The 60,948-nt window shown below is 47.3% G+C and overlaps 4 protein-coding genes, 1 long non-coding RNA gene and 1 pseudogene across 10 annotated transcripts in view; 4 read left to right on the top strand and 2 right to left on the bottom strand.

Annotated features, from left to right (window-relative positions):
* Nucleotides 1–320: 320 nt before the first annotated feature.
* Nucleotides 321–439, bottom strand: LOC120600916 (uncharacterized; annotated as a pseudogene).
* An 8,239-nt stretch (nucleotides 440–8,678) lies between these two features.
* On the top strand, nucleotides 8,679–19,483 carry SERPING1 (serpin family G member 1). Its single transcript, XM_039860181.1, has 8 exons — nucleotides 8,679–8,808; nucleotides 9,310–9,384; nucleotides 10,883–11,456; nucleotides 12,932–13,066; nucleotides 14,563–14,766; nucleotides 14,955–15,094; nucleotides 17,870–18,089; nucleotides 18,994–19,483. Exons 2-8 carry the CDS (start codon nucleotides 9,334–9,336, stop codon nucleotides 19,245–19,247), a joined length of 1,578 nt encoding a protein of 525 aa, XP_039716115.1. The 5' UTR covers nucleotides 8,679–8,808; nucleotides 9,310–9,333; the 3' UTR covers nucleotides 19,248–19,483.
* A 22,504-nt stretch (nucleotides 19,484–41,987) lies between these two features.
* On the bottom strand, nucleotides 41,988–47,346 carry YPEL4 (yippee like 4). Of its 3 annotated transcripts, XM_039860142.1 has the most exons (5): nucleotides 46,514–47,346; nucleotides 43,816–44,140; nucleotides 43,606–43,649; nucleotides 43,136–43,244; nucleotides 41,988–42,921 (listed from the first exon to the last, which is right to left on the bottom strand). In XM_039860142.1, the coding sequence occupies exons 2-5, from the start codon at nucleotides 43,954–43,956 to the stop codon at nucleotides 42,832–42,834; spliced, it is 384 nt and encodes a 127-aa protein (XP_039716076.1). In that variant the 5' UTR covers nucleotides 43,957–44,140; nucleotides 46,514–47,346; the 3' UTR covers nucleotides 41,988–42,831. The 3 variants fall into 3 exon arrangements, with proteins under 3 accessions (XP_039716076.1, XP_039716074.1, XP_039716075.1); XM_039860140.1 differs by having other exon boundaries at nucleotides 42,816–43,244; nucleotides 46,514–46,748; XM_039860141.1 differs by lacking the exon at nucleotides 46,514–47,346 and having other exon boundaries at nucleotides 42,816–43,244; nucleotides 43,816–44,475.
* Nucleotides 44,628–50,456, top strand: LOC120600669 (uncharacterized). The gene is made up of 3 exons (XR_005652257.1): nucleotides 44,628–45,689; nucleotides 48,295–48,316; nucleotides 48,932–50,456. It is a non-coding gene; the product is annotated as an uncharacterized LOC120600669 (long non-coding RNA).
* A 121-nt stretch (nucleotides 50,457–50,577) lies between these two features.
* CLP1 (cleavage factor polyribonucleotide kinase subunit 1) lies at nucleotides 50,578–53,568 on the top strand. Of its 3 annotated transcripts, none has more exons than XM_039860347.1 (3): nucleotides 50,578–50,705; nucleotides 51,456–52,083; nucleotides 52,483–53,568. In XM_039860347.1, the coding sequence occupies exons 2-3, from the start codon at nucleotides 51,478–51,480 to the stop codon at nucleotides 53,152–53,154; spliced, it is 1,278 nt and encodes a 425-aa protein (XP_039716281.1). In that variant the 5' UTR covers nucleotides 50,578–50,705; nucleotides 51,456–51,477; the 3' UTR covers nucleotides 53,155–53,568. The 3 variants fall into 3 exon arrangements, with proteins under 3 accessions (XP_039716281.1, XP_039716282.1, XP_039716283.1); XM_039860348.1 differs by having other exon boundaries at nucleotides 50,587–50,705; nucleotides 51,431–52,083; XM_039860349.1 differs by having other exon boundaries at nucleotides 50,599–50,705; nucleotides 51,439–52,083.
* A 4,336-nt stretch (nucleotides 53,569–57,904) lies between these two features.
* Nucleotides 57,905–60,948, top strand: part of ZDHHC5 (zDHHC palmitoyltransferase 5) — a 22,460-nt gene continuing 19,416 nt past the window's right edge. The window contains exon 1 of one of the 2 annotated variants that reach the window (XM_039860345.1): nucleotides 57,905–58,194. The gene's annotated coding sequence lies outside the window, so the exon portion shown is untranslated. Of the gene's footprint in view, nucleotides 58,195–58,316; nucleotides 58,607–60,948 lie in introns of those variants that run through there. The other variant, XM_039860346.1, reaches the window with a different exon arrangement.

Here is a 60,948-nt window from a genome sequence, read left to right as displayed (position 1 = left end):
GAGCAATTCTGGCACTGGGAATCGCAAGGGCAAAGGCAAGAAAGAGCAAACTTCTCCTAGAAACTGTCATTGGCAGGGCAGGTGGAATTAGGGATTGAGTAATACAAGAGGAGGTTGGACAGGGAGGCAGAGGTCAGTTTGAATCAGTCTCATAGGCCAAGCTAAAGAGTTTAGATTTTATTATCAGTGTGATGAGAGAGCTCATGGAAAACCAATTTATCTTCTTTTTTTTTTTTTTTTTTTTTTAGGCAACCCTTGGTTGATCTCACAGATTGCAATGACCTTGTCAGCTTACAATCCTTTATTTTTTTTCTTTTTTACGCCTACAGCACCTGGTCTTCCTAGGTGGTCTCCCATCCAACTACTAACCAGGCCTGACCCTGCTTAGCTTCGGAGATCAGACAGGATCGGGCTTGTTCAGGGTAGCACGGCTGTAGACCCAATTTATCTTTTTACAGTTCTGGCTTTGAAATGGAGAATGCACAGAAGGGTCAGAGTGGAAGCATGGAAACCAGTTAGGAAGCTATTCAGTGGTCGGGGTGAGAGATGACTATGGCTAGATGGGGTTCATACTTCAGAGAAGGAGAGAAGTGAGTGGATTCTGGAGATATTACTGAAAAGCCTGCTAATTGGCTGGGTATAAGGTAAGATCAATCTTCTTTAGACGTTCTGGGTGAGAGGTTAAGCAGTCTTCCATCACCTTCTGCCCTCACACACTGAACTTCAATGAAAATACAGGGTACAGATTAGGATCTAAGATTGAAGACCCAAAGCCAACCAAATTCAGTGTACCTGGAGCCGAAAAGTAAGTACAACATCTAAGACCACTAGGCCAATAATAAAACTAGGCCTTGGTACACAAACAGAATAAAGGGGAAACTAGACATAAAAATGAGTTTTAATAATATAGATCAAACTAAAATATAAACTGTATTTACCAACATAAAATATATCGAGTACCTAGGAGTAAAATGAACAAAAATAGGTGGAATACAGCTGCAGAGAAAATATACAACTATATTGAGAGACATTAAAGAAGATCCAAATAACTGGAAAGCTATAATCTATTTACTTATTAGAAGACTTGCTATGGTGACGTTGTCAATTCTACCCCACAAAATCTGTAGATGTAAAGTGATACCAGTCAAAATCTCCATATTTTTGTTTGTTTGTTTGTTTGTTTGTTTGTTTTGTTCTACAGAACCTGACAAACTGATTCTAAAATACGTATAGAAATGCAGGGATCAAAAAGAACAAAGATACTCTTGAAGGAGAAAAAAAGTGGAGAGACTTGGTCTACCAGATATCAAAACTTATAAATGGTGCTGTTGCAATTTGATATCCACACAGAAAAAAAAGAAAAAGTTATACCACACTACTTCACCCCATAGGAAAAAAATTAGTTCCAGGTGGATGGTGAACTTAAATATTAGCTGACAAGAGGATACATTCTTAACCACAGATGGAAAAGCTTTATGAACGAATGCAAAATCATACTAATCATAAAGAAAAGAGTTATTAATTTGACTACATTGCATTTTGACTATATTTTTATTCTTCAAAAGCCAGTATTTACAATAGAATGAAAAGGTAAACCACAGGATAGAATATATTTGTAACATATATAACTGACAAAAGACTTCTATCTAAAAAGAATTCCTAAATCTAAATAGAGAAATGGGTAAATATTAGTTAAAGTAGACTAACAGTTATGACAACCAACTCCCAAATCTCAGTGTCATATACAATGGAAGTTGTAGAAATTTATCTCTTGCTCAGATGAAGTCCAAAATTAATGTTCCCCATCAGAGGAAGTTCTTGCTCAGATGAAGTCCAAAATTAATGTTCCCCATCATGGAAGTTCTGCTCCACTCAGGCACCCAGGCCGACCGACGCTTGGCTATCTTCAACATGTGGCCAAAGGCATCCTGGACATCAACATCCAGCCAGCAGATGAGAGGGAAAAGAGAGTTTCAGGGGTGGGAGAATTTTCAAGATCAGGCATAGAAATGGCTTGTGTCACTTTGACCTGCATTCCATTAGCTAGATCTCAGCCACATGCTCACATAACTGCAAGGGAAGATGGGAAATCCAGCCTAGCTGTATGGCCAGGAGAAAAAGCAAACTACAAGAATGAACACAGCTAATCAGTTTCTGCCACAAGATATTTGACTAAAGAAAAACTCCGAATGGACCATAAGCATGAAAAAGTACTCAATCTCATTAGTAATCAAGGAAATAAAAATTAAAACTATAACGAGACATTAATAGTTTGGCTAAAAGTGTAAATTAGGGCAATACCAAGTGTTGGGAGAATTTGATGGAATAGTTAACTTTTTCTTTTAAACGCCTCTTATTCATTCCATTGGTGAGGGGGGGATTACTGCCCTATGGTCAGCGGGGTGGTTGAATACACGACCCCGACACTGAACAGATAAGTAAGATCAATAGTAGCTTATTGGTCACAAATACTTACATTCCAAGGGGGAAGATATCACATAGGGCCTCATGAAGGTTTCATTCAGGGACAGAGTGAGCAACCAGGGATGTGGGATGCAGACTTTCTAGTACCAAGAGGACGTGGTGCCCCCTGGTTACCATGGGAGGGTGCAAGTGATTGGCTTTGAATAATTCTGTAGGTTTGTAAGGAACTGAAACTCACTACTCAGAAGTAAGCAGGAACTCTGCCTGGTCCCCTTGATAAGGAGAGTTGTTTGACTAGGGGACCTTATCCAAGGGAGCAAAGAGGACAGAGGACTTTCAGTTAGGCCGTTCAAGTCTCTCAGGGTTTCACCAGTTTCACCGAGTGTCGAGGCAGCACAGAGTACTGAGCCTTCGGTTTAGGGCTGTATTAGGGTTATCCAGAAAAGCAGAACCAACAGGACATGTGTGTGCACACATATGCGTGTGTGTGTGTGTGCTTATGCGTGTACATACATATATACATAGACATATATACACGTACGTATATACATATACAGTGGACTTCGAATAATGCAGATTTCTATCTATGATCGGTTGAAGGCCTTTCTAGAACAAAACTGACCTTTGTCTGTCTGTCTCTCTTTCTTTTAATAGATAGATCAATAAGATGGATAAGATAGACATAGATATATAGATGTCTCAATAGATATTTCAAAACAAGATTCAAAACAAGAAATCACAATTTGGAGAGGACTACATTCACAGCTGAGTAAATAGTCCAAATCTGTGGTTTCTATCCAAAGAAGTGGCAACAGAGAGCCGGAGTCAAAGGTCAGAGACAGAAATGTGGCAGAGAACCCAGGTAAGCTGCTGGACGAGAAGTGTAAAAGTGGGCAGGCAAGAGGGAGCCTTCTGGAGCCAGCATGCAATTAGGGGGGTTGGAAATCAATCTAAATATCTCTCACCGCAAGATCAAAGAAATAGTTTGTGATACGGCCGTACAATGGAATATTATGCAGCTGTTAGGAAGAATGAAATAAAGCTGCCTGTAATGACGTGGTACAATGCCTGTGATATTTAATTAAGAAGAGGAATCATGAAAGAGTCATAACTGTGTGTGGGAAAGGTGTATATAATTTTATAAACAGAAAAGAGAGTCTGGAAGAATATACTTGTCACTGTTACCAGCAGTTCTATCTGGAATAACTTTTCATTTTATACCTGACAGGGGCGTCTGAAAATTTTTACAAATTTTTACAAAACTTTGACAAAATAATATTAAAATGTCCTTAGAAAGAAATGAGCCCATTTATAACACCCATCAGGAGTCATAACGTGTTTCTCTTCCACTCAGAAAAGTTTTATATTCCTTGGCTTCTGGGGTCTTCAAATAGGTTATGAATGTCAGGTTCAGGGTTTTGGTGTCTGAACAATTATTTGGATCTAATTCCTGTCTTTGTCTTTCATTCCCACCCACCTCCTATCCCTCAGAAGACTGAGGGAAGATGAAAAGAAGAGGGTCTATTTTATTTTATTTTATTTTATTTTATTTTATTTTATTTTATTTTATTTTATTTTATTATTTTATTTTATTTTATTTTATTTTATTTTATTTTATTTTATTTTATTTTATTTTATTTTGAGAAGAACACAACATGAGATTTCTCGTCTTAACAAATTTTGATCGCACATTATTGTGGACTATAGATATAATATTGTATAGCAAATCTCAAGAATTTGTTCATGTTATTTAACCAACACTCTACACCAGTCGATTAATAACTTCCTAGAACCTCCTCCCTCACAGCCTCTGGTAACCACTATTCCAATCTTTGATTTTGTGAATTTGACTATTTTAGGTATCTCATATAAGTGACATCATATAGTATTTGTCTTTCTGTGGTCTGGCTTATTTCGTTCAGCATAATGTCTTCAAGGTCCAATATGTTGTCTTATATTGCAGAATTTCCTTTCTTTTTAAAGGCCGAATAGTACTCCATTGTGATACATATCACATTCTCTTTATCCATCTGTTGATGGACATTTAGGTTGTTTGCACACCCTAGCTACCGTGAACAGTGCTGCAGTGGACATGGGAGTGCTGATATCTGAGAAGATGGTCTTTAGCAGAAAGGTTCTGTGAATGTAGACTCTCTGGTGGGTTCCCAGGAAGGCTTGGTCCTGGAAAGTTGAGCAGGAAGGAGCCCACGTGAGACAGACTGGTGAGAAAGAGAATGAGTGAAGATGTCAGGGGCACGCTGGCAGCAGGAACCCGCACGGCGCCTTCACTCATGGCTGCCAAACCCATGCCTTCCCGCAGGGAGGACTATGTAGGAACAGGAGACAAGGTTTAGTAGGTTAGAGAACATCTATAATCCCACTAAAGGGAAAGCCATAACACCGTTCTCAGAATGGCAGAAACATTCTTACACAAATACACAGAGAGAGCATGAATGAGACAAGCATCAGGATGACAAAGCTGGTTCAAAGAATAATGCAAGAAAACGGGGTGTGTGTGTGGAGGGGGGTGATGTACTCCATGAAAAAAAAAAAGCTAGAATAACAAAGCTAAACTAGCTACAGATCTGGCTATTGCCCTAAAGGACAAGAGATCATAACGTTTAGTGTCATTATTATCATCTCTTCCAAATGTTTCCATCTCACACTCATCTTTACCAAACAGAAGAACATTCCCGTCTGATCCATAGTTAAGTAAGATGCCAAAGAAAATTTCTTTCCCTTGAAATGGCATTTCTCAGCCAGGGTTCAGAAAGGGGACTGGGCCCTAGTGCCTGAAGGGAACCAAAATTTGGCCACCCCGAAGCTGCTTTTTGGGATATTGATTTTAATCCGTTTATTAAGAAACAAAGACTCGGAAAGAAACTGTGACCTTCCCCTCTTACATGCCCAAGAGATTCAGACGGAAAACCTCCTTTAGGGAGGGAGCCTGGGCTTAATCACCTTAAGAGTCTTTACCCTAGCGTTAGTGAGGGAGACCCCAAGCCTGTTAGCTGGACACCCCGGGCCCCATTGTTTCTAAGTGGCCAGCAAGACTTTTCCTGCCATGTATGTTCTGTTCTTCCTCAACTACCTATAAATCACCCATTCTAACTTCTGAAATCTAACACCTTGTCCCCTCCTTTTTTCTTTTGTCCAAAAATGTCTTATATACCCAATGTTGCCTGACTTTCTTTGGAATATTCATGCTTATGTGACTGTCCCTCACATATGTATTAAACATTTGAAATTCTTCTGTTAATCTGTCTCTGTTAATTTGATTAGTAGCCCAGCTAGAAGAACTTAGAAGGTGAGAGGAAAAGTATTGTTTTATTTATTTATTTATTTATTTATTTATTTATTTATTTATTTATTTATTTTAATTTTTTTAGCCTCCACATGTCCAAGGCATTCTTTGTAATCAGTCAATTTCTCTGTGCAACTAGAATGGGACTGCTTGAGTTCTTCTGCCTGTATGGGAACCGAGAAAATTATCATTTGAATCATTCTCTATGTTCTAAGAATCAGCTGATCCTAATTCTTCTGCCTTTTTTCCAAGTTTTGTATAATTTTTCTTTAGAGGGTAAACTAATCTATAGATATATAGATTGTGTGAAAGCATTCACTGACAGCAACTTGTATGTTTAGTATCTGACGACTCACCTGAAAGAAAAACCTAATAATAATAACAACAACAACAACAACAATAAACTCTGTTTTGAGTACGGAGAGCTTTAATAAGAACTTGAACCTCATCTAACCCACAGGAGGGAGAAGCCATGTACATAAGCAACATGAAGGAAGAAGTCCCTGTGGGCTCATCTGTCCTCACCCACCAGAAGGGTAGGTTCTCATGGCAGAGAAACCCTAGACCTTCCCCAGTGGGAAAAGGACTGAATTCACAGCCTCAGGCTGATTGACAATCTGAATGACCAGGGAGAAATTCTCCACACACCTCAGTTAAGTCAACCACTGGCAGAAAAGTGCTAGTGCCTCAGGCGGGGAGAGCCTCAGCTTCAGCGCCAGCTTCGTCAGGCAGCGGAGTCTGCACAGAGCAGACACCCTCTCCTCTAAATGTCCGTTGTGCAGGGATAGTTTTGGTCAGAGAGCTAAGCTGGGTAATGGCAGTAGATCCATAGGCTGGGAAAACCTCCCCACTGGGCCTTGTCCACTCTGAGACTTCCGTCCACAGAGCATCAGACTCCTGCACCTGGGCACAGGATGCTCACTCTGCTGCCTGCTTCGGGCTAGCCCTCAGTGAATGCTAGTAATTTATTGGGGTTAATACAAGATTTCAGGATCAAATAGACTTGCTCCATATCCTGGCTCTGTCACTAACTAGCTCTGTCAGTTAATTTCTGTCTCTCTTTTTTTTTTTTTTCCATTCATTTAAGATGGACTCATGTTAGCACCCACTTCATAGGTGTTGTAAGAATTAACGAGAGGATAAGTGAGGCTGTTTTCCACCACCTTCTTTTTGTTTAGCTGACCTATTTCCCAGAACTCACAAGCTCAATGCGCCTTTGGGGCCCTCATCTTGGGCCCTGGAGATGGAGACGTGGTATTATTGTGTGTGCAGCTGATCCAACCATGTGTCGAATGAACTCAAAAAGAGTCTCGAAGCTTTGTCTGGAAATAAACGATAAAGATTTATTCAAGGGTCTTAGAGTTTGCAAACTGGAAATGCAACTAGGTGATACCCAGAGCGTTCCAAAGAAGAAAGAAAAGTTGAGCTCTTAGAGTAAAAAGTGCTTGAGAATAATCAGTCCTGCACTCTTAGCCCTAGGATTGGTCCAGGATGGCTATTAGTCAGATGTCAGGCAGTCTGGATGATGGGTGACAGGTGGATGTCTGGTGGTGTGGATGCGTGAGTTCTTCAGGAGGTAATCAGAGGGTTGTCTGGAGGTTTGATCAAATGCAGGCATCGACTCAGAACTGAGAAGTTCAAACCTTTAAATTCCTAGGCTGGTTAAAACACACATAGAGTTGTTTCCTCATACCTCAGCCTACTTGATTTTAGTAATTTAGCAGCTTGACTATAGTGCCTTCATTTTATTTCTTCACTCTATTCCTCAAATGGCACTGAGGCGAAGGAATTTCCCTACAAGTTGAGGAGGTTCCCAAAAGGCCACAGGGAATGAAGCGCCGGCAAAGCAGGAGCAGAGCCTTTACGGGTTCTTTTCCAAGGACCCCCCAAAGAGACACACAAATATTCTCTCGTTTCTGCCCTTGGTCAGTCCCTTAGAGTAGCAGTTCTGGAGCTGGCAGCCAATAACTTCCTTTAATGTCCTAAAGCCCAGCAGCAAGACAATCATCAAACATTAGATCTGGATTAGGTCATTGGAGGCCACCTTGTTTTTAAAGGAGGGATGATTGCCAGATTTAGCAAATAAGATACAGAATGCCCAGTTAAATCTGTATTTCAGAGAAATAACAAAAAAAAATTTGTTTCCCGTATAAGTATGTCCCAATAGTGCATGGAACATACTTCAGAAAACTGTGTTTGTTTATCTGAAACTCAAATTGAACTGGGCTTCCTGTATTTTATCTGGCAGCTCTTGCCAGAGTCACACAGCCCGGTCTTTTGGTTCCCAGGCCACCGCTACTGCTCTCCACCAACACAGACACCCCAGCTTTCCGCTTTTTTTTTTTCTTTTTCTTTTTTTCTTTCTTCCTTCTTTTTTTTTCTTTCTTTCTTTCTTTTTTTTTTACTTAAAGCTAATGCTCGCTGTGCTGGGTGCCTCAGACTCCTTGTCTGAGGAGGAAGAATAAAGGAAGAATCATTGATTCCAGATCACCCAGAGGAGAAACGGCCCACCCGCGGAGCCCAGGGGAGAGCAGGGGCGGGGCTGGAACGTCTGGAGATGCAGGTCCGGTCCAGACCTGTCTCCAGTGAGGGTGGTCATGGGCCAGACCATCAGTGGTCCAAGGCTCTGTTTCTTAACTATCGAACCGGCACAGTGGGGTCTGTTTCGAAAGGGTGACTTGGAAGATCAGCCGAGATGAGCAAAAGCTGGTTGCTTGTAAACCATGGAGCACAGTTTGTGTCTGTGTGGTTTTTTATCATGACCCAAGAAGGCGGGGGAAGATTCGTTGTGTAAAGCTGAGAGCCGAACCCAAGCTTCCGCACCCTCCGGCTCCCAGGGGGCTTTGGGCTAAGTCCCTGGCTCGGCCCCCACAAAGCTCGATCAAGGGGTCCAGTCCCATCTGGTTTACGGGAACTCACACCAGCGATCAATCATCCTTAATTTGTAACTGGGTAGTGTCCTGGGCCAACCAATAGAGAAGACCTACCCCCCCAACACATACACCCCACCCTCCCTGACCCCGTGGGACTGTCCACTCAGTCTGCACTGAAACTGCCCAGCGTCCAGGAGTTGGGAGCAGGTTTGCTTGGGAGGGAGAGGGGTGGGGGGGGAGGGTCTCCACATCTCTTCCTCCCCAGTTCCCTTTTATCTCTGCTGTCTGTAGGCTTCCACTGAGACCTCTGCTCTGCCCCCTCCCTCCCCCTTCTCCACCTCTCCTCTCCCCTCCTGGGGCTGTCGTGCCCGGGCCCCTCTGGACCTCCCCTCCTCCCCAAGCCTCTGGCCTCATTGTTTGGCTAGAGCAGAACCCCCGGAATGGAACAGATGGACGGACACCAGGGCCAGGGTCCCGGGAAAGGCTGGGCCAGCGGGTGCCGGGAAAGAGGAGCGTTTGGGGGAAAACAAAACAGAGGGAGGAGCCGGGGAGGAGGCGGCCGGAGCCGGGGAGAAGGTGGCCCGGAGCCGGGGAGGAGGGCCTTCGCAGAGAGGGGCTAAAGCCTGGAATGGAATGGGGGCGGGCCCCAGGGTGGGGGCTTTGGGCCCCGGGGCTCAGAGCAGGCCCTGACGCCGACTGGCTCCGCAGGTCCGGGCTGACGTCGCCGCCCAGATGGCCTCCAGGCTGACCTCGCTGACCCTCCTGCTGCTGCTGCTGGCTGGGGTGAGTGGCCCCTTCGTGGGATGGGGGCGGGGGGCTGCGGATTAACCCTTCAGGCTCTGGAGAGTGAGGAGAGCTCCTCTTGGGATCAGCCAGTGTGATCCTTGCAGCGGCATTGGTAGAAAGCGTGGAAAGAGCAGAGACTCAGAGTGACGCAGGTTCGAATTCGGGCCCGCTGTGCACCAGCCGTGGTGGCCTTGAGCAAGTCACTTCTCCGAGCCTACCTGGGCTGATTTACAAAGCGGAGAATAAAGGAGATGGCCAGTATTTTGTGATATAAAAGCGAGCGGTGGTTGTGGAGGCTGAGCTGTGGGGGGTAGGGGTTTGCCTGCTCTGAAACGCAGACTCTCCTGAGGAGCTGGAGCACGTGAAAACCCCAGGACAAGTGGCCGCAGACACACCTGGGCCTGAATGGGGATTAATCCAGTGAGAGGTCTGGGAGGTCGGGGGTGAGGGCGGAGCCCAGGGGAAAGTGGATGCTTGCATTGGCAGTGTGTTCACGTGTGTGGAAATTGGCAGTCTGTGCCCTTTGAGATTTAGAAAGTGATGAGCAGGGACCTGGAATCAGACAGAGCTTTGACTCTTAGTTTTTCCTTTGGCTTCTGGGAGACCTTGGGCCAGTTACTTATGTCTCAGCATCAGTTTCTTTGATCAGCAAAATGGGATTAATACATGGTTTCTCAGCCCGGAACTGCCAACATTTGGGGCTGGATAATTCCTCATTATGAGGGGCTGTCCTGTGCGTCGTAGGATGTTTTGCAGTATCCCAAGTCTCTCCCTGCCAGATGCCAATAGCATCTCCACCCTCCCCCCATACCTCCCTTATGACAACCAAAAATGCCTACAGATATTGCCACATGTCCTTTGGGGGCCAAAATTGTCTCTGATTAAAAGCCGCTGATCTATACTATTTCTTCCTTCCCCCTCCTCTCTTCCCATCCCCTCTTCCCTCCTCAACTTCTTCTTCCTTTCTTCCTTCTTCCTTCCTTCCTTCCTTCCTTCCTTCCTTCCTTCCTTCCTTCCTTCCTTCCTTCCTTCTTTCTGGAATGCTAATTATTTTCAATACCCACTAATGGTTGCAACCCACAATCTGAAAAACCACTGTTGTAAGGCAAAGACCACAAGTTCAAATGACTGGACTGACTAGGCAGGTGAACGCAGGAACATAGGTAAATGGCCGTGGACTCTCAGCTCCAAAATTTGGGAAACTAATTCCTATATAGCAGTAATTGCTCAGCACTATCAGAGGCCCTGCCTGGTCTTCATCTTCTGCGGAGAACATCCCGGCCCCCACCCACCTGCCTGTTGTGGTCCCCACCTACTACCCCCGTTCTGAAGGAATTAATGGTGGTGGCTCCAGGGCAGGTGCCTAACCCATCAGGCTTTTTCAGGAAGTATTTCTCAGGTACAGGAAATTGCCCACATCCTACCTTCTCTTGCTTTAAGTGTTTGAGGGGACTGTGCCTCATAGAGAAATGAGAATGAGTTTCTTGAACTGCAGGATAGAGTCTCCTCAAGTCTGAATGGCGCCAGCCACAACATCACAGACCCAAAGACCCTGCCAGAGGAAATCAAAGAAAACATCTCAGAGAAAGAGATCTCCAAGAATGGCACCAGCCACAACATCACAGACCAAAGACCCTGCCAGGGAAATCAGAAAACATCTCAGAAAGAGATCTCCGAGGATGGCACCAGTCACAACATCACAGACCCAAAGACCCTGCCAGGGGAAATCAAAGAAAACATCTCAGAGAAAGAGATCTCCGAGAATCTACTCACTCAAAACACTGTGGGCTCTTCCGCCATGCCGACAACCAACTCAACCATCCTAAGAGCCAAAACCACCATGCAACCTATCCAGCCAACCACCGCACCCACTACTGGGCCCCCGTGCCCGGAGCCTGTCACTTTCTGCTCTGAGTCAGAGAGTCGTTCAGCAGAGACCTTGTTGGGGGAGGCTTTGGTAGATTTCTCAGTGAAGCTCTACCATGCCTTCTCGGCAGTGAAGAAGGTCGAGACCAACATGGCCTTCTCCCCTTTCAGCCTCGCCAGCCTGCTCACGCAGATCCTGCTTGGTAAGAACCTGACCAAGTTCTCTCCCATGTTGGGCCCTCCTGTGAGGGTCCCCAGCTCAGACACCTACACAGCTGTGCTTCAGTGAGGAAGCTGTGAAAATGGGCCACATTATTTTGGGGGCGGGAGGGATGCATAATCTTTCTATTCTTGAACATTCATTTAATGATGATTTAATAGGTACTATTGCTTATAAAACCCTACAGACTAGACAAGAACATATAAACAAGGTGCCATATAAAACAAGAACCAACCATGGTTCAAGGTAAGGTGATAAAAGAGATGAAACCAAAGAGAAGCCTTGTGATAATGCTGCTTCCTTGCTGTGTGACCTCGGGCAGGTCACTTAACTTCTCTGAGCCTGAGGCTTCACATGTAAAATGGAGACGGTTGTATTTACCTAAGAAAATGAAGCAGATAGTAGCCCAATGCCTGGCTTGGTGGGAGGTCAAAAAAATGTTACTTCCTATGACTTCCTGAGGGATCAATGTCAAGTCCCAAGGGGTAATTACCCTAGAATAGGCACAAACAAATTGCTACAAGCAGTGGAGACAGAGCCATCACTCCAAGGGAGAAATTCCAGGAAGGCTACTAGAGATAATATGAGAACCTTCCCTCTGGAGTCCCGGAATCCTAATATCCTTAGCCTCTACCCACTATATCCTGGTAGCACACCGCCCCCCCTGCCCCGCCACACCTCCCAAGTTATGACAACCAAAGTGTCTTCAGACATTTCCAAATGTCCCCTGGGGGGGCACATTTCAGTTGGTTGGTTTCGGTTAATTTCCTTATTGCCCAGAAGATGCCGATTGAATCCTGTCTCCATCCTCCACTAATTAACTATGTGATCTTCAATGAGTAGGCTACTTAATCGCTTAAAACCTGTTTCTCATCTGCACAGTGGGGATAGTAATTGTCCTTATGGAGAAGGATTATTGTGATTCAATGACATAATAGGAGAGAAACACTTTAATGCCTGGAACCAAGTAAGTACTCAATAAATTTTATCTATTGCTGCACAAAGATGTGTACAATAAGTATTTAATAATGAATAACTGAAGTATTGAACATCCATCCTCATTTATGATGCTCTGTCTGATGTCTCCTCTTAATAGTGATCTAGTGTTTCTGCCTATAGGATGAACATTTCGTAAACTCAAACCAACTAAATAATACTATGTCGAACAGGCAGTGATTGACCAGGCTTTGAATGATGAGTGGAATAAAACTTAGGTAGAAAAATGGGAGGAGAATATTCAAAGCTCTCGAAAAGCTTAACTGATTATTTATAATTCCCCACCCCTCTCTTTCTGACATACACATTGTCTCGTGAAACCATGCTTTCAGCTGTGGTGATGTGTCATCCCTTCCATAGCAGGCGACAACCCCCCATTCCAGCTCGGTCCCTCAAAAGTGGTTTTGAATGGTGGGCCCCCACACCTCCTGCAGGTGGTCCTCATCTCCACTCTTTGTTTAGGGGCTGGGAACAGCACCAAGACAAACCTGGAGACCACCCTCTCCTACCCCACGGACTTTGCCTGCGTCCACCAAGCCTTGCAGGCCTTCACATCCAAAGGCTTCACCTCAGCCTCTCAGATCTTCCACAGCCCAGGTGAGTGCCTGGGGAAGGGTGGCAGCTGCTGAGCAGGGTCCTGAGGGGATTCTGAAGGGGACCCAGCATTGAGGAAAGAGGACAGAGAGAATGTTAGAGCTGGAACATCGCAGATGGACTGCAGAGCAAGTGAGGGCCTCAGCAGACTTATGGAGTGGCTCCAGGAGCTGGGTAGTTCCCCTGGGGAGAGTTTGGGCAAATCACTTGCATTCATCAACTCTGTTTAGAATAAGAGTTCCTGAACAGATAGGGCTAGATAGCTTATAGAAGCAAACAAACAAACAAACAAACAAACAGATGTTAGCTAACATGAGTCAGGGGAATCTTGGGGTTCCTAGTCTTTGTGCTTTTTTTGTATTATATCTATTTTTTGTCATTTACATGTGTTAGATTATTAAGTAGGTAATAAGAACAAAATGATCTAATATAATTGGTTTCAAATTTTGTTCCCCAGAGCCCCAGGGTTCGGCAGAGCTGCTTTGGGAGTCATGATGGGAGTTGGGGGATCAGGGTGGTTGAGTAAGGTGGGGTACCACTTCCCGTGAGCGGGAGATGGAGCCACATGGGCTCGGAATTCATACCAGCCTCAACCAGAGCCCTTTTATATTGTGGGCTTCAGATATGACTTTATTTGCAAACACAGTTCTGCCGTTTAATAAGATTTGAAAACTATAGATCTCGTCTGACCCCCTCTTTAAATAAAGGAGAATTTTTTTCTGTCCTTTTTTTGATTTGTAGAAGTAATACGCATTCTTTGTAGAAACTGAGAAATATATAGAAAAGCAAAGAGAAAGCAAGAAAGAAAACTCACCTAATACTACCGTGTCTAAAAAAAAAAATCCTCTTTTTTTAAATTAAGTTTATTGGGGTAACATTGCTTAATACAATTATATAATTTTCAGGTGTACATTATAATTTGACATCTGTATATTCTATTGTGTGTTTACCACTAAAACCCTCTTTTTAGAGATGGGAAAATATGGCTCAGAGGTGTTCAAGTAATGTTGCATTTACTTACTTGCTATAAATCAGCTTTATCCTCTGTCTTGCTAGGTTGGTGGAAAATACAACTGTATTCAATATTAGTTGTTTAGTCCAGGAAATGTTTCTCTTTCAAACACTATTTTCCTTAATGGACATGGGCTTTGGAGAGCAAAAGCCAGGAAGTCTTGTTACAAACTTTCCCCGAGACCAGAAAGCGGACTCTGCTCCCCCTTGAATTAAGGAACGAGAAGGAAAATGACAGGCTAACGGAAGTTCAGATCTCAAAGAGTTATCTTGCCGAGCCATGGTCACATGGCAAGCAGAAGCAGCAAAGCCTTAGAATGAGTTCTGCTCCAAGTTCAGGGTTTGCTGGCTTTGGGCCTCATTGTAAGAAGAGTGGGCTGGACCCCTACTCCAACATGCTACGCTGAGTGAGCACAAAGAGCGAAGGGAAGAGGGTGTTCAGGGGACTCTTGCCTCCTTTTTTTACCTGCCCACCCTCCACCCCCCAGACCTGGCCATAAGGGATGCCTTTGTGCATGCCTCTAAGAGCTTATATGGCAGCAGCCCCAGAGTCCTGGGAAATGACAGCAATGAAAACCTGAAGCTCATCAACACCTGGGTGGCAGAGAAGACTAACCAAAAGATTGGCCAGATTCTAGACAGCCTGCCCTCCGACACTCGCCTCATCCTCCTCAACACAATCTACCTGAATGGTAAGGGGGCCCTGGACCAGGTCACCTGCCCATCCTGAGTCCTTCCTCCTCCGCTGGCTTCAGAGCCCACCCAAGCTCCACAGCTGGATCCCATTGTACCCACCCCACCCCTTGCTAACAGGGATTTTAGCTTTTCATCCTTTCCCCACCTGCATTAGACTAACCCTCCCCCTCTCTCTTTCCTCCAGCCAAATGGAAGATAACATTTGATCCCACAAAAACTAAGAAGGAGCGCTTTTACCTCAAATCCTCTGAGATAAAAGTGCCCATGATGATTAGCAAAAAGTACCCAGTGGCCCATTTCACTGACCCGACTCTGAAAGCCAAGGTAGGTTCTGGGCTCTTCCCACTCCTGTTTCAGAGCCTCTTGTGTGTCCTGATCTCGTTTCTGCTGTGGTTCCATCAGTTTAGGGTGTACCCTTACTAATTCATCATTTCTATTCCTTCCCTCTGTATTTCCACCCTGTCTTTTTCCCTTCCCCCCTCTCCAGCCTTGGCCGAGGCAGGCATTGTTTATGTTAGGCTGGAAAGCAGGATTCTAAAGTTTCTTCATTCATCTCTACTGCACTGAGTAGCAAAAAGTGAGTCACGTTTCTATGCAGCGCATCTGATGTGTGCACGCCTGTGCAGCATGCATATGTTTGTGTACACGCGTATAGGTATATTTGTGTGTGCCAGCACGTGGTAAGCATGTGTGTGTGCATGTCTTAAATGGCTTACGTTTCTTAGCAGAAATCGAACCGTATAATTTCAGTGGGCGGGTGGGGAGGGAAGACAGAATCTGGAGCCCGGAGGATTCTAGTTAGTAAACTGTCTTACGTCAGATATTTCTGCCTTGTTAGGTCAGCAAGACACAGACCTATGAGATAGGAAACAATGGGAGACACCCAGGGACTTAGTTCCAGGCTGACATGCCAGGTTTGTGTCCACTTTGGGAGGTGTCCTTAGCTTCCCCTCTGCCCACAGCGTTCTTCGCTCAGGTTTTCACATAACTTGTTACTTCTGTTCTTCCAGGTGTCAGCTCAGAGGTCACTTTGGTGGAGGGGACTTCCCCCTCCTTAAAGTAACCCCCTCCTCACCTTGTAACATCACCCCATTTTGTTGTGTTTGTGGTATTTGTTGCTATCTGAAATGATGTTATTTGCTTATTCGATTACAATATTCTCTGTCTCTCTGAGATATTATCTCTCCGCTTGGGAACAGAGAGACCTTACCTGTCTTGTTTATACCACATTGTCCCCAGTGCCTAGACAATGCCACATATAAGAAGTGCTCATTATATGTTTGCTGAATAAATAAATGAATTCAGTGAAGGGTGCTAACATGAGTGGCTGGAAAGACTTCATGAAGGAAGTTACTTTTGCCCATTCATGCTCATTTCCACCCAGTCATCCAGCCCTATTCAGTGAATTTGACCATTCATAACTATTTAACAAAACCAGAATAGCATATGTATAAGGCAGAGGAAAGTGAATATACATGGCACGGTCCAGCCATGGCTCTAACTCATTGTGTGTGGGGGGAGGGTGTCAGCGTGAAGTCTTTTTGGTGCCAAAGGAGCCCAAAAAACAGTTCCTTGGATTTTAAATGAATCGTTGATTTAATGTTTTAATGTTATAATTTCAAAATCAAAATCTTACTTAAGCTTTTTAATTTTAAGCAAATTTATTACATTATTTATAATTTTATATAAACACAATTTTGTTTATTCTCTAAGCTGCTTTGAACAGATTAAACTTGAAACCATTTGTTTCATTTACAAATATGGTTAATTAATATTCCCCAAAGCATTTCGCGTTTATATGTATACTTTACAAATTTAATATACTTGATTTTTTTAAGTATGCCATATACCTGACAGGGCAGAATTACAATCCTGCTTCGCTATATCTTCCTAGCACCTAAAGCCTAATTGTAAACTGAAAATTAAATTTAAAGAATAAATCGACTTTCATTCAACATCTCAACGCCATCCTCAAAGTTAGTGAAATTATGCTACACCTTTTCGCTTAAAAGCATAAAACTAGCATGTCTGAGTCTCTTTAAAACTATAAACACTATTTTAAATAATAAACAGAGTTTATCCTGAATTTATCATCTGGTGTTAATATTATGGAGTTGGTTCACTTTGTCCTTATACTTAATTCTAAGTCTTCCTGGGACTTGAGTATTTACCCAACTAAGGGGATTAGATTTATCAATTCAGGGATGCTGAGGTTACTGCCTTAGAAATTCAAGACCATATATGGTACTCCCTTGCTAGAGATTAAAGGTCCATATGCAAGGCCTGAAGAATGCAGACTGCCCAGATGAGCATATCCTATATTGTCTAAGGTTTCTCAGCCTTGGCACTGTTGACATTTTGAGTTGGACAATACTTTGTCATGGGGTGCTGTCCTGGGCATTGTAGGATTTAGCATCATCCCTGACTTCTACCCACCAGTAGCACCATGAGCCCCCTCTCCTGTCCCACCCAAATGTGACAACCGAAATGTCTCCAGATACTGCCAAATATCCACCCTTGGGGGCCAAATTCACCCTTGGTTGAGAACCCCTATATTAAACCCACGGGTCCTACAGTTCTCACTTTTGTCTGGCCGTCAGTGAAAGTCCTTCAACGGCCAACTGGAAAAGTAAGCTGGAATCAGCTTGTACACAATCTTGAATGCCACACTAAGAGATTTATATTTATACTTAATCTCATAGGCAGCAAGGAGCCATACGTCTTTAAAAGGACTGACCTGGTAACTGGTGATATCTTATGCACATTATATTTTTTATGCATAACACACTTGAGAGGAAAGGAACAGGACTCGGAGACATCACGTCACTTGCCTGTATTACATAGCTCGTCAGTAGCAGAGTCGGGGTGTGATCCTTGGCCCGCATGATCAGAAACGTGTGTTCATCCTTCTGCAAATCACCAGCGCAGAGTCAGACCAGCACTGTTCCCCGAGCTGGCATCCCCGTTTCGTGGCAAAGCCTGGGAGCCTAGGTCTGTCTGCTGCTTGTTGAAGTCGTACAGACTCCAGCAGCGGGCTGAAGATCAGCCTTGGGACCCAGCAGATAGGAAGACTAATAAGGTTCACTTCTTGTTCTCCAGGTGGGGCAGCTGCAGCTCTCCAACAACCTGAGCTTGGTGATCTTGGTGCCCCAGAGTGTAAAACACCGTCTCGAAGACATGGAAGAGGCTCTCAGCCCACAAGTCTTCAAGGCCATCATGAGGAAGCTGGAGATGGCCAAGTTCCAGCCCACTCTTCTGATGATGCCCCGCATCAAAGTAAAGACCAACCAGGACATGTTGGCAGTCATGGAGAAACTGGGTGAGCCCCGGCAGCTCGGGGTTGCTCCCAGACCATCGGAGGAGAAAAGCGGGGGTCCCTAAAATGCATTTAGCACTCTGAGTATTTTTTACTTTTATAATTTCAGGTTGTCCCTCAATCCTATGAGTTAGAGGGGCAGGTGCTTTTATCCCATTAGATCATTAAGGAAATGACTCAGAAAGTTTACACGACTTAACCAAGGTCCTTTGAGCTAAGTTAGAAGTGAGCCAGAACCCCAGTCCAGATCTCCAGGTCTCTCAACTGTTTCCACTATGGATCACTGTGATGGAGACACTGGGACAGGTGACTAAGGTGAGCCTTGGATGCTGCTGCCCCCCCAGACGTTTCATGACACTCAACCACCCCACGGAATATGCAAGAAGTAATCTGGACAAGAGGGTCTAGAGGCTTCTGAATTTAGGAGAGGCTACAGAAACTCCATTCTCTAACCTTTGGCCTCGCTTCCTGATCTTTGATCTCATGTCCAGATATATCACTTCATTTTCTGTTAAAGAACTTGACCTCCTAATAGATGATCTTGTTTCCTAGTATATGACATCACACCTTTGCATGTGACCTCATTTGGTAACATGGGTCCTCTTTCTGATATAATACCTCACTTCCACGTGTTTGGTTGACAAGGAAGCAGTGACATTCTTTTTCAGGATTTTGCAGGGCGCAGGTGGAGGCAAGGCCTCTCCCCAGTTGAGAGAAAGTGGTGGTTAGGATGACGATGGGCCCACTGACAGAGCATCCCATGAACTGGACCAGAAGGCGTGATCTATTTTTTTTTTTTTTGATAAGCAAGGGGGAGGGGAAGAGAGGACTGGGACTTGGGAAAATTCAGGAGCTGAGGGTTTTGTGCCAGTCTTTGACTCATTGTTTTTCTCTGGTCACGCCCTAGAATTCTTTGACTTTTATTACGACCTCGACCTGTGCGGGCTGACAGAGGACCAAGATCTTCAGGTGTCTGCGATGAAGCACCAGACCGTGCTGGAGCTGACGGAGACAGGGGTGGAGGCGGCGGCGGCCTCAGCCATCTCTGTGGCCCGTACTCTGTTGGTCTTTGAAGTGCAGCAGCCCTTCCTCTTCCTGCTCTGGGACCAGCAGCACAAGTTCCCTGTCTTCATGGGGCGGGTGTATGATCCCAGGGCCTGAGACCTTCCCCTCGGGCCCTCAGCTCTCCCAGTGACAGCCCTGCCGCCACCTGCCTGGACTTGCCCCCGGCCACCTCCCACCTCTGGTGTCTTCTGTCCTTCACCTGGTGGGCTCCCTCAGGTTCTGGTGAAGGGACCTGCTTCTAGCATCCCTTCCCTATGACGCTCCAAACCACTTTTTGCAGCTTTCTCCGGTTTGAGTTCACTAAACTACAAATAAAACCTGGCAGACCATGACTTTCTCTTCCATTTGCCTTTCAGTTTTGAAGGACAAGGACCACCATGTCCCCATGTCAGCCAGCTATTGCCTCGTAATAACTAGTGGCTTCAAACGAGAATCGCTCGTTTCACTTAAGCCTCAGGTTGGCAAAATGGTTTTACAGATCCGGGCTGGACCTGGTTGATCTTTCTCAGGCTTGCTTACACACCTGCAGTAGTTGGCAGGGTGATAGTTGAGGGAAGACTAACCTACAGCGGCCTCAGGTGAGACACCTTGGCTGTTCTCCACATCTGCATCCCTCCAGCAGGCTCGCCTGCAGGGGCAGAATTCCAAGAAGGGAGTCAGAAACGGGCCATCGTTTTCACACCTCTGCACCTCTGTTTGCATCAAGTTTCCCATCAGCCAAAGCAAGCAAGTCACATGGCCAGACCTGGAGTTTGGAGTTGAAAAGCACTGGAGAGTTACAGGGCAGAGTCATTAATTGGAGGCTATTCATGCAATCTGTTTATCACCGTCCCTATCCCCCTTATTTGTCTGGGACAACGGTAATAACAGTAGCTGACGCCATTGGGAACTTACACAGGCGGTCTGTCAAGAGCTTTGCAGACATCCCTCCTCACAACTTTATATGGTAAACGCGCGACTCAGAGGCTAAGTCTCAGAGTCATGCAGTTAGGAAATGGCAGGACTGGGGTTCAAAAGCACATCTTGGTGACTCTAAGCTCATGGCCATGCTATGTCTCTCTGCTCTTCCATCTTAAAAATCCTGCCTTTTCTTCATATTTTCTTGAGTTGTTCAACAAACATAGTGCCCATCAGTCTGCACTATGCTAAGTGCAGGGGATGTAAAGATGACAAACTAGCACCTGCCTTCAAAACCTACAGCTTGAGACAGCGAGGAAGATAGATTTTTAACCCAGAGCAGAGCGTTCTTTCTTGTCATCTCTGAAGATATCTCATAATATGCGCTATCTCATTTCTAGTTTATTCTCATTGACTCACTGATGCTCTGCCTCTTAGCCTTCTCTCTCTCTCTTTCCCTTTCTCCTAATCCCATTTTTGTCTCAACTCTGTCTCTATTTGTCCCCTTTTCTCCATCCACTATGTCTGTCTTGTATTTATTTTTATTAAGTATGCAGTACATTGGTTAGACATTTATATAGTTTACGAAATGATCCCCCCGCTTACTCTGTCACTCATCTGGCTCTACACGTAGCCAGTGCATGACTGCTAACTACATTCCCTATGCCGTGCTCCCAGCCCCCCGTGACTGTCTTCTCTCCCCATTTTCCCCTCTCCCAGGTAGTGTCGTCAACCCCAAAGGGCCGACCGATTTCTGGGTTTAGCCCTCTGGCTGCTGGTCGGATCATCCTCGGCCCTTCTCACTCACCTGCTTGCCTTCAGCTCTCACTCAAGACATTCAAGTTCACAGCCACAAACAGTGCAGAGGTACCTGTCTCCTCACCCGCCCCCAGACGATAATAGGGATCTGGGCATCAACCCACAGATATTTCTCAAGCATCTGCCCTACACAGAGACTTGATTCGCTAATAGGGTCTCAGCTTACGTCAAGCTAGTCCTGCCCAAGATATTTGTATGGGGTGAGTCCTTTCCTTAAGGCCCTCAGAGGGACCAGGATATATGTTCACGTCATTGCTGCCCCTACTTCAAGGACTTCTGCCAACTGCAGAGTCTAGTTTCCCAGTTCCCGCTCTCACAGACTACCCTAGTGATAAGGAGAAACTGAGGCATAGAGGCAGAATAGTGACTGACCTAGTTGGGTTCTGCAGCCAGGCTGGCTGCTCTCAGCCCTCTGCGCTGGTCCCCTTGTCTATGGCCTGAGCTGGATGCCAAGTTCCCAGCTGAAATGTAAGATGGGAGGTGACCCAAGCTTCCACTGTGCTCTTCCTAGTTTACGCATGCTTCGGTCGAGGTCAGGAGGTTCTGAGAGGGGAGGAAAGAAGACTGGGTTTGAGGATCATTCATGGCTTATCTCCTACCCCATCATTCAGTCATTCATCTGCTACCCCTTGCTTCCCGCTTCAGGACCTGGCTCCCCACGCAGGCAGAACCTCAGGATGCCAGGTCCCAGGTCAGAGGCCTTCCTTGTAGCTCAGTCCCCCAGGCAAGGCTAAGAACCAAACGGGAGTCATCCAGACTTGGCTTGTAGCCCTGGGGGCGTGGAGAGATCACCACTTCACATCAGGCTTGATTAGCAGAATGATCTCTGCCTGCCCTTCCCTACTTAGTGCCCCAAAAGACAAGTCTCTCAGGCTGCTGGGAAGATGCCAAATTCCTGCCTGGGCTGGTCCCACATTGATTCTTCTGTGAGAAAATGTTGAAAGCAAAGACACCTCTCAAATTCAGGAAGACTCCCCGCTTCCTGGGGGAGATGCTGACATGATGAAATGTGACTGAGCACTCAGGAGATGAGAAATTACCTGCACAGTGCTTTGCAAATGTTTTAGCCCTCCCCTGCCCTATCATGAGAGCCAGGTATTATTCCTGTTTGTGAGATAAGGAAACTAAAATTCAGAAAGGTTAACTAACTATCCAAAGGTCACACAGCTGTACAGTGATCCCATGTCTGAATTCAAATGTATTTGGTGTCTTGTTTGGCCAGGTTTATTTCCTTTCTGCCCAAACCAGACTATAAATCAGTTCTGGTTTTTTTATGCCCTGCACCATGTGCCCCCACTAGGCCCATCAAAGTGCCTTACACACACACACGCACACACACGCAATCCATTGAGTGAATAACTGAATCACCATATCCAGTAAGGGGAAAGAGAAGATTCTTATTCATCTGGAAAGAGTAGAAAATCTGGAAATGAAGAGAATTTAAATACTTTCTGTTCTGAGATTTTTCTTGTAAGAGGCCATATGTCACTTATTTTGGGGTGGGGGGGGTTGTTTGTTTAAAACAATAAACATTTATTTAGCTCATGAGTCACTGAGTCCGGTGGGCCTGGCAAGTTTACGGTGGCCTTGGTTATGTGCCTGTTGCAGTCAGCTGGGGGCTAGCTAGCTGGGAGATCTGATGAGGTTTGGCTTTGTTGAACGTGTATATTTTCTTTCACATGTCTTGAGCCTTAGCTGAGACGAATCAGCTGACAGGCTTTGCTCCATTTGGTCTCTCGTCTTCCAAGGTGCTAGTCTGGTTATTCATATGGAGGTTGCAGGGGACATAAAGTGAGCCGAAGGATGCAAGAGGCACTTCCCTCTTGAGTCTGAAGCTAGAAGGTAATATAGCATCACTTCTGCCTCATTCTATCGACCAAAGCAAGTCATGAGATCAGCTTAGATTAAAAGAGTAAGAGAAAAGTCCCCATTTTTAAAGAAAAGACCTGCAAAGTCATTCTACAAAAGGCGTAGATATAAAACAAAAACATGAATAATTGTGACCACTTTTCCATCTACCATAGTGGTCTTACATGTTTGTAGGGAAACTCTTAGCAATTTTCCCCAGCAACTTGCTGCTCTGAGATTTCCCTTAACGAATCAAGAGCTTTTTGTCTGTATCATGATATTAGAAATGATTTATTATGGGAAGTCTCAAATTGCTTGCATGTAATTTTACTCTTTTCTGCTTTCTCTGACACGCTTAACAAACCCTAGTTCCTCTATATTTGTGTGTCACTTTTGAGAAAGACAGAGGGCCATACACGCGCGCGCGCACACACACACACACACACATCTGCGACCCTCCCCCCAGTACCCTGCAGTAGTACTCTGAGACAGACAACAAACTGTTGTTCCAGTGATCTGCTTCCCCTTCCCAAAGACACAATCTTCCCCACACGTGGTTTGGTTGAGGGCGTCCTGAGAAAGAGCCCTGAAATGTAAGGGTCCATTGCAGTTAGTCCTTGCTGCCACATGGTGTCACTGTTGAAACTTTGTCTTGCATAGCCTTTTGGATACTTGTAACTTCCTGTGAGGTTCCATATTCTTAAACCAACTGTGGGGATTTAAACTTTGATTCCAAAATTTACAGTTCACACTCCCAAAGATCAATACGTTCAGGTTCTGCCTGGATTCCAGAAGGCTTTTGACCTGAGCCACACTCTGCGTCAGCACCAGCCCTTAGCGCCCATGTCGATAACCACAGAACTATCTAACAGGATCGAGCATTTACCAAGCTGTCAGGTGCTGCTACATGAGAATTTCATGGATTACATAGATTCGTATAAGGGGAGATGATACCTTATGAAAAGGTGTTACTTAAGACATCAAATAATTCAAGACTTACATAATTCGACACTATATTTTCCAGAAGAATAATTGTAAAAGTTAGGGGGAAAGGAATCTTCAACCTTTGTAGAATATTTTTGCCTTTATGCTATTTTTTGTTAAATGCTAAACACTAAAATCTCTAATGTTTCACAGAGGAGGCATTCCTAAGTTAACTGCTTGGCCTGTCATGACAGTTTTGGGGCTTTTTCGTGTTTTATCATATCTAACTTCCATTACAAAGCTATCGATTTTGGAGAGTGTTTTTTGGCATTTGTGCCACCACTTAATGAACTCTAAGGTGACATCATCATTCTAGGATACAGAAAATATTTTAAAGGATAATGCCGAATATTAAAATCACAGCATGTTAGTCATTAATGTCACTATCAGAAGTGATGAAAAACATAAACAATAGCTTGAGTCACATGATATGAACATTGACAGCAGTTATTTGCTTTTGCAGCTCAGGTGACCCCGTCTTGTGGCAATAGTTGGCAACAGTCTACAACCCACTCAGCTCACCAATTGTAAAATCAAGCAACTCTGATGATTTTTTTTTAATTTAGGGGAATTTGAAGTTTTTCAAATTTGCTTCATTCAAATTTACATAATATATGTTAGCACCACACTGTTTTTATCTCCTTTCTGTAAATGAAAAATAAAGCCCAAGAGAGCAATTAACCCACTCTTTCGAGGGCTCATAGCCGGTGAAGAGCGGAGTTGAGAGGAGACCTCGGTACTTACTAACCTAGATTCCGTGTCTCTCAAAGTGACGTTATTTGTGAGAACTTACCGATATTCTTTGTCCTAAGCCTGGGTTGAAATTACTCTCATTCATCCCAAAAGCTCTCTACAATTTTGAATCTCTGGAAGAATTGTTGGAGAGATGTGAATTCCCCTTATGCCAGAAAAAGAACTTGTACAGATTGGGACAAATCTGCCATCCTGACCTGCTTAGGCTACCAGGGGCCTCAGGAAGTGGCAGCATTCAGAGAGGCATGGACGCTGGTTATTTCTTCCTTCTGGACAGGGGCTGCCTGCCTTTTGAATAACTCAGAGGGATCTGACAAGTGACTTCTTGAAACTGAAAGTCTGCTTCAAGTGATCCAGAGAAAAGTCTAGCATTTTAGACGTTCCTCTCATTGCACATTTAATCTTTGTCTTGACTAGCAATGTAGCACACATGCACGCTCATATACATATAAGTACATGTGAACATATATGTATGCAGAGATGTTCATACGTGAACTAATACAAGAGTCACAAATATATACATATACTCACATGCCCATGTATGTACAAAAGCACGTGCACACCAGCCTTTGGGAGTCTGTGCCGGAGTTTTAGGGCAAACTTTACATCCAGCCCAGCCCCCATCCCTGAGCAGGGCTTCCGGGCATGAAGGCGCAGGGAACACTCCCTCCAGGGAAGAATCTCAGAGCCAGTCAGCACTAATTACAAGCCATAGAATCAGCTCATCCATCATCCTGGAGTGGCAGGCTGGCTGTGGGGCCCACCTCCTGGCCTCCCAGCCCCCCATCCCATTCCTCTCCATTTCTCCTTGAGTGACCGCTGATGGCTCCTCAGAGTAAGAAGCAGTGTTTTAGTTGAGTATCAGTCCTCTCCAAAATCATAAACGTGGGCATGCCTTGACTCAGCAGCTAGCCTTCTGCTCTGCTCGCTACAGACTGAGAGCTCACGGAAACTGCCCCCATGTCCTCCCGTGCATAATCCCCTTTCAACTGGGCTTTTACCACGTGCCCCACACGGAGCTCCATCTTTAGCATTTCACTGCAACTTTGACATAATCCTGTGACTTGGTATTATTTTGCCAGATTCGCAAGTGAAGAAAAAGAGCCTCTAAGATATAATTCACTCAGGGTGACCCAGCTGGAAAACTAGATATTCAAACCAGTCTGTTATTTGTATACCCCAGGATCCCAGCGCTTCTCCCATGCTGGTGGTGGCTCCCCAACTCTGCCGTGTCAGTTTGAAAGGCCAGTTTATTGCTGAGCATGTCCTCTTAGAAACCCTACGGCACTTCTTCCTTATCTTCTCTCTTAAATCAGCTTAAGAGCCAAAGTCTGAAGGAGCCTCGCGGTGGGAGACCAGACACCAGCACCAAGGGCCAAAGGTCAGGGGCTGAGCAGAAAATGCACAGCACCAGCCAGCCAGGATGAGATGGGGGAGGGGAGAGGGCTGGAGAATGGCCACGCTGAGGACCGAGTTGGTGTGGACACAGCTTGCCTGACTGTTGGTGGCTTCAGGGTATAGCATCAGAGCCAACTCCTGTGCTGCCGCCACAACCAGACTGTCAGCCCTGGATGCCCAATTCCTGCTCCTCAAACTGTGCTTCCTGGGGACCGAGTGTCCTGGGGGGTGCCTCTGGGGCCCCTTCAGAGGCTGAGGCCGGGGCAGTGTGGGTCTCATTAGGAAAATCTGCTTTCTCACTGAAATAATTTGGGAAACCTGGGAGACCGAGACCACCCATGTCTTTTTGACATTGTCCTCAGCTTCAATCACAGAGCCTAGCACCTACGGAGCTGGCATTCAGTATCTATTGTCTGAAACAAAGGAAAGCAAAACAAAAAAAAATGCCTTTCTGAACTCTGTTCACTTATTTAAATGCTGCAGTTCCTCTAAGTCCAGTGTAAACCCCCATCCCTCAGCCTTGTCCTCTGCTCTTCCCAGCCGAGTGCATCTCTCCTTCCTCTAAACTCCATGCTGAACATGTGCGGTCTTGTATTTTTTGTACCACGTTTACGAGTATTTGCTTTTTCACTCCATCTACTAGGAAGCTCTTTAGGAACCTGATGTAGTCTGTGCTTCTCTGATACCATCTATGCTTATGAATGCACTTCGGCTTTACAAATGACGATTTCGATGTTAGTCTCATTTTATGTGGCTCCTTGGTAAACCATTGGAGGAAAGGAAATCAAAGCATAGCGTCTTATATTTATTATCGGCTTGGGTTTTGCCTTTACAAATCGTCTCTCAACGTGGGAATTACACATCTGAGTTTGGGTGGTCTTTCCTCCTTGCTGCTGCCCCAGGCCTTTGATCCTTGGGTCAGGATTTAGGACTCCACTGACTGATGGCTTCAGTCAGGACTGGGGGATGGTTCTGCATCTTTCATGCAAGTAAGCATTTGGAGTCTGGAATTTTAGCTGCTCTAGAATTAAACGATGTGACAGTCTTATGGGATTGTCTTTCCTTACTTATTCAAATAAACCACCCAAAGAAAATCTATATTATTATCCTACAGGGTCTTTTCCCTTTTCTTTTCATTGATATGTAGTATCTGTAGAATTCTTACATCCATCCACTCTGTTTCCACCTAAGATGTTTAACTTAACAATTATTCACATATAGAAAAAACAAACAAACAAACGTGAAAGCCCCCACCCCGAGGGCATTGCAAGAAAGGAGGAAACTAGTCTCTGATAAGAAGCACCAGCCCTGCAGCATCATTCACAATAGCCAAGAAGGTGGAAGCATCCTAAAGGTCTACTGGATGAAAAATATGTGGATTTAAAAAAGGTGGTATAAACGTACAATGGAATATTATTCAGTCTTAAAAAAGAAAAAAATCCTGCCATATGCTACAACATGGATAAAACTTGAGGATGTTATGCTAAGTGAATAAACCAGTCACAAAAAGACAAATATTATATGACTCCATTTATATGAAGTATCTAAAGTAGTCAAATTCTTAGAGAGTAGAATGGTGGCTGCCAGGGGCTGGAGGGAGGGAGAGAGGAGGAATTATTGTCCACTGGGTGTAGTGTTTCAATTTTGCAAGATGAAAAAGTTCTAGAAATCTGTTGTACTATATGCACAGTACAGTGCATGTAATTAACACTACTGTACACTGAAAAGGATTAAAAGAGTAAATTATATGGTACATGTGTTTACCACACACACACATGCACATGCATACACACACACACACACACACACACACACACACACAAAGCACCACTCAAGGGTAATAACTCTGTCCCAGGGATTTCCCAGTAGTAAAATACTCACCACGACCATGCACAATGGGTACCATTTTCCTCTTAATAAAGAGAGGAAAGGAGAAGTCCAGAGACGTATTTGAAGCTAGAGCCATCTGACTCTAGCAGCCGTGCTTTCTGACCATGTCTCAGACTCTTCTGCCCTCAGCTGGCATTGGGCTGGTGACCATCACTCCATAGATGAGAGCTGTGAGTGGGGACATGAGTTCAGAGGGGTTTCTCTGGTTTGGCAAGGCAAGACTTTCTATGTCAGACCACCTCCCCAGCCATGTCAACTGTCTCCCCCAATAAGTTCCCCATTTTTTCCTTCGTAATAGAACCTCTGATTTTCAGCTGGTTACTTGGCTGCCTGAAATAAAGACTTCCTCCCTTAAAGCTAGCTGTGGCCATGTGACTAGGTTCTGGCTAATGGGATGTAAGCGGGGGTATCATAGGTAACTTTTGTAAGAGGGTATATATACCCTTTTTCAGTCCTCCTTCCTCCCTTCTGCCGGCTGGGATAAAAGATGATGGCTGGAGCCCGAGTGGCCTATATGGGCCATGAGGTAGATGTTATTCTTAACTGATAACCCAAACCATAGCAGGTTGATACCATCCTGTGAGGCCCTTGTGTACAATAAGCATATCTGATTTATCAATGCTGCTTCTGCTGCACATGGGAGAGATTCGAAGTCATCCCACTGGTCCCGGCATGTCTAGTAGAACCCACATCCTTCAATGCTTATGACTGGATAAAATCACAAGATACCAAGAGCCCACAAAGTATAGAGGTTTCTGAAGATAAACATTTACAAATTAGAAGCTGAGTTCATTCACTTCTCCAGTTTCCTCACTTATTCATTCATCCTACAAGTATTAATTGAATGCCTGCTACGTATCAGGCATTGTTTTAGCACTGGAAATACAGTGTTGCACAAGACAGATGAGTCTTTGTCCCCAGCCCCCCCCCCAAATGTGCACTTTCGCGGACTGATAACATCTTCCTTCCACTTCCCACCATGTGATGTGAAATGTTCCAGGGTATGTGGGGGGAGCAGGGAAGGACTGAAATGTGGGAGGAATTTTGAAATGTGGCCAAGAAGGAGCAATTTTCTCCTGCCCCAGATTTCCTCAGAATGTCCCATCTTGGAGGGACATAGGAGACATTTCTGCCCTGGCTTGTGCTGGTGCTTGAGGTTGAGAGAGCTATAATATGAAGTCAATAACTCACCTAGAAATCTACCAACTAAGCCAGTTTTTAAGTTTCTCTGGGTATCCGAAGGGCCCTAGGTATCCTAAAAGGATTTCTGGCAGCAGTAATTGGCAAATATGGTGAGTTCACCAGGGAGAAACCTGTATTTTGTAAACCCAAATCATGGCATGGGTCTGAGAAGTCCCTATACCTATGAAGTCCACTAAAACTGAAAACAGAACTCTCCCCAAATATAGATTTGGAGCATATGACATTGTATCATATTAGCTAAGCCCATCACCCTAAAACTCTTTGACTGCTTGAAATAATAAATCTAGCAGTTCATTGCAGCACTATTCACAATACTCAAGATTTGGAAACAACCTAAATATCCATTGACAGTTGTATGAATAAAAAATATATATATGGTGTGTACACACACACACACACACACATATGGTATATACATACAGCAGAGTATTATTCAGCCTTAAAAAAAAGAATGAAATTCTGTAACATGTGACAACATGGATGGACCTTGCGGACATAGGCTAAGTGAAATAAGCCTGTCACAGAAATACAAATCTACATGATTCCACTTACATGAGATATCTAAAATAGGCAAGCTCTTAGAATCAAAGAATTAAGTAGTGGTTACCAAGATCTCGAGGGAGGGGAAATGAGGAGTTACTAATCAATCAGTGTAAAGTTTCAATTAAGCAAGATGAATAAGTCCTAGAGATCGCACCGATGGTCAATGATACTTTATCGTACATTTTAAATTTTTTCTTAAGTGGGTAGATCTTGTGTTAAGTGTTTGTTAAGTGTTCTTACCACAATAAAAATAAATTTTAAAAAATAAGTAAATCTGGCAGTGAACCAACACTTTATCGGGGAGTTCTGATTGCTGGTCCCGAGAAACTTCCATTCCATCCGGGGATACAGGACAAGAAAAGATGAAAGGCACAATCTCTGCTGTCAGGTTGGCTTTCGGTCTGGTGGGGAATCTGATATCAAAAAACCCTAACTACCTGAGGCAGAGGTGCAGCTAGAAAGGCTGGGAGGGATGAACTGGGAATTAGCCTTGAATGCCATGCTAAGAAGTTTGGAACATATTCTCTTTAAGAAAGTCTAACCTGCAGGAAGATGAGAGGCTATGTGGTCAAGTGGGCGGAGTATATAAATAAGACTCCAGACAGGTTATGATCGCCTTGGGATGTACAGCGAAACACAGAATACAGATTTTTCTAGAAAGAGTTACCCACAGTTTCATCAGCTTCTTAAAAAAGAGTTCATGACCCAGCAAAGGTTAGGAAGCATTGTCTGGGCACCAGTGAGCCATCGCAGTTTGAGGCAGATCAATGATCTGTGTTGTATACTATGGATTCACACTCTGACGGGGTGAAGGTCAGAAGGAAAGTCTTTCAGAGGTGATACAAAACCCCAAGGTGGATGCTAAGCTGGCAGGAGAATGGAGAAAAAGCACAGGGTTTGGGGCAATTTGGATGAAGGTGGCACAGGGAAGAAAAAGAACAGATTTGAATTATGATTGGAACCCTAAGGAAAAAGACATAAAGATTTATGACCGACTTTCAAAAGACACAATTTATTTTAATCTGCTTAGAAACAGAAGGATATTTTCACAAATCCAGCCCAGGGTGCCTTCCAAACCACAAGCTCACCAGGCAGTTTGCCAGAATTTCATTTTAGTCTATGGTGTGTTTTGATATGAGAGTCAGACACACTATTCTCATCCTCGAAATCATGTGATTCACATCCAGAAATTCTTTAAGATCCTAATGACTTGGGGAAAAATGTAGAATTACTTATTTATCTATACTTGAGACTGTGTTCCATTGAGTTACTTTAGGACTTCCCCCATCTTTGCAAAGCAGAAAGTCTCTCTGCTATGGTTCTGTAGAATCAACCTATGTTGCATGGGCTGTTCTAATTTCCACATCAGATAAGGAAGAGCAAAGATGCTTACAAGGTTGTCAGCCCAAGCAACTGTGTTACACTTTTAACTGTGAAATAGAACACAGGAAGGTGTGTGGGGAAAGGTGAAGGTAAGATAATTAAATTGGGTTTAGGCAAACTAAATTCAAGGTATCTCTGAGACATTTCATCGGTTAGAAACCTTTTCGTCGTGGGTGACAGAATCCAACAGAAACCAATGTAAGTAGAAGAGGGAACGTCTCGGTTTATTTACATAACTAAAAACTCTGGGAGGTTCTGCTGTAGGCATGACTGTACCTTTCCCCATCTCCTGCCTTCTTGTTCTTATTTATGTTTTCATTTTAGGCACATTCTCCTCCACGGACATGAACCCTGTGGTTTATGTTATGACCACCAGCAATTTCAAGCTTATCTTCTTCTACCGACATAGCGACCCCAGCAATGCCACTTTCCCGAAGGTTCCAGCAAATATCTCAGGCCTAATTCTGCTTGACTCTGATTGGATACTCATCCTTGAATCAAGTGTTGTGATTCAATCGGCTGAATCTGCTGTGGTTGACAGCCCGAAGTCGGCCCCCAGTGATCCCACTTCCTCATAGCCATCCGCTCGTGTAATCCCTCCTCTTGAGTAACTTCTAACCAATAGAATATGGCAATATGGAGGGGTTGTCACTTCTGTGATTAAGTTATAAAAGATTGTGACTTCCAAGTCACTAGCAGACTCCCTTGCTGACATCGATGATGCAAACTGCCACATAGGAGACACTCGCAATGCAAGGAACTGAAGGTGACCTCCAGCCGACAGCCACCAAAGAACTGAGGCTGAAGTCCAATCGCCCTTGAGGAACTGAATCCTGCCAACAAGGACGAAAGTGAGCTTGGAAGCAAATCCTTCCCCCTTAAGCTTTAGATGTCACTCCCACCCTGGGTGACACTTTGATTGCAATCTTATGAGAAACCATGATTAGAAGGCTCAAATAAGCCCTGCCCAGATTCTCGACTCACAGAATCTGTGAGAAAATAAATGTGTGTTGTCTTAAGCCACTATGGTTTGGACTAATTTGTTACACAGCAATAGACAACTAATATACCTAGGCCGTGTGACTGCCCCTGAAGGGGCAGATGGGGTCAGCCTCATGTCAACCACAGGGACTAAAAGTAATGGGTGTCTCCCCAAAGGAAAGTTAAAGTGTAGTTACCAGAAGGGGAATGGAGTCTGGGCAGGCAAAGGTACCAGGTGTCTACCTCACACATCTATTTAGGAGGCAGTTGCAAACACACCCGGAGATGTAGATTTGGCATGATTCATGGCCAGTCATGTTGAAATTGTAAGAATGGATGGAATTGCCCCCAAAGATAGAAGGGTCAGAGGCAGATCTCTCGAGAATGGCAACAATTAAGGGGCAAATGGAAGAGGCAAAGGTGATTAGGTGAGGACAGAGGTGGAGGAAGACGCATTTGATGATGGACAAATTTGGCTCGTCTCGTCAGTAAGACATGTTAGAAATCTGGGCACCTTCGGTTCAGAAGTTGTATATCAGGAAGCCACCAACATAGAAGTGACTGTTGAACTCAGGCATACGAATGATTTTGTCCAGTGAGAAGGTATGGAGGGAGAAGAGGGTCAAGGAAAAATCCTTGTAGAATGTTTACATTCAGGCAACGGGGGTAGAAGACCCGTGGGAAGGGACCTGAGAAGGAAGAGTTGGAGAGGTAAGAGGCAATCCAATCCAGAAACAGTGGGCAATGGAGACTAATGCTAAAGAGAGGTTGTGTGCGATGAGGACTCGGGAAAGAATGCTGGGTCGATAATGAGGATGTCACTGGTGGTCCTAGAGGGAACCATTTTCAGTGGAAATTAGGGGCAGAAGCCAACCTGCCTGGGTTCAAGAATGAGTGGGACATGAAGGAAAGATGTCAAAAGCCAACTAGCATTGCGAGAAGTTTCATGGTAGGTTGTGGGAAGACTTGAGCTGCTTATGTGTAGGCGGAGGGAAAAGTCTGGGCTGTGTCCTTCCATTCCCATCTCAAGGTCATTTCAGTTGCCTTTCTTGAGTTCTATTACATCTTTCTGAGGTAACAGGGCCCAAAACTGCCCGCAAACTAGATGTTGGCAAACTTTTGTTGTAAAGAGCCAATTAGTAAATGTCCTAGGCTTTGCTGGCCGTAGGGTCTTGTCTCTACCACTCAACGCTGCCTTTGTAGTGCGAAAGCAGGCAGAGACAGTACGTAACCAAATGACATGGCTGTGTTCCAATGAACTTTATTTACAACAAACTGGCAGAGGACTCGATTTGGCCTGTGGGCCGTAGCTTGGGGACCCTTGCTCTAGGCTCACAGAAAGGGATTGGAGATGCAATAAGCGGGGCAATTGGTAAAGCAAGAATAGGATCAAGACCTCAAGGAAATGGGTTTGCCCCAGAAAGGAGGTTCTTGGCACTGTTGCAGTCTGACTTCCTCTTCGTGCGTCTGCCTTGTACTCCTTGACTGTGAGCGCCTCCGGGCCAGCAGTGTTTCCCAGCAATGATTCCAGAGCCTTCCACACAGCAAGTGCTCAGACACATAAGTGGCTGAGAGACGCAGGACGATAAGGATGCAGAAGGAAGGGGAAACTGAAGAGACTCTCAGGGACAGGCCTCCATCATCTCAGTGAATTAGGAGCCACATGATCACCAACCAAGTTACCTCTGTTTTTTAAGCAGGGAGGCAACTGTCCTCCAAGGTTTCAGATTCAGTCCTTCCGAGAGACAGAGGTCTTCTCGTCTCACAATTACAGCATGCTATGTGGTGTACCCAGAGAGAGATCTGGGTAGGACTCTGGGGGTTGGGAAGGAAGGCAAATCGGGTACTTCCAGAATGGTCCTGGACTGGCTGTGGGGACGGCAAGGAAAGGAGGCTACTGCAAAGCCCAGGAGCATTATGGAACTCCCAGAGGAGGAGGGAAGGACGCAGAGGTGGGGTGGGATGGCGAAGGTGAGGTGGGGTGGCTAGGAGCCAGATAGCTTTGGGCCCATTTTTTTTTTTACACTCTTATAACAGGTTGGACCATGTCTAGCTGTTCCTGGCCTCCGTTATCGACTTTCCCGAGAAGGGTTGGGGCCAAAGAGGGATTTGGAAGGTGGAGAGTGAAAAAGGAAGCCCTCTCTGTGCAGCTCATGCCTGGGCAGGAGGAATCCAGAGGCTGGAGACCGATCAGAGAAGGACCACGGAGAGTCCGTTCCCCGATGGGGAACTGGAGTCCTCTCTGCCCTGGGAAGGATGCTTGTGGAACATAGACGGGGGGCCTGCAAACTAAGGCAGAAGCGGCAGAGAACTGAGGGTGGAGGCATTGAGGTTGCTGGAGGAAGGGGTGGGAGGTGTCTCTTGGCAAGGAAAAGGATAAGGGCATCTTCAAGCAAAATGATGTCACTGGCGGTGAGCAGAGGATAGATGGAAGTGTTCAAGACCTCGCGACCTGTCCTGGCCCGCCTGTCCATCCTTGCTATTCCCTTTCGTACATCCCAGGTTCCCACCGAATTTCCATTCATCCTGAACACATCCTGCCGTTTTCCCACCTTTCAGCCTGTGTGTTGCTTCTTCTTCGTCTTGGCATTTCCCCATTTTCCTTCTATTCTCCACGTCTTAGATGCTACTTTCTCTAGGAAGCCTTCTTAGATTCCACTCTCCATGGGGAGCAGTCCTTCCCTCCTCTGAACATCTTATCTGTCTGTCACCAGAGAAATCATTTAGCAATTTTTACCTAGTAAAGAAATACTGGGTAGTAGTAAAGAAATACTGAGAACAAAAGCCATTCCCCAGGCAGCTCTGCGTCTTCCCCTTCCCCACAGCACATGACCCAGGCAGAGGCCCTCAGGAAGTGGGAACTGGACAAATACTGTATGAGCTCTGGCTTTTGTGGTGTCCCCTTTACTAGCTCCCTATGGCAGTTCTCTCGCTAGGTTAGGACCCCATATGCATCAGTCCTAACCTGTAGTTACCAGAATCCTGGACACTTTGCATCTCCCCACCTCCAGTAGCCCTGGCCCCTTGCTCATTCTGCTTCCTGCTCAGTCCAAGGATGAACCCAGAGCAGTCTTCACCTGCTCCTTGGCTTCCTTTCCTCACGGTGTGGAATGCCACCAGAATGTCTCTCAAACACATTGATCCAGGGAGTGGGATCCAGGCTGTCCGCAAACTTGTAATTTAGCGTACCCAAGAGCTCTTGGTTGTCACATGCTGCTCAGAGGGCCTATCTGACCCTCCCATGGAGTTGGCTCTGCCTTGGTATCAACCATTTGTCCTGGGTCAGAGACGTGCATTTATTGAATGAACTTAATGAGGATGTGTGGGGGCATGCAGAGCCCCAAAGAGAAGTACTTAAGTTTATGGGTACACGTTAACTTGTAGGCAAACATAACTTGCTACTTGCCCTCGGGCAAGTGACACCCCCGCATCCTCAACCCTGTCAATATCTTGGTTTCTATCCTTCAAAAATCAAGGTTGGGCAAACCTGCAAATGCCCTGCAAGCCCCAATCTCCGTGTCCCGGGTGTGCGCGTCCTGGCTCCCTTGTCAGAACGGAGATGGCAGACGTGAGCATTCCTGACCAAGGAGGCAGGGATTTGAACCTCACCTGGGTGTCGATGCCTTTGGTGATGTGTGACTTGGAGGATTTTGTACCTGAGGACAAAGAGAATTTTTTTTTTTTTCCCAACAAGAATCCTAGATGTTCTTCACCATCCGGACAACAAGGATTCTAGACTTGCACTGGCCAATAGGGTAGCCTCTGGCTACATGTGGCTATTTAAAATTAATTAAAATTAAAATTAAAAGGCCAGTTCCTTAGTCACAGTAGCTTCATTTCAAGTGCTCAGTTGCCACATGTGGCTAGTGGCTACTGTATCGGATGACGCATCTACAGAACACTTGCATCTCCACACACAAACTTCTACAGGACAGCACTTTTCGAGACCAATCTTTTGCATATGAGAAAATCGAGGCCCAGAGACCGGGTATGACCTGGCCTAGCATGTCATGAGCAGATCTGGGCCTAGAGAAAAGGCACCCTGAACCCCAGGCCTGACTCGCTGTTCCATTCCCTGCCGCCTCCTTCCTCCATGCCTCTCTGGGCTCCCAACTCAGAGCCCCTACTAGGCCCAGCACTTGGGCCAGGCGGCCCGGCTGGTCCCAGGGGATGTTTATGACCGCGCAGAGCTCCAGATGCTGCACATTCCTCGTAGGGTCAGACCTGCCCCCTGGCACTCAGGGAATTAGCTTCTCTGAAGAGCCTCAGATCTTCTTTCCCGACCCTCTGGCCGGCCAGCCGCGGAGGCCGGTGGGTTCAGGAGCGCTCTCTGGGTGAGGCTAAAAGGCTGCATGGCTTCCCTCGTGGAGAGGTACTGCTAGTCAAGGAGGCGTAGGAGGGGGACAGGAAATTGCACCCCTTCCATCTTCCAGGGGCTCCAAGTCCAGCACGAGGGGCATCTGGGAACAAGGTTTCTGCCAGCCCAATCTTGGGGCCGCATTTGGCGGGAACTGGATCCGCCTTCACCTGCAGCCCTGTGGGGGGGTGTGATGGAAAGAGCAGGGAATGGGGCGTCCTGGGGTAGGGATGTGGGGGTGAGAGGCCAGGGGAGGGGGCGCCCGGGAGCGCCCTGACCTCGCGGGCTGTTGGGAGGCGGAGGGGATGGGGGTTGGGGGAGAAGAGGGGAGCCTGGCAGCCAATGGGAGGGAGGATCTCGTTTCAAAAGGGTTAACCCACAGCCAATGAGAGCCTGGGGGAGCGGATCCTGCTCACTCCATTCAAGAATCCCAAGTATTCAAGATGGACGGCAGGGAGTGTGGAAGGAGAAAGGGGGCGAGGGGGAAGAGCCAGATCCGCCGAGGAGAGGGCGCAGCGGCAGGCCGGCCCCGGGCCCTCGGTCCCGGGGGGCGGGCGGAGGCGCGGCCGCGGGGGGTCGGAGCCCGGCCCGGGAGAGGGGCTGGCGCAGGGCGAGAGGGCGTGAGAGAGGGGGAGCGCGGCCGGGGAGGGAAGCCAAGAGGGAGGGAAGGGCAGAGAAAGAGCCCGGGAAGAAGGAGGTGGCGGGCAGAGGAACGTAACGAAGAGCCATGTGTAGGTGTCGGGAGCTCCCAGAAGGGTAACGCCACCCGTTTTCGGTTTTGTTCGCTCTCTGGGAGGGGAGGGGGCGGCCTGGGCTCTTTCTCTCTTCTTTCTCCCCTCTTCATTCTTCTCCACTCGTGGGCATCTCCTCTGTCTTCTCCTTTCGAAACAACCATAACTGGGAAAGCACTCAGCTTGTCTTGCTGGGGCGGCTCCACTGTCATTTTTCCAGTGGGGGGGTGGTGGGTGGGGAAGGGAGGGGGGGGGCTCTGCTGAGGCAGGGCTGAGGCCGGGCCATCTGTCTGTGCCCGGGTGTGTGAGGTGTGTGAGGCTGGTGTGTGAGGGGTGTGTGAGGTGTGGGGGGCCTGGGCAGGAGCAGAGGCAGGAGTTCTGCATCTTGAGAAGTTGTGGGCTGAGCCCAGGGGCTGTGTGTGTGTGTGTGTGTGTGTGTGTAGGCCCGCCCCAGGGGGGGCCCGCCCCTGAGCTAAGAGTTGTGAGGTGTCGAGGGGTGCGGGGGTGTGGGGCGCTGTGTGCTCACAGTCCAGTGCTTGCTATTTGGGTTAAGTGTGTAGTAAGTGCAGAGTTGTGCAGCAAGTGTGGCTGAGAGTTGTGTGTGTGCCCGCGTGTGTGGTCCAGCCTCGAGGTGTGTGTGTACGGGGTTGGGGGGGGAGCACAGTGGGGTGTTGAGAGAGCGCCCTCACCCCCCTCCCCCCTGCCCCTCTCATCCCATTCACAGAACATGGCTTTCACTCCTCCTGTCGCCATGGCTGCGGGGAGGGGGTGGGAGGAGACAGTTGGGGCCAGCCGCTGCCCCTGCTGCTCCAGCTAACCCTCCACCTGCCCTTTCTCTCCCTTCCACAGGCTGGGCCCCATCCCCTGCTGCTCTGGGGGGCAGGGGCCGGAAGATGGTGGCCAATGAGGAGGGGGAGTGGAGAGAACTTGAGCCGGGCCTCCCCTCCCCCATTTCCTCCTCGGTCTCTACACCGCCTCTGGAAGGAGCTGGGGGATGGCTCCTGGGCCCAAGGTGGGGGAGGGGCCCGGCTGGCTGGTGAATCGCTGGGAATCCCGCTCTGGAATGAGTTGGGTGTGAGAGCTGAGTGGATCTTGGCCCCAGCCCCCTCTCCCTTATCTCTTCAAGGAGACATCTGGGCACTCCTTGGTGAAGAATCTTCCCTTGGCTTCCCTGAAGCTCGCTGGGCACTCTGTTGACAAGCTCCAGTTCCCAGCTGGGACTGGTTTGCCCAATCCAGGAGCAGAGGCCTGGCGACTGACCCTAGCCGGGCCTTAATTTCCGTCCACCAGAACTACAAACTGTGGGACAGGGCCCCGTGTTTGCAGATCTCAGGAACAAACTCCGCCTGGGAGGGCGCGAGAAAATCTTGCCTGCTTCCTGAGGGGGGGGGGAGAAGGCTGGAGGGGAAACCCAGAGAAGAGCTCCCAACTGGAATTCTGCCCTCCATCCCTCCTGCTAGCTGTGGAGTGAGGAGGAGGGCATGGCCCGGGGGCCGCCCCATTGCCGGGAGGCCTTCATTGGTCGGTGCTGGAGAGGAATGGCCCCAGCCTCTGCCCCTCTGGGCTGCACACAGTTCACGGGGTCAGAACTGGAGCTGGGCTTCCCGGGCCACAGCTCTACCCCGCTGGAGCGCTGAACTGTCGGCCGTTCAGGTGTCCCCCAGGGCAGTCTTTTGGCTTTGGGTTTTAATCAGTCTCAAGATTGCTTAGCCGGGGTTTAACTTAGGTAGGATGGGCAAGTTCTGGGTGAGCTTGAAGACTTCCTGATGGGAGGCCCTGGATAAAACACACAACTCAGATTCTAATCCCACTGCAAGTAGGGAAGCCTATCCCTACTACTCATGCGAGAGGGGAACTCACCGTTTTGTTTCACATGGAATCCATAAAATCCATAAGGTGGATTTTGAAGACCTCAGAAAGGAGATGCATGGGTGGGGTGTCACCTGCAGCTTCTGCCTCCAGGCTTGGAAGCTTCTCTGTGCTGCCTAAGGACCTGTGACTATAGCCCCCACCCTCTGGTCCTGGAGCTTCATCTGAGGTCCCCTTGAGGCGTGGAACTCCCTTTTAAACTATGGAAGAGCTTTAGGGTAGGGAAGAAGAGAGAGCTCTGCAGTCCCAGTCAGGAAATCCTCCAGAAGGGAAGCTGGCAGAGACGCAAATCCAGATAAACTGCTTCATGTGAGTGACCCCCAAACTGCTAGGACTTCTACCAGTCATTTCCTGTGAAGACTGCGTGTCAACCTCAAGGTATCCCCTCGGCTGCCTCCATGGATCCTGTCGGCCATCTCAAGACCTCAAGAAAAAGGTGGTCTCAGTGCTGGGAAGGAAGTAAGGAAGAAGGCAAAAGGAGGAGTGGAGAGAAAATAGATTAACCCTCAGCATGGAGGAGAAGGGCAGAGGGAGGCTGAGTGGGCTAGGAGACCTGGACCGGGGGCGAGGAGGCAGGGCCGGCACGCCTCTGCTGCAGGCCGGAGCTCTTTTCACATTGTGCTACTGTCTGCACCTACCACTAGCAGTGCAATGTTAAAAGGGCATTGGCCGCGTAGCGCTACCAGCGCCGGCTGCCTCCTCAGCGCCCCCCCTTAGCGTCGAGACTTCCTCTCCCATCTGGGTGCCAACCTGCCACCCTGGTGGGAATGCGAGAAGCCTCGCTGTTAGAGTCAGAAGAACAGCTCACGTTTATGGAAGCTCTACGGCATGCAGACCACGTTCTAGACACTTCTACGTCATGGTGAACACTCACTAATGACTTCTTGGCAATGCCCCCATTTTACAGATGAAAAAACTGAGGACCGGAAGGTTTAAGCGATGTGGCCAAGGTTATACAGCCCTGAAATTGCAGAGCCTAGATACGGGCCTGTCTTAGGTCTGAGCTCGCCCATCTTTTTGTAGGCCTACCTGAAGAGGTTTGGGTAGGCTCTCAACTGGGAGAGTACCTGAGCTGAGGGGTGGAAGGTTTTGATGCCATCTGCTGGTTGTATGAAGGTATCTTCCAGTCTCAAGCCTTTAGAGATAAAAATGGCGGCTTGCTGGATAAGAGGGAGGAGCCCCCAGAGTTGGTCTGGGATTAGAGGGTGGACGGAAAAGATTGGAAGAACCCTGTTAGAACCTGAGTAGACAGACCTCCATAAGAAAAAGGGGTTGCATAGGAAAGGGAAAAGGGTTAACCAGAAAAGGACTGGCCCCAGGGACAAGGACATGGTTTTTAGGACCCTCTTGGTCACATTCCACACCCGTGGCTCCTTTCCTGGTCCTTGGGGCATAGAAAGGAGACCTCACCTCCACCTGTAATTAATTCCCAGCATGACCCCTCTTGGTCACAGGTTTTTGATAATGCTTCTTGAGGCATCCAGGCTTTGGACAGTATTGCCCATGGGCTGATCATAGAAACGAAATAGGATCCCTGAGCCAAGCCCGTAGAATGATTCTCTCAGAAGAGATTACAAGGAACTTGAAAGCAATGACTATGTCATTTACTTCTTCGTTTTCCGCAGTGCCTAGTTGGCTTAATAAATTGAGAGAGGCATGTTTGTGCAGCCTTAAGAAGGCAGCTAGTTTGTGCTCAATTTTCAAGGTCAGAGCTTGGGGCTTCAGAAACCTTCCTGAACTTTGGTACGAGAAACGGGACCGAGCAGGACAGGGTTCTGGATCCCTTGCCAGAGCCTGAGAGGATCTCTAGGCATCACCAGGTATTCAGAAACTGAACGATGGGACAGACCCCTCCACCCCAAGGCCTCCCAGATGGGGGTGCTGGACATTGTTCCTCCATGGCTTGAATTTGCCTTCTCGCCCCTCTGTCTGCCAGTTCCCTTCTGTCCTTCGGCTCAGCTTCTCCAGGTTGACGTTGCTAATAGTATTGGTGATGGTACACAGTTTGCTTTATGCCCCTTCAGTCTATTAACATTTCTATGTGACTCTCTTCTCTGGGCACAAAATAGCCATTTAATGATGCCACTCCACTCTTGTTAAAAAAAAAAAACGATAACTTTTCAGTGTTTCCTTAATGCCCTGGCATGATATCTAGATTCCCCGAATGTTTATGGCTGCTGCCTGTCTTTCCTGTGTCATCTCATCTCTCACTTGTACCTACACTCCAGTTATAGGAAACTTACTTTCACACATTGACTAAGCTTGAGCCACTTGACACAATTCTCTCTGCCTGAAATAGTCCCCATCCTCCCACTCTTCCCTTTCCCCACCCAACTTCTCATCCTTCAAGGGCCATCATAGCCATTACTTCTGCAAAGCCTACCTTGACTCCTTAAATCTAGGCTAAGCCTCTCCTGTGAACTCCATCCTTTTCACCTACTGGAATTGCTTAGCTATTGTTTGTCCTCGCAGTAGACCAAAAGCTCCATGAAATCAGGCCATGGCTGCTTGTTCTCTACTGCATCCCCAGTGCTTAACGCAATGCCTGGCAAGTAATAGTTGCTCTACAAATATTTGCAATGTCAATGAATGAGTCTGGAAATTACAAGCTGGCTTACGAAAAAAAAAAGTGATTTTTATGATGTGTACAGTCCTCCCTGCAGTTGTCGGTGACCCAACAACAATAGGAATTTCACATCTCTGCCAAAAATTGCACTTGGGTCACATGGTTCCACTGATGCTGCAATTTTGAGCTGTTTTGTTCCACTACGTATCAACCGCTAGGGCAGCGTCTTGGCTGATCGATTTTCCTTTTAGCCTTAAGTGTGGCCATGAGCTGACCAAAACAGTACAGAATCAGGCAGAAAGGCAATGGGATCCAAGAACACCCTTCTTTCAGGGATGTTCCTCTTCCAGGTGTCCAATCCTGGGTCTAGGCAAAAATGGATTCATTGTCAAGGGCTCCGGAAGATGCACTATTTTGGATGCTCCAGCTGGACTACACGCAGAAGCCATCTCTTACTAAGCAGAACCTCACCTGGATGCCCACCTGGTAAAAAGCCAGCGGGGGCTCTTGCCACAGGCAGTGATTGCTGCCCCCTAGTGGCACGAAGGGACAGGTTTCTGGGGGTGCACGTGACTCTGGTACAAGCATAAGGAAAGTCAGAGGACAGCGCCTCGTAGCTGCTTTTCCCCCTTTTTATTAAAAATAGACCCAAACGCTTTATGTATCATACAAAAGTTTCATTCGCTGGTGGCAGCAACGAGGAAGCCTGGCCCCGTAGCGCTGATTTCCCACCTCCCTTTCGAGGGCCTGGCTCCCAGGGAGCAGTGGCTGGGCCTCAGAACGCCCACAATGACTGCTCACTCTGGAAACAGCCAGCTGGGGTGGGGGCTGTTTTAGGGGCAGCGTACCCCAGCCCACCCAATGGCAAAGGTTAGATGCTCGAAAGTGCCTCTCTAGTGCCAAGATAAACAAGTGGAGTGAAATGGAAACCCTTCCGATTCCTTTTATTTCCCAGGGCCTGGGATTGGGATTTTTCCCTCCACCCCCAAGTCCTTTCTCCTACAGATGGGGTGGGATGCTTCACCCTCAGAGATTGGTATCTCCCAGTGTCTCAGGCCAAAATTTCACTCCAACCCAAGCTGCTTCTCATCTGCTATTCTGTGGCCCAGGATCTAGTGGCCCCACAACTCAAGATTTGTCCCCTGTTCACTCAAAAACTGACTCCTCCCATGGTCCTCTCTGCCTGAGTGTATGCCCTGCCCTTGCCTCAGTTAACAGGACCTTGGGGCTAGGAGGGCCCACAACCATCCCTTTCCCCCAGTTCTGTCCCTGACTGCTGCCCACTCCTGAGCCTTGAACACCCCTGGGAGTGAAGATTGGAGGCGGAGGGCTTGGTGGGAGCTGGGTTCCCCCAGGGGTGGGGCAGTACTCATGCTGGTGTGGACTGCTTGGCAGGGCCAGGGGACAGGTGTGGGAGGGTGGGGCATGCGGAGGAAGGGCACAGCCTGCCTGAGCCCCTCAGTCCCAGCCGTTGTCCTTCACCATGTGTGACATTTCAATGATGTACTTTCCCTCCTTGTACTTCTGGCTCGTCTCAAAGGCCTGTTCCTGGTGGAGAGGAAGCAGTGAATGTGGGACCAAGCTGTTCCCTTCCAGGTCCTCCTACTAGTTCTATTACCCCTGTGCCCAAAATCCCCCTCCCCATCCAGTCCACCTGGTCCCACCCACTTCCCTCTGGACCACGCAAAAGACCTGACATGCAGTCACTGGGGCTTGGAGGGCCATGGAGACTCCACTTCGGAGGGTCCCCCCAGGTACTTACATATTTCCAGCCCAGTGTGGTTTTGCAGCTCTCACAGAAAATATCAGCTACCGAGTGCAGCCCCGTGAGCAGGAGGCGCTGTTCAGCTGGCCCGCAACCCACGTTGACCCTGTCTCAGGAAACAGGAAGGACCCAGCACCCAGTGGGGTGGCTCTGTCAGTCCAGCCCCCGAGTAGCCCAAGAGGAACTTCCATCTGGAGAGAGCTTAGCCCACCCAACGGGAAGCCCCTGCCTTCAGCAATCCAGCCCTTCAGGACTCGCGCCCGGGCCTTCTTTCTCCAGTGCGGTGAGTCCAGTTCTGCCCAGACTCCCCACAAGAGAACTGCAGACTGAGGTTCTGAACCCTTTTGCAAGAGGAGAGGCAAAACAGAAGGTGAAAGGCCACCTTCCAATGGCTCATCCCCTTTCTCCACAGAGGAAAATTATGCACACACACAGTCACACACACACAAGGAGAGAGGTGGACTCACACGGAGTTAAACAGGTAGGCTCGGCCATGGCTCCCTTGGAAGGACTGTGGAGACAGGACAGACAGTGACTACTGGGTGGCCCATGGCCCCACTGCCTGAATCCCCAGGGGCATGGAGGAGGGAGGACAGGCTGCCTTGCCTCACCCCAGGTGAGTTTGGACAAGCCCAGTGGGAGAGAGGAGGGGAGTGGCAGGTGCCCGCTTGACGTACCTTGGAAATAAGCTCATCGTGTTTAGCCAGGTGTGCACGGCAGTGGACACAGCTGTAGGTGCGGTGGCAGCGGGGCAGGTAGCTACGGAATGTCTTGGCGGGGAGGCAGGCAGGGCCTGGGCCGGGGTCACAGCTGGGCATGACGGGCTGGAGGACGATGCCCTGGCGGGCTGGGGGGGCTGGCGCCGTGCAGCCCCCACACAGGCGGTCGCAGGTGAAGCAGCGGAGCAGGTTGGCTAGAGCCGTGTTTCAGAGCAGGCGAAATGTGGGGGGGCTGCCCGGCCAGGGCCCCCCCAGACGTGAACCAGATAGAAATAGAAGTCACCTGGGAAGAGGGGAAGGTGTGTCAGGAGCGCCGTGACCTCGCGAGGCGCCCCTCCTGAGGGAATGGAGCAGATGGGGCTCATCTCGCCCCTGCCCCTCCGCCCCCATCACCATCGGTCCTCTCGGCGTTCAGTCTCACTGAGCCTCCCGGTCCCCGGGACTTCCCGCCTGCTTAGCAAGCCCGGCAGCGGTGCCCGGCCTCTGGTGCCACAGCCGGGGAGGTGGTGTCTCTCCCTCCTGGGGCTAGAGCAGCCTCCACCATTTTCCACCGGGAGCAGCCCGCTGGCGCAAATGCTGCCATGGGAGCAGCGTCATCTGCCAGTGCTCCCTCCTCGATTTCGGTTCTTTGGTGTGGATCTGCCTCCCACATGCTCTGATAGGCTCTGGGGCTCGAAGTCTTTTCAAAGTTGGGGATGCCTGGCAGTTTTCCTGTTCTCCATTTGCAATGCAATTGGTCCTTCGTACATTTCGTGTGGGAGGAGGGGCATGCTGAGAGGGAGGGAGGGAGGGCAGGCAGGCAGGTGCGCACACCTTGCTTCAGCCCTCTCCTGGGGTTGGGGTCCTTGTCTCTGGGAAGCAGAACTTCATGGATGGCCCCTGCAGGGCCAGGGACCTCAGGCATGGCCACGGCCCATCTCTGCACTTTGGTCCAGTCATTTTGGCCCAGAAGCAGCGCCTGGCTGTCTTCTCAGCCTCTGAGCCCCTTGGTCTCTCTTGCTCCTTACTAACTGTTGCCTTAGTTCTCAGTTAAGGACTTAGCCCCTCAACTGTAGGAGAGAAACTCCTTCGGGCAAATCTGACAGCTGGAACCAACAGGAAATGGGGACCACGGCAGGGAGGCCAGCGCTCCCGGGCTGAGCAGGGCTGGGTGGTGTGATGTGGGGGCAACGTCCACCACAGGCAGCAAAAGGGGACTTGTTTTCAAAAGCTGTGCTTTGGGGCACGAGGCAGAAAGTGGGTTTTTTTCCACCTTCTCCCAGGGACAAACAGCAGTGCCTCTGTGGGTGACAGAAGATAAAATACTTGCTGGGTTCTGATTAGAAATTTTAAGAAAAATGTTGATATCTGTCCAAACTCCTGCCCCCGAGTGGCTGGGGGTGTGGAGGCAGAGGATAAGAAGGGAGGTGTCCTCTGTGGCTCCGATAAGCAGGTGAGCTGCTGCCTTCTTCATGGGGCCGTCGGGCTCCGTCGTGAATGGTGTAGCCCAAGTCTGGTTTAGAGGTGTCAGCTGGGTATCTGGCAATGCCAGGCCATGAAGCAGAACGGAGGCAGCGTGGCTCCGGGTCACCAGGGCAAACAGGCTCCCATCCTGGGGGCGCTGCTAGTGCCCCAGCTGTTCCAGTCTGTCCTGGGGCCACCAGGAGGTCTCTCCACAAAACCCCATCAGAGACCACCTTCAGTTTCAGGTCTTCTCCCCCTGGCTGGGCCCCAGGAAGACACCTTGTGCTGAGTTCAGGGTGACATTGGGCTCTGGCCGCAGGAAGCGGGCCCTCCTCACCAGCACGACACTGGTCGGTGTCCACTTCACTGGTCTGCCTCCAACTGTGCCTGTGAGTACCCCTCTGCCGCTCCACCCAGCACACCTTCAAGGGGCGAGGGAGGGGGCCGGCCAGGTCCCTGCTCTGCCTCCTTCCCCATCCTCCGTCACGCCTCCCGCCCTCTCCCCAGCTTCCCCATCAAGCCAAGAAGAGGCTGCACGGAAGGCTAAAGAACCACTCGCAGGAGGGGGAGAAAGGGCATTTCTTCCCCGACTCCCATCACCGGGAGAAGCAAGTTGGGCAAATGACTGGGAAAAAAACAAAGGCGAGCTGAGTGCTGGGGAGAGGATGTTCCCCCAAGTGAGCCGGGGCTGGACCGTGGGAGGTAGCGGGGAGAGAGAGGGCTGGGATGGGGGTGCCGAGCAACCCTTGCCGATAGCAGGGGCCCGGAGGCAGAGGCTAGAGGAACCAGGTGCGAATCCCGTGCCTCTCAGGGGAAAAAAAAGGGAGGGGGCCACCTGCTCACAATGGATTTTCTCATCTGCTCTGAGGCTTTGGCCCCCTCTGGCTGGCATTCTCGGCATGGTATGGTCCAAAATCATTAGCAGCGCAGCCAGCTCCCGGGGCGGGCTTTGGGGGGTCTGCACCAGCAGCAAAACAATAAACAGTGATGCCTGATGCTGCAGCCAAAGTTGCTGGGAAATAAGTGTGGGAGCCGTGAGAGCTAAGGAGAGGGATGGAGGAGCTGAGAGAGGAGCGGAGGCAGCAGGGAGGGGGAAGGGAGGACAAAGGGTGGATGAATAATGCTTTTGCAAAGGGGAGAAAGCAACACGCAGCAGGAGGAGGAAATTTGCAAGGGGAAAAAAAATTCGTTTGGAGAAGGGCTGCCCCCTCACCTTGAGGTCTGCTCCAGAGATCTCCGTCTATCTCTCTCTCTCTCTCTCAATCTCTCTGCTCACTCTTCTCTCTTCTCTTTCCGCTCCTTCAATTGGGAAGGGGATGAGGGCAGGGAGGGGAGTTAGGGGCTCAAGAAGGGCTGCAAAGCTGGCCAGCTGCTGGGGGCCAGAGGTTGTCTCTCGTCTGTACCTCGGTCTGTGGGTGAATGTAGCTGTGTGTTGTGGTACTGCATCATAACACTGTGAGTCATCCATCCCCCACCCCCCTCACCTCCCACGTCAGAGCAGGGCTGGGAGACACAGGAGGCGGGTCGGGAGGAAGGGAGGGGGCAGGCATCCAGGGATGGGGCTGGGGGAGTGAGGCGTGGGGTGGGAGCAGAGGGACCGGACAGGGAGTGGGCGAGAAAGAGGAGAGACTGACTGGTTGCTGTGGAGAAAGGCAGTGTGGCCAAGGAGATAGAACCTGGGGAGAAGGACAGGGCTGGGCAAGGATGGAGTACGGGTGGCAGGGCTATCGGAAAGGAGGCGGCAAGGCGGGTGACGATGAGAGATGGATGCAGAGTCAGGCGCGTGCACACACGTTCAAGATGATACATTCTTCTTGTCAGTTCAGACGCCAGCCCTGATGCAGAGAAAGGACATACTAATTTAACACATATGGCAAACTGTGCCCCCAAGCTTGTACCAGGCACTTACAAGCTTCGAAGCCTCAGCTTAATACCCTTGAAGGAGTCTAGAGCAAATATGACATCTCACATACAGGAACCTCTCATCAACTACCTCCAAATTTCTTATGCTTCATGAACTGAGACACCCACGTTACATAAGGTTCTCTACTGGGCTGTAAACTTTCTGAGGCAGGTACTCTGGGCAACCCCTCTCTGAGTCCCAGGACTGCACTGCCTAGTGCAGAGATGATGCTCTCAAAACAGCAGTTGAGTTGCATCTTCAGATATGATTCAAGTGCCTGGCGTTGGTTTCAAAGATACCTGAGTTGGAATCCCAGCTCCGCCAATATACTCACCAGGAACTGCTGGGCAACCTACTCTGTGCCCCGGTTTTCCTCTTCTAAATGAAGCTAACAATATTTACATCATGGAGATGTGAAGCCAAGTGAGATAACATGTGAACACCTAAAGAGTGCCTGGCACCTGATAGGCACTTAATAAACAAAAGTTGCTGTTATTTCAAAACCGTGTTCTCAATTTAATGCGCAGAAACCCAGAGAGAGTTTACTATAAAATTCTTTTTTTTAACATTTTATTTTTTTATTCCCTCCCACACATTGGTAACCACTAGTCCATTGTCCATGTCAGTGAGTCTCTGTTTGTCCTGTTCATTTGTTGCTTTTAGGTTTATATCCCACATGTAAGTGATATCATGTGATTTTCAACCGTTTCTGTCTGGCTTATTTTGCTTAGTATGATTATTTCAAGGTCCATCCATGTTGTTGCAAATGGCAGTATTTCATCTCTTCTTATGGTTACTATAAAATTCTGATGCCTCAAGAGACACATGTCAAATTTGTGTCTTACGAAGAACTCACACCTTTCAGTGCTATTTTTCTGTCATCTACCAGTTATAGTTCATTTGACTCAGAATATTTCTCACGGAGTGCTGCTCTGTGCATGTCACTGAAATATGTGGACAACAACATATCATCCAAGAGAACTCCCCACCCCCACCTATTTCTAACAGACTAACATTCAGAAAATGAAGTGTGACAAAGATAGGGACTTACAGAAAGGGCTGCTTGTGAGCTTTTTTTTTTTTCTTCACAGGTAAAGAGGGGAAAAAATTAAGGTAAGGAAGTATGCTAATGGGAGGCATTGCTAGCTGGGTAAGAATAAAGGAATTCTGAATATTTAATCAAAGATTCTGGGGTTTAAGGTAAATTCCGAAAACACAATGTGGCTGCCTTGAGTGATAGTACCAGAAGTTGGAAGTTGAGAGGGTGAACTTGGTACAGAAAGAAGAGGGAAGTGTTCTTGTCTGGGCAACAGATAAGAAAAGGAGGACTATGAGGAACCACTGTTGAGGAAAACAGCAGGAAGTGGGGAAAAGGAAGGTGAATAGATTTTAGGACAAAGATCGAAAGTTTGGAAACAAAAAAGGATATGGGTGTGAATTAGCTCAGGAAGAAAATGCTCAAGGGTTTAGCTGGAGAGGAGATTGAAAAAGACATATGAAGACAGCGTTATTTGGGGGTGGGGTGGAGATGGTAGGAATGCTTAGTGAAAGTGAGAAAAGAGTGTAGGCAAGCACAGACGCTTTAAATGTGCCCTGACTTTCTGTGTTTAAGAAGCAAAGTGGAAAGCAGTCTGGGCGGGGAGGGGTTCTTCATAAATTCTGCTTGAGATAATTATAAAATATCCAAATAAAGATGACCTTCAGGTAATTGGATGAAATTGCCTCAAGGGAGAGAGTGTGGAGGTAAAAAAAAAACAGACCTGGAAGACAGACTGCATGGAAACGGGAGAGGATGAGCTCACTCGGGGGAAAACTTTGCGAATGGAAGCCTGGAATTGAATTTTTGAAGAATGGTGAAAGATTGGGGGATACCGAATAGTTCATTGAAGAACTAATGCACGTATGGTGAATGAGCAAAACGATTAAAGCAAGCCATCAAAGGAAAAACTGTAAGAAGTGAGAATGGCACTCGTAGAACGTGAGTGCTAAGGTAGGGCCAGTGGGACAAAGGCAAAGCAGGAAATCTTCCCCGGATTAACCATGTGAGCTTCACTCAAAAAAGTACTCATCTGTAAAGTGAAGATGACAACGATAGTATGTACTTCACAGAATTCTTGTGATTAAATGAATCTACACCTGTATAGCTCATAATACGGTACCTGGCACCTAACTCTGTATGTGTTTGCTATTATTATAATAACTGGACTCAGACTCCAAAAATCCTGAGTTTGAGTCCTAGCCCCGTCAAGTCCCTTCACCTATCTTCATCTCCCTCATGTGAAATAATAAAACTGACTTTTCAGGGTGCTGTGAAAGAAGATACCCGAAAGGGCTTTGAGAAATGTAAAACACGGTACAAATGGATGACATTATTATAGCTCCCCCCTCCTCAAAGTGTAATAAAAACTTAAAAGCCAACATCAGATGTGTTCTACGCTACAGGCATCATGCTTAGTATTTTATGTGTATCATCCCATTCAATCAACAAAATTCAAAGGTTAGGTACTGTTATCCCCATTTTGCAGACAAGAAACTGGGTCTCACGAGTTTAAGCCTGACTTGCCCAAAGTCACACAGTGAGCAAGTGGCATAGCGAAGAATACAAGATCCCAAAGCCCAAGCTCGTGAGAAGAGATTTATAGACGTGGCCCAACCTGTTGCCTACCGGCTAAATGACCTTGTGTAACTATCAAGGATTTAGGGGCGAAAAGAGTGCCCAACAAAACTCCCCGCTCAACTGGAGAGAGGTGGTTGGATGACTGGGTAAAGAGTAACCGGGAGAAATTTTTAACTGGGAGAAATTTTTATTTTTATTTAAATGTTTTTAAATGCCCTCTAAGGAAGAAAAATAATAGTAAAAAGAAAGAAAGAAAAAAAAAAAACGCCCTCTAGGTGCCAAGCACTGTGTCAGGTAGAGGATAACGGCCCAGGTGGACCTGTGACAATGCCCAAACATTGCCTAGATTTCTTCGTGTCTAAAAGGAGTTATGCTAATTTCGCCACTTCTTGGCTTGTGCTCCAGACAAGCAGGTTATCGTGCGACCCAGACAGCGAGTCCCTCTCCCTTCCCGTCGTCCTTTCCCTCTCCGGGAAGCAGGTGAGAGGGAACACCGGGCAACAGTCCGCATCTGCCGTGCCCCGACGACCGTTGGCCCCTCGGCGGGTCCCTACCCCGCACGGGGGCGTAACCGTCACTCCTACCCGCGTCGGGCCAGCTTGACGAACAATGACGGCCTCCGCCCCTCCCACCTTTGGCGTCACAATCAAAACAATGCTTTAACTACAACTCCCAGAAGGCCGAGCGGCTGCACGAGCGCAACCGCTCGCGGCTGTTCTACTACAACTACATATCCCATGGGGCATCGCGCGACCGTGTCTCCGCCACTGCGCAAGTGCGGAAGCGCCTTCCGGCGTGGCTTTGGGCTCGCTGGGCTCGCGGTTGGTGTTAGGTCCTACCTAGAAGGGCTTCTTAGTTTATCATTCGGGGCTCGTGGCTGTGCAGGTGAGATAATAAGCTCAGAAACAAAACCGTCGCCTTTTTGGGTCCTGGGCAGATTTCGTGTCTGGGGAGGCTGGGACAAATGCCGGACCTAGAGCTGCAGTCCGGTATCGGAAATAATTCTTCCTCCGCATTTTTTAGTTCACGAAGTGTGTTTTTTTCTCCCTCCAACAGTCCAGGTTAATCCCCAGAATAGCACTTTGTGTGAGGAAGTGTAGGTCCTTCCAGCTGACAGCTGAGGAAAAAATTCAGAGAGGTTAAGCGATTTGTCTATAGACACTGCTCACTGGTCGTTGCTGAGCGGGGCCTTGATGCTGTTCTGTAAGTTCAAAACTGGTATTCTCTGCTTTGCATCCGGATTGCAGATGCCCTTTCTTGTTGACTAAGAGAGTTGAGAAGTCAGGATCTCTTTCCTCCCCAAGTTTGGAGTATCCCAGTAGAGTGAAGGGAGTGATGAGGTGATGTAATCAAGTTTCCTGTCAATTTGTAGATAGAGTTTTCTTATGTCTGAGTCATTTATTCACTCGATGTATTTACAGTGATGCCTACCGGTTGTTAAGTCCTATTCTAGGTACTAGAGATACAGTAGCAAACAAAAATGCCCAAACATTGGGTAGACAATAAAATGTATGGTGAGGCAGATGGTGATCAGAGATAAAAGAAAATAAAGCAGGATAAGGGGAAACATCCATTGGAGGATTTCGAACGGAGTTCTAACTTATGTTTAGATCTGAAGTTTAATTTGTGTTATAGGCACAGCAGCTGCACAGAAAAGATGGGAGAGGAGGCCAATGATGACAAAAAGCCAACAACTAAATTTGAATTAGAACGAGAGACAGAACTTCGCTTTGAGGTGGAGGCATCTCAGTCAGTTCAGTTGGAGCTGCTGGCTGGCATGGCAGAAATCTTTGGCACAGAGCTGACCCGAAACAAGAAATTCACCTTTGATGCTGGTGCGAAGGTGGCTGTTTTCACTTGGCATGGTTGTTCTCTACAGCTGAGTGGCCGCACCGAGGTGGCATATGTCTCCAAGGACACCCCTATGTTGCTTTACCTCAACACACATACAGCCTTGGAGCAGATGCGGAGGCAGGCGGAGAAGGAAGAAGAGCGAGGCCCCCGGGTGATGGTAGTGGGCCCCACTGATGTGGGCAAGTCCACAGTATGCCGTCTGCTGCTCAACTATGCAGTGCGTTTGGGCCGCCGACCCACTTACGTGGAGCTGGATGTGGGCCAGGGCTCTGTGTCTATCCCTGGTACCATGGGGGCCCTCTACATTGAGCGGCCAGCAGATGTCGAAGAGGGATTCTCTATCCAAGCCCCTTTGGTATATCATTTTGGCTCAACCACTCCTGGCACCAACATCAAGCTTTATAATAAGGTCAGAGCCAAGGTGGGGTGGAGGGAAGGGCTGCTATCAAGATAAGAAGCTGTGCAGAAGTTTGCTAGTTAGAACTATCTGTGGCCATCTCTTTGCTCCCTCTCAGCTGATATGGCCGCATGATTTTGGAAAAGACAGTTTCAAATATAAATCAGCCTCAGATTGTTAAATGTGTCTGTAGACCTATTAAGTAATTGTAAAATTTCCACAAATTTTCACTTAGGACATGAAACAGGAGACAGTAGAAGCAACATAAAAATTCATGTTATGAAGGCAAAATCACAGTCATTAAAAATGTTTTTTCTACATCATAATCAGTTGTTGTAAAGGAGGACAAAATAGCTATGGGTTTGTGTGTTTTTGGTTTTTTTTTCTTCACCTTGATTCTTTCTTCCGCAGATTACATCTCGTTTAGCAGATGTGTTCAACCAAAGATGTGAAGTGAACCGAAGGGCTTCTGTTAGTGGCTGTGTCATTAACACCTGTGGCTGGGTCAAGGGCTCTGGTTACCAGGCCTTGGTGCATGCAGCCTCAGCCTTTGAAGTGGATGTGGTTGTGGTTCTGGATCAAGAACGACTGTACAATGAACTGAAACGGGACCTCCCTCACTTTGTGCGCACTGTGCTGCTCCCTAAATCGGGGGGTGTGGTGGAGCGCTCCAAGGACTTCCGGCGGGAATGTAGGGATGAGCGTATCCGTGAGTATTTCTATGGATTCCGGGGCTGTTTCTATCCCCATGCCTTCAATGTCAAGTTTTCAGATGTGAAAATCTACAAAGTGGGGGCACCTACCATCCCAGACTCCTGTTTGCCTTTGGGCATGTCTCAGGAAGACAATCAGCTCAAGCTAGTACCTGTCACCCCTGGCCGAGATATGGTACACCACCTCCTGAGTGTTAGCACTGCTGAGGGCACAGAGGAGAACCTTTCTGAGACTAGTGTGGCTGGCTTCATCGTGGTGACCAGTGTGGACCTGGAACATCAGGTGTTTACCGTTCTCTCTCCAGCCCCCCGCCCACTGCCTAAGAACTTCCTTCTCATCATGGATATCCGGTTCATGGATCTTAAGTAGAGATCAGCAAGAAGCCTTGCTATCTGGGGCATGGAGGTCTAGCCATCACGAAAGGCAGATGGGCTGAGGTATGAGAATCTGTTGAGGCCAGGCTGACCCCTAAATGGTGGACTAGTAGGAAACATGTATTCTGCCTCTTAAAACAGATGGTAGTAACCCAACTCATCTAATCTTGAACCTAAAGGAAAACCATGAGAATTTAATTGGTTTCTTAGATCACGTAAAGTGCTACTTTGAATTCTCTAAGGTTCTGGAGAATCCCATTTCTTCCCGTTTTTATCACTGCTTTATAGTCTGTATGTAACATTTGTTACCTCATTAATCCAGGATGAAAAAATGTATTAGAAGGCCTCCTTCCAATAAAGTTCGAACTTGGGAAAAAAATTATTTTAATAAATATTTTTGCACATCATAGAAGTTGGTATATTTAATTTTGTTCCCCCCCCAAAGAATTACAGAACAACATTGGAATGATTTATTGCTAAATATTTAGAGGAGAGGAAAGCCAAGAGCTCACCTGTGAGCCAAGCAGATGAATTTTTATGATGGTTCCCCTTTTCTCTGCACTTAGGTAAATAGATGTTAAATCTGTTGCCAACGCCAGGCTTACTATGAGGAACCAAAGAGGCTGGTCATAAACTTGGGTAGAGATTTCAGATCTGATCGTTTTCCAGAGATAGCTCATTTTCTCTCAGCTGCAGCTATTTTTCCTATTGTCTATTTGATTGGAATCAGTTACAGTGTAAGTTGAGTGTAAATTTCAGGTGGTAAGCAATTGGGAAAGCCCATGGTCTGATCTCTTACAAATAATTGGTGTTCCTGGTTTGGACCTAGATTACTGAATAAGTATCTGATGCCCTTCATTCATTCTTGCCACAAGTATTTATCAAGCATCTACTATTTGCCAGTAACCATCTACATAGATACAGGATAGACAAAGTCTTAGGGAACATATTATAGAACAAACACGAGAAAGGTAAGTGCTGAACAGAGACTTAAAATTGGGTGTTATAGGACAGTGACTGAGAGGCTACTTTAGATTGGGTGGTCAGGAAAGGCCTCTCCTGAGCTTACATTTCAAGTGAAGACCTGAATGGCTGTGTAAAATTCTGGCAAAGTCTTCCTAGTGGAGAAAGGAAAAAGCTTGATGTGTTTGGTGAAAGGAAAGGCCAGTATGGCTGGAGTACAGTGAATCAAGGGGAGAGGGGTAAAAATGGAGGCTGGAAGGAACAGCAAAGATGAGATAAAGTTTTCGTAATCTAACAGCAGTAGGAAGAAGTGGGAGAGGGGTGTGTCTAGTCCCTTCCAGTTTCTATGACAACATACTACTGACTGGGTAGTTTATAAACACCAGAAACCTCACCGTTCTGGAGGCTGGAAAGTTCAAGATCAAAGCACCAGCATGGTCCTGTTCTGATGAAGGCTCACTTCCAGGTGGCAAACTGCCAACTTCTAGCTGTGTCCTCATGAAGTAGAAGGGGGGGCAAGGATGCCCTATGGACCCTCTTTGGAATAGGCACTAATTTCACCTGTGAGGGCTCTGTAGTCATGACCTAAGCACCACTCAAAAGCCCCACCTGCTAATACCATCTTTGGGGGTTAGGATTTCAGTATACGAATTCAGTATACATTCAGACCCTAGCAGATAGTTAAACAGAGGAATGACATCTAATTTACATTTCGAAGTCACTGCTGTATGGAACATGGATTATAGAGGCAAAAGTAGAAGCAAGGACACAAGTTAGTTTCAATGTGAGAATTGGTGAATTAGAGTAGGTGGAGCTGGTGAGTAGATTGCTTTGGAACGTTTTAGAGATAAAGTTGATAGAACTTGCTGATGGGAGTGGTGAGGAAAAGAAGGGGAATCAAAAATGATCCTAGATTTTTTACTTGAGCCACTAGATTGACTATGAGACTGGAGAAACTCCAGGAGGGAATAAAGGAATATCAGGAGTTCTACTTCAGCACTGTTAGGTTTGAATTATTAGTCATCCATATGGAGATGCCATGTAGATGTTGGAAACATGAATCTGGAGGGTGGGGGAAAGTTAGGGCTGAAGGTTCTTGGGAGCTATTGACCTATAGAGGGCATTTAAAGCAGTGGTATTGGATGAAGTCACTTAAGGGACTGTGTAAGTGGAAAAAAGAAGGCAGAAGAGGGATTTTCAGGGCACTCCCAGCATAAGAGGTGACGTATAATGCGAGCTAGCAAAGGAGACTTGACTATGGATCTGGAAGCATGGATGTCAGTATTGACCCTGAACAGTACAGTCTTGGACTGGTGGAGATAAAAGTCCTATTGAAATATATTGAGGTAATATAAACTGTAGAAGTAGAGAACAATTATAGACAACCCTTTTAGGAAGCTTTGCTAAGAAAGGGACTGGGGTGGTGGTATGGAATTAAGGAAGAGTTAGTCTTTTAGATAGGGTGCCTCAGCATATTGACAGACTCTGGAGGTTGAGAATTTAATGATGGCCATGGTATGTTCTTGCCACCGTTTTTTTCAGTATGTTTTCATTTTTCAAATGTTAGAAAATTCAGAAGACAATGCAGGGTGAAGGATGAGATCCAGAGCACAAGGGGAGAAACTGTCATCTAACAAGCAGAGATATATGACAGGGACAGAAGGAAAGGCTGCAGTATTTAAACAGAGAGGTTGGTGCTGAAAGGTTATTCCTCTCTGCGTCTAAACTCTAGGGTAGCATTTTGTTGTCTGCCTGTTTATTTACCAGTGAGTTGGTCTAAAAATAACCATGTGTTTGCCTTCTATAAGCATAAGGAAATGCAAGTGAACAGGATTTGAAAAAGTACAGATAAAGTACACTAGAAAAACTAAGGTATTTCTTGATATATTTATTTGAAGTTTGGTAGTCTGGCTAGCCCATTATTTTAGCCTAGATTTTACTGTTTAATACTTTTCAGAAGTGGCTGGCAGTTTAAACCTTATGCTCTATTAAACATTCTTTCCAGGAAATATCTTGCATGATCCTAAGGAAAACTGGACAGGAAACTGGAAACTCTCTAAACCTTGGTAGTGATTATGCCAACTGTTTGTGCTCATCCAGCTAGGAGCTTGGCATCCAGTAGTCCAGTATCTTAGGAGAGTTTAGGATGGTGGGAGGTTGAATTTTTATTCCCATTCAGCACTTTCTAGCAAAGAGACAAAACAATTTGCAGGGTCTTAGGCTCTTGAAAAGATGCCAAATTTGCGAAGTTGGGGAAATGAAGTTTTAAAATCTAAAAAATATATATAATAGAAAAAAATGGAATTTGATCTCTTCCTAAGGAAACAAATTAACCTTAAAAGATAGAAAAGCCTCTATAAATAAAAGAAATATTCTATCTTCGGTAGTACCTTAACTTTACCTTTTATAAGGTCTAAAGTATTTTAAAGATTTAATTTTTTAATACACACTCATTAAAGAGAACGCTCAGTGTGTTGCAATAAATGGACTGACCCCTTAGCAAGGATAAACTAAAACCTGATGTATATGCCATGCCAGAGAAAGTAGATTAGACCCCAGAAAACAGAAGGTAAATCTTTCTCTTTCACCTTGCTGTCTAGCGCTAAAGTATCAGAACATAGTTAAACCACTAACATCTGACACCAAACCCCAAGACAGACCACAGGATTTAGAATCAAGTGAGGAACCTTGGCTTCAGAGAAATAGCTGGTGGAACACTTTTTTGAAAGACTATTATGTAATAGCCAGAGCTGCTTTCATAAAAGAAATGGCCTAATGAGAGAACACCTGGCCTTGCTCTTGGGTTCACAGCTGTGTAGGGCTAATTAGGGCAAAGTGTGGCGCTGTGATCTGAGCTGGCCAACATCTCGCCAGGGACAGGAGCTTCTAGAGAGCCTTTTCCTTCCAGCGCGGTTAGGGATGCAGCGTCCATTCCTTGGGTTGCAGTTGGAAACTAAGGAAATCACGCGGAACCAAAAGCTGGGTCGCACCCTGGGGGGCTGCCACCGCCTCAGATGGCGCGCACTCCCTGTGCCTCCTTCCACCGTAGACGCTACGGCTCCAAGGCTCGCGCCCGCTCTTTCCTCTTCATCCCGGGCCTTTGGCAGGAGCATCGCCCCACACTGGCTCTTCCAAACCCGGTGCCCCTTCCACGCGAGAGCCACAGCCCCGACCGTTCCATCCCCCTGGGATTCTGCTGGTTCTAGGAAACTTGCTGGACCGAGAACTGCTTCAAGTTTCTTTTAAATAAAGTTTTCGCCATCAAAAAAAAGGGGGGGGGGTGGGAGAGGTGGGCTATTTACTCGCCAAACGTTTGGCCAATGCTTGAAGGGGCAGAAACAGGAAAACGCCGGGACCTATACTGGTGATTGGTTGTACTGGAAGCCAGTCTGGACTGTACCACATTTGCTTGGGAAGGCTTAGCGAATTCGATGGGGTAGCTCCTTGCTTTTTGAGTTCTTCCAGTAAACACATATTACTACTTTTTTACTTCCAAGGATTTCTGCTTGGATCCAGCGGGAACAGAAAATAGGACGTAGGAAAAAGGAACACTCGGCCGGCCATTTCCCCATTTCTGACTCCTGCGCAGTACTCCAAATCCCCCTCTCCCAGTCGCCTGCGGAACCCGACGGCCTTGCGCGCGCGTTCTCGTTTTCTCGCGTGCGCACGTCGCCGTGACTATGCAGCCAATCAGACCGCGAGGTCGCCGCGGTCGCCGGGGTTCACGCGCACGCCATAGAGCGGCGTGGGGGTGGGGGCTGTAGGTGAATGGGAGAGTGAGCGGGGGCGGGCGCGGCGGCGCGAGTCGCATGAATGAGAGAAACGTGCCCCGCTCGAGACGTCGCGCGCGTCCGGGACAGGGAGCCAATGGGAACGCGGGGAGGGCTAGAGACCCGGCACTGAGGGCAACGGCCGCGCGCCGGCTCGAAGACGAGCGCCGCCGAGCGGGAGCGCGCGGAGCAGGGCGGGCGTGGAGCGTGCGGGGGCCGCGCGCTGCTTCTCAGAGGCCGGACGGCACTGCTGGGAGGCGGCAGCGACGACGACGGCGGCGGTGACGGGAACCGCGCCGGGGGTGAGTATCGGGGACACCGGCCCCTGCGGAACCGGAAGTGCAGGGCCAGTGAGATGGGAGGGGAGAGTGACCTCTAGGGAAGGGGGACTGAGGAGGGGGAGGTGATTTGAGGCCCCATTCCTCCTTCGGGCCGGGTCATCCAACTGCGGCAGGACCCGTGGGCCCCGGAAACGGACGACGAGTAGAGGCCGGGGATCCACGGCCGCTGGGGCTCAGAACGGGTTACTGCCCGGCTGCCCGGTCCTAGCTCGGGACCTAGGTCCCCTTCGGCGCCTGGTGCCCAGCCGCCGCCCCTTCCGCCCCCGGCCCTACGCCGCGGGCTCTGCCGTCCTCCGCAGCCCTCTCCCGCAGCAGCCCCAGTGGGCCCTGCCACCGCGGATTCCGTCTTCTCAATCTCAGTCAGCGCTGCCCCGTACGGTGATTCTCCTTGCCCCAGCTCCAGGGTGGGGACTGGGTGCTGTTCCCCTTTTATCTCCCTGCGTTTCAGGTCCCTCGCTCACTCTGCCGATACTTATTTTGGCTCAAGTCTCATCCTGTTACCTGTTGTCTCCCATCCGTCCGCTTCCTCACCCCCACCAGCCTGGTGCTCCATGCTTTAAGTACTTTGTACTTTTACAGGCGGAGCTCAGATGTGTTTGCAAATATTTTATCTATAGGAATCTCTTTGTGGGACACGGAGGTGGAAGATGTTTTATCCACTTGGCCGAATGAAAACACTGAAATGTGAAGTAAGAAAGTGACTTAAAGTTATGAAGCAAGGGGTAGAATCAAATATGTTATATTCTAGACCATTTTTCTGCTTGGATTTTTCACTTCCTGCTTAATGCCATCTTGTCTAGGTTGATCTTATATTCTCAACCCTATCTTTTTACCCCAGTATCCCTCTGTACTGTATCAAATCTCTTCAGAAGGCTCATTATTACCCACCTAATGCCTACAAGAATTGTATATCCGTGTATTTTGCTACTTCGGTATATAATGGTAGAACCCATATTAAACTTCTACTTGATTCTTAAGCCAGTGTCTTGACGTGTGGATTATTCCACGATACTTTGATTACTTCGTATTCAGATTTACTATATTGTATTATTTCTCCACTTTATTTCAACCAACAATACTTGTTCTATCAGTGGTACTGCCCGTATCCATTCACCCCTTTAAGGAGGTCCTGGTATTAAACCTGTATTAAAGTCTTCAAACCATATATTCTCTGATTTGTTTTATATATGCATATTTCCATTCCCTAGATTACTCTGTGCCTGAATGTGCCTTACATACCTTTTTCATACTGGTGTGGACCCAGACTGCTGGCTCTGCTGAACCACACTTATTCTGTAGTCTTATCCCTACTACCCACAGCACTTCTGCTAAGACTTGGTACTTCTTTATTTTACCCAGTAAATTCTTAGGTTATGTCTTGTCCCTTCCAATGTATACTCCCCAGACATCTCAGGTGCCGATCTCTTTTGTTTCTCAGTATTGTACTCCCATATTGCATGGCCTTTTATGATCCTGCATTGCTATGGCAGTATTAGTTCATGTGATTTTTTTTTCCTGTCGGAAAATGTGATCTAAAATATATGGTGTCTAAATGATATTCTACTCTAGATAAAATATAAGCAATGCAATTTTCATCTCTATTCTTTGGGGCTTTGAGGGGAAAGTTTTATAGTACTGTGTACAAACCAAGAATTTGCTTCTCGTCGTTAGCAAAGATACCAAGGCCTACGTTCAGATTGTTGGAATTTGATTAGGAAACCAAGAGTTAAATGGTCATAACATTAGAGGCTAAAGAAGATTTATCTTTTCTAGGACTTGAACAATTTCTTGTAATCTCTGGGTGTTCACTTTGTTCTTATATTACTGTTTGGCCCTCTAAAATGCTGTTTTTTAAAGAGAGACATGATGCACCTTGAAAGAAGGCACCTTTGCCTTCAGTGCCACAGGTAAGAGAGGAAGTGATAAATTCCAGGGAATGTTTGTATTTCATTATCTGAATCTTTTGATGTTTTAATCTCTGCCTTTGATATTAAGGGAAATACTAGACTACTGGGTGCGATAAAATTTATTTTTAAATTCTAACAAGTAAAATTTTTGGTCTGCAGAGTCCAAGTTGTCATCACTTGGCAAGTAGTGTAGTGGATGAGAAAGAGGTAGAAAGGGTTTGTGTTGGCAAAGGGGCACATGAATGAACCCTTGCATTCTGAACTTGACTGCTCAAGTGATTCAGTGGAATGGCCTGAGGCATTCTTTAGCCCTCAGTTTTTTGGAATGGTATAAGGGACTGCGTCACCGATAATGTGGGTTAAGTGCTTTGAGATCACTAGATGAAAAGCATCTTATAAAATCCAAAGTGCTAGGGTTATTTTGCTACTACCATCAACAGAAATAATTGTTACTCTTAATTGTATTGGGGAAGGTGGGGCTCAGTTGACTTCCTAACAGGCTAATACAGGAATAAAAAACTGTTGAATTAGGTAGAAAAGGACCAGCTTCTGTGGTTGACTCAGTTTCTCATACAGGGCATTTCACCTTTCAGTGCAAGAACATTTCTCGGCCAGGTCCTTTCATGTGTTATTCCAGAAGACCAAACATTCAGCTTCTACCTCTTCAGGGTTATAACTACAAAGCATAGAGGGATGAGAGAGAGGGAGACATGCACAGAAAGGGAATAAGACTAACTGTCCTAATTTTGAGGTTATTTTTTTCTCTTTTCATTGTAGCAATAAATACTCTTGTCCAAAGAGAAATCTC

This window comes from Pteropus medius, unplaced genomic scaffold, assembly GCF_902729225.1.
Source record: "Pteropus medius unplaced genomic scaffold, Ma_sr-lr_union100, whole genome shotgun sequence".
Classification (NCBI taxonomy): domain Eukaryota; kingdom Metazoa; phylum Chordata; class Mammalia; order Chiroptera; family Pteropodidae; genus Pteropus; species Pteropus medius.
This window is presented reverse-complemented; position numbering and strand designations above follow the sequence as displayed.

What these genes read in the sequence shown, in the direction of transcription:
- CLP1 (XM_039860347.1), top strand. Translation starts at nt 51,478, where the DNA reads ATGGGAGAGGAGGCCAATGATGACAAAAAGCCAACAACTAAATTTGAA. An exon ending in ACATCAAGCTTTATAATAAG is followed by an intron (nt 52,084 to 52,482) that starts GTCAGAGCCAAG and finishes TTTCTTCCGCAG; the next exon opens with ATTACATCTCGTTTAGCAGA.
- SERPING1 (XM_039860181.1), top strand. Translation starts at nt 9,334, where the DNA reads ATGGCCTCCAGGCTGACCTCGCTGACCCTCCTGCTGCTGCTGCTGGCT. An exon ending in GCTCACGCAGATCCTGCTTG is followed by an intron (nt 11,457 to 12,931) that starts GTAAGAACCTGA and finishes CTCTTTGTTTAG; the next exon opens with GGGCTGGGAACAGCACCAAG. An exon ending in GGCAGTCATGGAGAAACTGG is followed by an intron (nt 18,090 to 18,993) that starts GTGAGCCCCGGC and finishes GTCACGCCCTAG; the next exon opens with AATTCTTTGACTTTTATTAC.
- YPEL4 (XM_039860140.1), bottom strand. Translation starts at nt 43,956, where the DNA reads ATGCCCAGCTGTGACCCCGGCCCAGGCCCTGCCTGCCTCCCCGCCAAG. An exon ending in ACGATGAGCTTATTTCCAAG is followed by an intron (nt 43,650 to 43,815) that starts GTACGTCAAGCG and finishes CTGTCTCCACAG; the next exon opens with TCCTTCCAAGGGAGCCATGG. An exon ending in GCCTACCTGTTTAACTCCGT is followed by an intron (nt 43,245 to 43,605) that starts GTGAGTCCACCT and finishes TTCCTGAGACAG; the next exon opens with GGTCAACGTGGGTTGCGGGC.